Source organism: Rhinopithecus bieti, unplaced genomic scaffold, assembly GCF_001698545.2.
Source record: "Rhinopithecus bieti isolate Rb0 unplaced genomic scaffold, ASM169854v2 scaffold_3948, whole genome shotgun sequence".
Lineage (NCBI taxonomy): Eukaryota > Metazoa > Chordata > Mammalia > Primates > Cercopithecidae > Rhinopithecus > Rhinopithecus bieti.
Window position 1 is genome coordinate 1809899 of NW_016804646.1, and position 72089 is coordinate 1881987.

At 39.4% G+C, this 72089-nt stretch overlaps 1 long non-coding RNA gene across 1 annotated transcript; it reads right to left on the reverse strand.

Moving 5' to 3' along the window:
- Positions 1-26485: 26485 nt before the first annotated feature.
- LOC108527966 (uncharacterized) lies at positions 26486-57402 on the reverse strand. The gene is made up of 3 exons (XR_001884989.1): positions 57352-57402; positions 55904-56080; positions 26486-26634 (listed from the first exon to the last, which is right to left on the reverse strand). It is a non-coding gene; the product is annotated as an uncharacterized LOC108527966 (long non-coding RNA).
- Between the last annotated feature and the right edge of the window lie 14687 nt (positions 57403-72089).

Here is a 72089-nt window from a genome sequence, read left to right on the forward strand (position 1 = left end):
ATTAAGGTAGTGCAGTCTCCATCCATAAGCGGAAGCGATTTGAGACCAATAGATTGGCTACCTGAGAGTTAACTGATTTGATCTGCATCTTCTTCTGTGTGCATTTGAAATCGTATCTCTTATGTGGCTCATAAGCATTTTAAAGACCCTAATATGACATTTTCTTAACCTCAAGTGATTAACCTCATCTGGCCAGTTCTGGTGTATTTAGATACCAACGTCGAAAACATGCTGATGACTCTCTGGCATTGCAATTTGTGCTTATGGACAGGAAAGTTACTTGTCTTCAAGATTCCAAAACTTCATTAGGAGAAACAACAATGGCCATTTGTCTCCTCCAGGGAAAGTGTTTTGTGTTGCTCAAGGAAGATTTCAGAAGATATCCTGAAGGTTTTCAAGTAGCACATACAGTCACATCCTTTAAAAGTTAAGTTTAGGACATTACTTATCTTCAAAAAGGGAATAGGGCTGGATGGCCCAATATCTGTCAGTTAACATTCAAATGGCATCAGGTGGCATGTTGTGGAAACTTCATGCACTTATTCATCCATCTGCCCCTCCATCCATCCGTCCGTCCATCTGTTCTTCCATCCGTCCGTCCATCTGTCCTTCCATCCATCTGTCCATCCATCCATCCATCTGCCCCTTTATCCGTCCATCCATCCATCCGTCCATCCATCCATCCGTCCATCCATCCATCCATTCATCCATTCATCCATCCATCCATCCATTCATTTGTTATTTTACTTATTCAACAAACAAACACTGAAAGCTTTTTAAGCACAAGATTTTTTATTAGTTTCTGGGTGCAAAGAAAAGTATAACACACATCTTACAGTTTGGTGGGAAGACAAACATAAACAGACAATGATAGTGCAGTTTAATTCTAGAAAACTGTATGAAATACATGAAATACCCAAATCAGTAATGTGTGAACACGAGGAGGTCCTGTTCTGCCTAAATCCCTTCCAAAAATTTGATCTAAAGAAATAATCTTTTGTTTTCCCCAAGAAAATAGCAAAGTATGTGTGTAAAGCACACCCACTTACCATATTTATAGGTACAAGGAGTGGGGACATTTCGTGTATACTGAACATGAACACTGCATCTCAAATCTTAGATTAATAGTAATCACGATGAATAAAAATGATAACAAAGTTGGAAAGCATTTTATGGATTTAAAGAGAGATTTAACATTTAGCCTTGGAAACTTAGGATTCATATGAAATGTATTTATAATGGGTTATTTATAGCAATAGACATTTTTACACAGAGGTTTTAATTGAGGTTGCATGGTATTAGGAAATAAAACTCTCAATCTTGCTATCATAAAAGAACACAAAATTCAAAGATATTCCTTTAGATAAGAAATTATATCCCCAAAGCAAAAATCTACAACTTTGAAATATGTTCAATATTAGAAAACACTCCATAAAAGAAAGCAACATATTTCAAGCACCATATTGTAACTGATGACAGTTAAAAGTAAAATGCACAGGAAACTTTTTTTAGAATAAACATATGTTCTTTTCCAGCAAAAGCATCCAGTCTTTACCACTGCATAGAAAATCCTGCCATTTTGTGGGCTTTCAGAGAGAATGGCATAAAAATAGATGATAAAATGGCATTTCCATACTAAGCCTCAAGATTTTAGATTTTTATTGTTGTAAATATTTATGGTGAAGAGCACAATTAATTATGCTTCATGAAACTGAAATAGTTACCTACATAAAATTCAGACCCTGAGATTTCATTTAAGCATACACAGGCTTTGTTCCTTGACAGGCTATGTTCTTCTGGCTCCAAAAATTACCAAATTCTGGAAACATTTTGGAAACGATATTTACACAGTAAAGTCACCTAAATGGATTATGTCTAAAGTTGATAATTCAGTTGTCAAATGTGCATTTGTATCACACAGATGTCACCATTTTCCATTTATTTTTGCATCAGGTACTCTCCTTCAAGGAGTGGAACATAGACCATGTTACCCTGTATCTTCTAATGCAGGAAAACTTTAATTAGATATAAATGAGTTTGATCAATGAATAATTAACTTCTATTAAAGTTTAAGTAGATTGCCTGACCTGGACACTCTATTCTGAATTTAATCTGGTGTACGTCTGATAATTAGTGTTAAAGCAGTTGGTGCTAGAGGTGATCCTTCTCAGTCCTACCACTGAACAGAGTTGAGTCAGCCAAAACGTCCATTTTAGAGTCAACTTTACAGGGCTCAGCAGACCATTGTGTACAATTTTACCATGAAATTTAACCTACAATAGGCAGATCACGCTATTGATATCTGAGAGGCTACAAATCTTATGGAGACTGTAGGGATCCTTAATCGAGCCCCTTCGAATACTATGTGGGCCTGTTTCTTGCGATCTGAATTTTTAAGGCACACTTTCAAGTGTTACTAAGCAATTATCGATACAGTTTTTCATTTATTCATTTGTATTTTATTTCACACCTATGATGAACTGACAATGTGGTATTTGCTGGGCATAAAAATATGAACCAAACCTAATGCCATTCTTCAAGGAGTTTATAACATGATACTCAGAAGGAAGCATGAACACGTAAAATGCAATGTGAAAGTGCTGTATTAAAGGTTCGTAAGGTGCTGAGGAAGCATAGCACATACAACCCCTAACGATACCTGGATGAATAGTAATTAACAATCTGAGCCTTTACGAATACTTTTTTCTAGCAACACTTAATCCCATGAGTGTAAGAGTGGGAGGAGATTGGGATAGGCAGTACCATGAGGGGATGTGGAGGTGTCTTATACTTGAGATGAGGCTTATGAGTGTAGTACTCAGAAAGTTTTTCTCACGTACATATTTGATCTTTTGATCTCAATTATCTGAGTTAATTTATTTAAAAATTGAGTAATTACAACATACCTGGTGATATTGAGGGCAAAGGTAAAAATAAAATAAGACATAGATCCTTCTTTTTCTCTTACATTATAATTTACTATAATGGTATAAGTTACTGCTAATAACATGAAAACTATTTTGGAGAAATTGAAGTACTGAATTTTTAGAAGCCCTGACTTTTCCTAGAGCTTGCTTTGAATATCTACCAGATTTTATATAAAAGTAAGAACTCTAAACAAATATAAATTTGAGGGCAGTGAATAGATTTATATTTTTGGTGTTTATGCTACTCATCTTGTTATTCACTAACTTTAATACATAAAATGTATAAAAGTTACTTCCATGGATATCTATAATGTTCTTTCATAAAACTGCTACCACTTATTAATACGGAAGATATCATATGATAAACTTAAAAGTTTTATACCATTTCATTGATCATTTATAACAATCATATGAAGCACGTATGTTATTTCATTTTAAGATCAGAAAATGGAGGTGTTGGCCGGGCGTGGTGGCTCAGGCCTGTAATCCCAGCACTTTGGGAGGCCAAGGCCGGCGGATCACAAGGTCAGGAGATCGAGACCACGGTGAAACCCCGTCTCTACTAAAAATACAAAAAACTAGCTGGGCGAGGTGGCGGGCGCCTGTAGTCCCAGCTACTCGGGAGGCTGAGGCAGGAGAATGGCGTGAACCCTGGAGGCGGAGCTTGCAGTGAGCCAAGATCACGCCACTGCACTCCAGCCTGGGCAACAGAGCAAGACTCCGTCTCAAAAAAAAAAAAGAATAAAGAAAATGGAGGTGTCATGCCAGACTGCCTATTGACTCCAGTAGTAATAACACTGTGTCCTAGAGGCCAAAGAAAGGACCTGGCAGATGAGAGACAGGTTTTAATGGGGGTACTTCCATACAGGGCAGTCTAACGGTGGTGGGCCGGACAGGAACACCATTGTTGTTGGTTTAAAGCATTCAGTGTATATAACATTTTCGCATGGCATCCTCCACCTGGCAACCTTCATTTAACCCAAAACAAAGAACCTTGATCCCCTGCATAGCCTATGTTCCATGGGATGGGTCAGGGGTTTGTATTTCTTTATAGATAAGGAGTGAAGCTCCATGTTGGCCAATCCTGGATTCCTTAGCTAAGAACTTTGAACAAATACTCTTCTTAGACCATGGAATCGTTCTTGAGATATGCTTCGCTTACAGCTGTCAGATGCCTCTGCCATACAGGAGGCCTAGTTCAATCACTGGCTCAAGGTTACATATCGAATGAGTAAAATAATAGGGGTTCAAAGCAGGATCTGTCTGAAATTAAAGGTAAAAATCTTCTCTATTATGGATAAGGTGACCATACCATTAATTTTACTAATCAGGACACTTGTGAAAGGGACATTATTAATAACTATTTAATAATCACTCTGGGAAAATTGGTGTAGACCAACATTATTCAGATACCTGGCACCATGGGACATCTAGTACTGCCTCCAACAAATCTGTGCTCAGCTCACACGTCATACATTTCTGTTGGTCACACAGATTACATGCTGGGGCAATAGATAGATAGATAGATAGATAGATAGATAGATAGATAGATATGTCTTTTTTTTTTTTTAATGAAATTTCACTCTGTCACCCAGGCTGGAGTGCAGTGGCGCTATCTCAGCTCACTGTTACCTCCGCCTCCCGGGTTCAAGCAATTCTTTGCCTCAGCCTCCAGAGTAGCTGGGAATACAGGCGCCTGCCACCACGCCAGGCTAATTTTTATGTTTTTAGTAGAAATGGGGTTTCACCATCTTGGCCAGGCTGGTCTTGATCTCTTGACCTCGTGATCCACCCACCTTGGCCTCCCAAAGTGCTGGGATTACAGGCGTGAGCCACCGTGCCTGGTCTAAGACAACATAGGGTTTTTAACCTCTTATCCTCCAATGGTAGCCTGAGCAACTGGAGAGCTCAGATGAATCTTCTTCTTCTGGAACCTCTGTCTCCAGGGTTCAAGCGATTCTCCTGCCTCAGCGTCCCGAGTAGCTGGAACTACAGGCGCATGCCACCAAGCCCAGCTAATTTTTGTATTTTTAGTAGAGATGGGGTTTCACCATGTTGGCCAGGGTAGTCTTGATCTCTTGACCTTGTGATCTGCCAGCCTCAGCCTCCCAAAGTGCTGGGATTACAGGCGTGAGCCGCCACGCCAGGTTGAATCTTCTTCATTTTTATATGTGTATGGGAAAATTAGGAGAGCAATATATTTGCCTAATGAATGTGCAAACTGTTGATTTTTGCAAGGATAAGAAATGGGGGAGATGGGGATATCTCTTGGGAATTTATATCAGAGCCAGGTGGGGGTTCAAACTGCACATGTCCTTCTGGGAATCTTGATTCTTCATGTCCTTTCTCAGCATGGAAGAATCATTAGTTAATAAGTCACTGCAGCTGAAGCAGGGGGTCCCCCCCCAAGATACGTTGTGTTGAGGACCACTGGTTTAACCATTTTGGAATGAAACTGTTTTTGTGAAGAGTGCTGTTTTACAAAAACCACTGTAGTTCCTTAAAGAAAGGTATATAACACCCTTTTCTTGGTGGGTAGATTAGTTGAACTTGAACAACTTAATAAAATTTTTGAAAAACCTTAGTTTTAGCTGACTATTGATTCATTTTGGGTAAATCATACTATATAGTCAGGGGTCATTTAATGATGGGGATGCATTCTGAGAAATGTGTCTTTAGGCAATGTTGTCCTTGTGCAAACATCACAGAGTATAGTTATGAAAATCTAGATGGTACAGCCTACTACACTCATTGGCTATATGGAAAAGTCTATTTTGTTCCTAGGTTCCAAACCTGTACTGCATGTTACTATACTGAGTACTATAAGCAATTGTAACACATGGTATTTGTGCATCCAACCATAGAAAAGGTACAGTAAAAACATGGAATTATAATCTTATGAGACCACCCTCATCTGTGTGGTCTGTCTTTGACCAAAATGTTATTATAGGCACATAAATGTATTGGATAATTTCCCTTTCTTTAGATCCCCATAAAAAGAAAAAGAAAAATAATTGTAAGGTATAGGTTGCAGAAGATAAGGACATGGAAAAGGTAACACATTAAAATTCTTTGGAAAATCTCAGGTAAGTAAAAGATTAATTAAGAATATTATGTAGGCTATGTTTGAAACAATGCTCATAATAAGCAAGTAAGATTTAAATGCAAACATTAAATTTACGAATTGTCACAGGACCTCTGAAAGAGAAAGCTCGTCTAGCTTAAGTACGAACTTTCTTAAAATATATGTAATCTGTGAAAGTTGTAAGACTCAAAATACAGTCACTTGTGTCAAACTCTGGCAAATGGAGCTGAGGAAGACCATGAAGAGAGAGCTCTCCCTGTCTCTCTGTCTCATACACACACACCCCCACCCCCCACCCACACCCACACACACACAACACACACACACCACACACTCACACACACTCTTGCCCGATAACAGGAACTAGCTCAAGACGGGTGTTTCAAACAGCAGCTTACTACCTGAGTCACACAAAGACAGCTAGCAGCACAAGGACAGCTAGCCACTCATGCAAGAACACTTGCCTGGCACATAATCTCACAAATCCAGTGCAGGATTACAAGGACCTTATAATGCCAACATTGAAAGTCCTACCTAACAACTCTTGACCCTCGCCAATCAACTCTTGTAAGATGCTGCCGGTGGCAATAGGCTTTCTTCCAAATGTGTAACCGCCTCTCTCTCCAATAAAATCCTAACCTTCCTTTGTTCTAAGGACAAGCCACAGACCAACCCAGTCTGTGCATATGTACTAGACTTCAGTCCTATTTCTTCATTTATTCCCAGATAAATCTTGTTAGCTTGGAGATCCAACTCTCTTTATATTTTATTTCAAGTTGAAAATCTTATGTGTAATCATGAAGTTGCCACAAATGCACAAAGTCTTTAAAATTAAAATATATATATGCTACAGGAAAAGGGCATTTTCTGTGGCTCTATGGGTGGGGGCAGGACTTCCGGCAACACCATTTTGGGCATCCCATTTTTGCAGGGCATTTGGTTTTTTCAGGCTTTCAGCTGTTGCGTGGGGTTGTCTGTCTGTGTAGTTGTTGGAACCACACAGCTCCATGGCCAAGCAGGGAAGGACAATTGGAGAATGGTGAAATCGCTTTTGCAAAGATTATGAGGAAATTATGGCAGTAAAAGAGGTCTGACATAACCAGCTCCATCTTGCCTTTAACCTCCAAGCTACCCTTGTTTATTCCTGGGAGTAGGTCAAACTAACTTTGGGAGGAATTTAGTTTATAGTTTGGCTTCAAAACAATGGTGATAACAGCCCCACCCTGAAACAAACCTCCCCCTTACCTGGGGACGAGACTGCCTTTGTAAAACTAACAAATTAACCGCAAGATTAGAAATTATGATTCAGGAGTGATGCAGCCAGAGGCCATAAGATTCCTAGCCTCCCCAGTGCTCCTACGGATAACATCACTATTGTAAGACCTAAGATTGGTGTTTGAGATTTTTCAGACCCTGCATTCTGATGAGTCAGCTGGCACCACCCAGACTGGTAAACTGGCTCATCTAGTCTTGTGGCACCCACCCAGGAACGGACACAGAGCAGGAAGACAGCTTTGATTCTCTGTGATCTCCTCCCAAACCAACCAATGAGCATTCCCCACTCCCTTGCCCCCTGCCTGCCAAACTATCTTTTAAAAAATCCAGCCTCCTAATTGTAAGGGAGGCCGATTTGAGTAATAATAAAACTACAGTCTCCCTTTTGGCCAACTCTATGTGTATTAAGCTCTTTCTCTATTGCAATTCCCCTTGTATTCGTCTGTTTTCACGGTGCTGATGAAGTCATACCACAGACTGGGCCATTTACAAAAGAAAGAGCTTTAATGGACTCACGATTTCATGCGGCTGGGGGGCTCCTCACCATCGTGGCAGAAGGTGAAAAGCACGTCTCACATGGCAGCAGGCAAGAGAAGAGAGCTCGTGCGGGGAAACTCCCCTTTCTAAAACGATTAGATCTTGTGAGACTGATTCACTCTCATGAGAACAGCACAGGAAAGAGCTGCCCACCTGATTCAGTTACCTCCCAGCAAGTCCCTTCCATGAGACATAGGAATTGTGGGAGCTACAATTCAAGACGAGATTTGGGTGGGGACACCACCAAACCATACCACCCATCTTTTGATAAATTGACACTATTTGAGCAGCAAACAAAAATAACCCATTGGGTGGTTACAATGGGACCTGCCTCGGAGCCTTTTTAGGCCTGGGACAGCACTGGGCTGAGCCCTCGGGAATCCTAGGTTGCTGCCTCCTGACTAGCTCTCTCCACACATACCACAGGGCCAGGTCTGTGACCACTTAGAGTGTGACTACCAGCTTCATACAAAAGGAGTGGGGACAGCTTCACCTGACCCAGAGGACACTGTTAGGTGGGGGTGAGGCTGGATATCTGTGGTGTGCAGATCTCACGATGGTGTCCTGTTCTCAAGTCACAGCTAGGCTACCTGTTGGGTAACTGGCAGGATGGTGAATAGTCACTTGTCCTAAAGCATTTGCTGAATACATCTTCTAGGTACTACATAGAGAAGAAATCTGCGTGCCTGACAGAGTTGACATGACTCCAGCCATAGTGGAAGTCACAGGGGTCCTGTGCATTGTTGCAATCAGTTTTCTGAACCTAGACTCATCCTAATGCACAGCTGTCATGCATTACCAGCAGCCAAGGCTCTGCTGAAAGGCACTTACACAGAAGTTTTTTTTTTGCTAGGAACAGAGGACTAGACTATGTCTAAAGACATAGTGTTTCTTTAGAATGAGCTTCTGATACCATAAATACCAAGGCAAGTGTAGTACCAACACCTGCCATGCAAAAACCATGCTTGTGTAGGTCATGTGGAAGATGACTCTGGTTCAAGGCAAACCTTCAACCAGCAACAGGTGCAGTGGAAGGAAGGGGAGCCCATTGGAAGTGAAGAGAGCAGGACCCTGTTTGTAAAGAGCTGCAGAGACCACAAGTCAGAGTAATCCTCTTGCATGTGGGGGCTGGAAAGGACTTTCTTGCCAAGTAAGGCTTTCTCTGCTATCGAGTCGCTCACAACAGAGGAATGAGTGTGTGGTGGCCTTTCCCACTGTACAAAGGCATTACAAGTGCAGTGAACATGTGCAAGCCTCTGGCCACAAATCTGTACTTGTTCAGCACCAGAGAATCCACACAGTTTGAGAAAGGTCTTAGGACTGCAGAAAATGTGGGAAATTCTTTCACTGCATCTCCAGTCTCATAAACATGGGAGAATCTACCGTGGAGTAAGGCCATATGGGGACAACAAATGTGGGAAATTCTTTAAACATCTCATTAAGCATTGACGTGTTCACATGGATGGATGTGCACTTACAAGTGCAGTGAATGTGGGGAAGTTTTCAGTACCAACTTCTGGCTCATCTGCCAACAAAAATAGATACAAGTTCAAAATAGCTAAAGCTCTCAGGAGCACCATGAATGTGCCACAGCATTCAGCTAAAGGTCTAATCTGTTCAGCACCAGAAACTTCACAACCTATTAGGTTGGTGCAAACGTAATGGTGGTTTTTGCCATTACTTTTAGTGACAAAACCCCCCATTATGTTTGCAGCAATCTAATAATAGAGAGGCTTTTAAAAGGCAGCAAATATGGGAAAGCCTTTAGACACAGACCTGACTTTTTCAGCACCAGAAAGTTCCCACTGGTGAGAGACCTTCTATTGCAGAGAATGTTCTCTCTTCTTTTGCCAAGCAACAGGACTTAACAACAGAGAGAAGATCTGGAATTTATCTTCATTTCAGAGATATTGGGCAGATGATGAATCCTATTCACGCAGTTATCCACATGGAAAGATTTTCTATGCGTGCTAGGTATGTCTGAAGCTCTGGAGCTGTGTTGCCATTTTTGGCCTGTTCATGGACTTTACCATGTTGGTTGCTATCAGAGCTTGTGGCTGAAGTCATCGCAGGTCTACCTGCTGTCGGCTCTGCCAGGTTTGATCAGTAACCCTTGTGTTCTCATGCAGACCTCTATTCTGCCTTTCCAGTCCTTGAAGAGAATCACGAATGGCCTGAGCCCATTGACTACAAGACCTACAGGGTGCAGATGGAAATCATATTTTGTACAGAAACACTGGGAGTGTTAATAGGGAGCTTGGGCTATGGAAAACTGGAGTGAGGGTGCCTATCCTGAAGGTGCATCTACAGATGATCCCATAAACATGGTTCCACAAGATGAGGGTTTTGCAGAAGTTCTTGGGACCTCCAGACCAGCACCTCTCCTACACTCAATCTTATTGGCAGAGCAAATAATCTAAGGCTTTTGCGGATTACTGCAGCCTGTATGGATGGACTATTCACCTCAATGCATTGCTGCAGAGGCAAGAAAATGGGGGTGGAGGGAAAATAGCTTCCACCACTCAGTGCAGTGGCATTGGTGGCACAGCAGGTCTGATGACTCAGGTGGAAATGGCCCTCATTGCTTTCTAGTCTCTGCTGCTAATGTTGAGAACAAAGATGGTGGAATGAATATGGGTTTAGTTAATTCTTTTATTTTCTAAAGTAAATGGAAAATCTAGATATTTTCATATGAAATACATTATTTTAATGTTTTATTGGGATACAGCTGACATACTGTAAACTATAGATCTGATGTATACCATTTTATAAAATTAGAAATATATATATATACACAAGGAAAACAGTCACAACAATCACAATAAGGAACATATTCATTACCCCAGAGTTACCCTGTATACCTTTAAAATGGCTCCTTCTCTATCCTCTCTAGCCCCACATCCCCAAGAAACTATTGCTTTACTTTCTTTTACTATTGAATTATTTGCCTCCTCTAGAATCTGAATGTATTTAACTCTTGTCTGATTTCTTTCATACAATGTAATTGAGATTCTCTTTTGCAACGTGTGTGAATAGTTCATTCAGTTTATTGCTGAGTAGAATTCTATAAAATGAATGTACCACAGTTAATCTATTTTTGTTAATTGTCATATGGGCTTTTGGCTTTTACAATTAAAGCTGCTGTGACCATGATTTTATAGGCTCTCATTTGTCTTGACTTCAAATCTAAAAGTGCAATGCTTTCCTCACAGAATATATGAATGTTTATCTTTCCAAGTAGCTGCTCTACTGTGTTTTAAGTGTTTGTGCCATTTTATGTTTCCAACAGCAATATAAAATAGTGGCAGTTGTTAAACATTTTTACCTAAAACTTCCATTGTAGTTGCTTCTAATTTTTTGCCATTTGAATAGGTGTGTATTAGTTTGTATCAGTTCTTCATTGTGTTTTGACTAACATTTCTCTAATGATTCATGGTTTTGAGCATTTTTTCATGTGTTTATTTGCAACTCACAAAGCCTCTTTAGTCAAATGTAAATTCCTGTATTCTGCCTGTATATTTTTAAATGTTAGAACTTCATCCATTTGTCAGAGATGTTAATGATTTGTTTTGTAAATGGGGTAATAGAAGAATATTTTATCACATTTTTGGGCTTGACACAATGTGAAGGTATAGATGTGGTATACTTTAAAATTTCATCTGTACTGTTAGTGTAGTCCCCAACACTTTAAGCCTATACAGTCAAACAATGAATCAAGCCCTGGAAAAAAATAAAAGAACGATACAAATTGTACATTCTGCTCCTGGGCTTTCAAGAATGCAGAGAGGCCTGTTCAAAGATACTTACTCTAGGCCGGGCGCGGTGGCTCACGCCTGTAATCCCAGCACGTTGGACTTTGGGAGGCCGAGGCTGGCGGATCATGAAGTCAGGAGATTGAGACCATCCTGGCTAACACGGTGAAACCCCATCTCTACTAAAAATACAAAAAGGAAAGGAAAGGAGAGGAGAGGAGAGGAGAGGAGAGGAGAGGAGAGGAAGAAAGAGAAAGAAAGAAAGAGAAAGAAAGAAAGAAAATTAGCCAGGCGTGGTGGCAGGCACCTGTAGTCCCAGCTACTCAGGAGGCTGAGGCAGGAGAATGTCGTGAACCCGGGAGGGGGCGGAGCTTGCAGTGAGCCGAGATCACACCACTGCACTCCAGCCTGGGCGAGAATGAGACTCTGTCTCCAAAAAAAAAAAAAAAAAAAAAATTTAGCATTTTCCAGCAAAATGTGAAAACAAATCTCCTCAATAGGGCATTGGTTAACTGTATCATGGGGAATCCACATTGAAAAATATTAACGCAGTATGGAAAAGATGGAGGTAGATTTGCATGTGTTTCTGTGAATCATTTTCAAGCACACTGTGAGAATAATATGCCAAAGATGTTCATGTTTGTGTTGAACAGGGCTGCCTCTACAGTTAAAACTGGTGGCACTGTGGCCAGGTGGGATTGTTTTTATTTTATATTTATACCTTCCCTAAAACTTTAGGTAGGGCAATCAGATTTTAAATATGTGTATCATTTTGGACAAGAAGTAATCTTGAAATACATGAATTTTAAATAGAAAAAGTCAACATTTTTAGTGATTTATTAAACATATTATGGTGTGATATTTTTTGTTTTATAAAATAATTTATACCACTGTAGTGTTATTGTTATAAATCACTAATTAGTGTAGTTCTGTAAAGAGGCTACAGGGCTAGAAGTCAGAAACCATAAGCTCCCACCATGGTCTGCCTAGCCAGATTATCATTTAAGATTAAATCTTGGTTGAATAATACAAAGGGTGTGAAAACAGACAAGACGAAAAATTGTAAAACTGAGCCAGCTGAAGAGTAGTAAACATAAAGATATTTCTCAGAAACTATCCTGTAGTCAGAGTCACTCAGGACCTCTGTATAGTTTTTGTTGTTGTTATTGGTAGTGGATTTTTTTGTTTTGTTGTAGCTTTGCTGTTTTGTTTTATTTTTTCCTGTAGAGGAAGAAAAGATTATGTTACATCTGGAAAAGGGTCAGCACTACTTCTGAGAGTCCCACGAAGAAAATAAGTAGAGGTGCCTGTGAAGGGGTTTGATGCTACAGCCTCTGGTATGAGGCACAAATTTCACTGTTCCTGGATTCCCTCTCATTGTGTTTTCAAACAATCCTCTCTTCATCTAAACCCAGGCCTTTCCATTCATACCTGTGCCACTTATTATATAATACTTTGTGATTCTTTTATATGATTGGGGGCGTGTGTGTGCATGAGCACGCTTATTTGTGCAGTTTCGATTTTGCTGCACTCTTAAATGGTTTTAGCTCTTTAATTTATGTAATAATTGAGCAACTTTACTTCAGATTTTATTTAAAAACAATAACCAGGAAGTGACATTCAAATGGAGCAATGGCGATCAGGAAAGTCTATGTAACAAAGGGAAGATTTTTTGAATTTCAAGGCAGATCCTTTGAAATAACCCAGTCAAACAAACAAATAAACAAAAGACAAAAAGAAGAAAAACTGAACAAAGCCTACATGACATGTGGAATACTGTAAAATAGCAAATACTTAAATTTTCAGAGTTCCAAAACGAGAATAGATGGCTAAAGACAGAAAATCTATGTGAAAGATAATAGCTGAAAACTTCCCAAGTCATGCAAGAGGTACAAACATTTAGGCACAGGAAGCTCAAAGATCCTCCAACAGACTCAACAATACCCAAATAAAAGGTCTTCTCAAGACACATTTTAGTCAAATTGTCAAACTTCAGAGAAAATTCCAAAAGCAGCAAGAAAAACATATCAATTTAACTATAAGGGAATCCCTATTAGAATAACAGCTGATTTTGCAGTATAAATCTTACATGCCAGGAGAGAATGGGACGGTATGTTCAAAGTGCTGAAAGATTACCAAAAAAAAGAACAAACAAACAAACAAACAAATCCCATGCTGGTCAAGAATACTATCTCCAGCAAAGTTATCCCTGAAATAAAGAAATAAAGTCTTTCCCAGACAAGCAAAAATGGAGCGACTTCTTCACCACTAACTTGTCCTACAAGAAATGCGTAAGGGAGAATTACACCTGGAAACAAAAGGATGATATCTACCTACCATCATGAAAACACACAAAAGCATAGCACTCATTAGTAGAGCAAATACACAAATTAGGAAGAGAATGGAGTCAAGTGTTACCATCACAGAAAACCACCAACTGCAATAATGAGCTACAGGAGAGGAAGAGAGAAAGGGACAAAGGATATATAAAATAACAAAAAGTGGTTAACAAAATGACAAAAATAAGTCTTCACCTATTAATAGTGATTTTAAGTATAAATGGATTAAATTATTCACTTAAAAAGTGCAGAGGGGCTGAAAGCATTGAAAAAAAAAAAAAAAAAAAGACTAAAAGTATGTGCTGCCTATAAGAAACTGACTTGGCCTGTAAAGACATATGAGACAAGAGGATGACATCTACCATCATGGAAACACACAAAAGTATAACACTCATTGGTAGAGCAAATACACAAAAGATAAAAAGAAGAAAAACTGGACAAAGCCTACATGACACGTGGAACACCATAAAATAACCAAATATTTAAAATTTCAGAATTCCAAAGGCTAAAAGTGAAAGAATGGAAAAAGATAGTCCCTGAACATGGAAACTCAAATAAGTAGGATTAGCCATACTTACATCAGATAAAATAGACTTTGAGTAAAAAACTATAAACAAAGACAATGAAGAGATGAATGATAAGGGGGTCTATTTGGGAAGATATAACAACTCTAACTATAGATGCACCCCAACACTAGAGCACCAGATTTATAAAGCAAATAATATCAGATCTAAAAAGAGAGAGAGAGACTTCAATACAATAATAATGGATAACTTCAACACCACACTGTCAGCTTTAGACAGACCCTCTAGACAGAAAATCAACAAAGATACATTGAATTCAAACTGCATTTAATTCCAAATGGACCTAACAGTTACAGAACATTTTATCCACAGATGCAGAATACGCTTTCTTCTCACTGGCACATGGAACATTCTGAAGGATAGACCATATATTAGGCCACAAAGCAAATCTCAACAAACTTTTAACAACTGAAATCATATCAAATATCTTCTGAGACCACAAGCAAATAACACTAAAAATGAACACTAGAAATTAATAACAAGAGGAAATGTAAAAATGTATTTTTCCATTGTACTTGGAAAATATATAAACACATGGAAGTTACATAAAATGCTCCTCAGTGATGATTGGGTCAATACAGAAATTAAGAAGAAAATAAAAAACATTTATTGAAACAAATGAAAGTTGAAAGACAACATACCAGACACAACAGCAAACGCACTGCTAAGAGGAAACTTTGTAGCAATAAATGCCTGCATCAAAAAATGAATAAGATTTAAAATAAATAACCTAATAGTGCATCTCAAGTGACTACAAAATATAGAAAATGTTAAATCCAAAATTAGTGGAAGAAAAGAAATAATAAAGACATAGCAGAACTAAACAAAATAGTGACTAAAAAAACCGTACATAAAAGTCAACATTGCTTAATGATAAAAACGCTAAAAAAATAGATATAGAAGAAACATACCTCAACACAATGAAAGCCATAGATAACAAACCCCCAGCTAATATTGTAGTACATTGAGAATATCTAAATGCCTTTCGTCAAAGAACTGGAGCCATACAGGAGCGCGCACTTTCACCACTCTTATTCAACATAGTACTGGAAGTGTAGGCTAGAGCAATCAGGCAAGAGAAAGAAAGAAAAAGCATTTAAATTGGAAAAGAGAAAGTAAAATTGCTCTTCTTTGGAAATGACATGATCTTATATATAGAAAAGCCTAAAGACTCCACCAAAAACTCAGGACTGAGGAAAAAATTCATTACGGAATCAACGTGCAGCAATCAGTAGCTACATTTTCACTACACCTATTCAACATGATAATGAACTAGCTGAAAAAAGTCAAGAAAGTAATTGCATTTGCAATAGCTACAAAAATTACCCTAGGAATAAATGTAACTGAGGAGGTAAAAGACCTCTATGAGAAAAACTACAAAACACCAACAAAAAAAAAAAAAAAAAGGAAAAGAACACAAACAAATAGAAAGACATCCCCTTCTCATTTATTGGAAGAATTAGTGTTATTAAAATGACTGTACTACAGATTAAATGCAATCTCATTTGAGATACCAATGACAATCTTCACAGAAATAGAAAAAAAATTATATAATTTCTATGGAACTACAAAAGACACCAAAAATCCAAAGCAAGATTGAATAAAAGAACAAAGCTGGTGGTGTTACACTACTTGACTTTAAAATATATTACAAGCCTACAGTAGACAAAACAGCATTGTATTGGTGTAAAAATGCACACATAGATCAATAAAACAGAATACAGAACCTGGAAGTGAATCCATATATTTACAGGCAACTGATTTTCAACAAAGGGGCCAAGAACCTGCATTGGAGAGTGAATGCCCTCTTCAATAAATGGTGCTGGGAAAGCTGGATATCCATAGGCAGTAGAATGAAAGTAGATTTCTATCTCTCATCACATACAAAATATTAACTTAAAATAGATTGAAGAATTAAATGTAAGACCAAAGCTACAAAAGTACTATTAGAAAAGGTAATGTAAATGTTTCATAACATTGGTCTGGGCAAGGACATTTTGGGAAAAAAACTGATTTTCAGTTTTTTTTTGGGAAAAAAACATATTTCTCAAAAGAAGACATAAAATGTCCAACAAAAGGCTCAACATCACTAATCATCACGGAAATGCAAGCCAAAACTACATAAGATACCATCTCACTCGTTAGAATGGCTATTATACAAAAAGGAAATGCTGGCATGGATATGAAGAAACGGGAACCCTTATGCACTGTTGGTGGGAATGTAAATTCTGCAGTTGGTTGAATCCGTGGAGGAAGAAGCAAGGATGTGGAGGGATGACTGTATGCATATATAATGATTTCAGATTGTAGATTTGGGCAGTGGCTTGAATGTAGGAACATTTGAGTAGTTAACCTCTTATAATGAAGTGCTTAAACATGCATATGTCTCTCTCAGAACGAGATATTTCTTCTCTAGTGAACATGTTTACGAAACGTGTATATTTCCATTTTTCAGATTATGTACACAAGTGGAGTGTATTCTAGGCTTTTTTGGATGTTATGCAGTGTCATTAATCATCAGGGAAATGCAAATTAAAACCACCTCTCAACAATACGTTGAAGAGATAGCTGCACTCCAATGTTCACTGTGCCTTTATTCACAATAAGAAGGTATGGAAGCAGGCTAAGTACCCATGGATAGGTGAATTGACGAAGGAAATGTGGTATATACACAATGGAATACCATTCAGGCTTGAGAATGAAGGAAATTCTTCCAACTGCAACAACATAGGTGAACTTGGAGAACATTACGTTAATAAAGTCAACCAGGCACAGAAAGAGAAACACTGCATATATCTCGCTTATATGTGGAAGTGAAAAACGTCGAACTTATAGAAGCAGAGAGTAGAATAGTGATTGCCAGGGGCCAGGGTAAAGTGGGGGCAGAATGAGGAAATATTGGTGAAAGGGTACGAAGTTTCTGTTCGACAGGAGGAATAAATTCTGGAGATCTATTTTACAGCTTGGTGACTACAGTTACTATAGTTTATAGCAATGCATTGGATCCTTGAAAATGGCAAGAAACTAGATCTTCAATTCTCACCATAAAACAATACTAAGTATGTGAGGTACTGAATATATTAATTGGCTTTGTCTAGCCTTTACAATGTATACATATATCAAAACATTACATTGTATACCATAGATCTATGTGATTTTTATTTGGCAATTATACCTTAATAAATCTGGGGAAAATATTGAGGTGACTAAGTGTGGGACAGGGAAAGGGAGAGGCAAAATAATATTAGAAGAGATTTTATTTTTTTATTTTTTTTTTTAAGCAGAGTCTTACCCTGCTGCCCAGGCCAAACTGGAGTACAGTATTGCAATCTTGGCTCACTGCAACCTCCACTTCCCAGGTTGAAGTGATTCTCCTGCCTTAGCCTCCTGAGTAGCTAGGAATACAGGCATTTGCCATCTCACCTGGCTAATTTTTGTATTTTTAGTAGAGACAGGGTTTCTCCATGTTGGTCAGGCTGGTCTTGAACTCCTGACCTCAGGTGATCCATCCACCTCCTCCTCCCAAAGAGCTGGGATAGCAGACGTGAGCCACTGTGCCAGGCCCAGAAGAGAAATACTAAGATAGGCAGAGTGCAGTTGTGGCAGAGGCCTGAGAAAGAATTAGAAGCTGGGCGGGGGGTGAAGGGGGTGGGGTGGGCAGGAAACGGAAATAATGAAAATAAACAAAAGGGATGAGGTCAGATTCGAAACTATAGGAAGTAAATATTTGATGCCTCCTAAAGCCCACAGTCAATGAAAAGTCAAAGAAAATTTATTGGAAAAGAATTGCTGAAACCGTAGAACAATCTAGGAGGAATGACATAAATAGAAAAAAAGTTCAGATGGAAGAGACTCATATTACACAAAGTCTTTATTGGGGAATAAGTAGTAACCACAGCACAAAGAACAATGGGGCCAAGTGATATTAAAGATATTAAGTCCATGAAGTTTAAGGACAGACACTGTTTGACTCTGAAAACAATACAGTCTCTATGGTGTTCTCCTATTCGAACTGGACCCGAAGCCTACAAGAATGATGCGTAATGCCAGAGTAAGTTAGATTGAGTTTTGTTAAAGTTTTTCTGTGATTAATTTATATGTGGCTGCTACCGACCGGATGCATGGGTTCTCAGCAGTCATTTTTATATTGCTTTTTGGAACAACGTTATTTAGAATCACTCCTTGACCTTTCATCATCTTCAAGCTTATGTATTCAATATGTTCTATGTAATTTTGATAAATTGTTTTGTAATTGTCCTGTCATTTCACATTGCATCTCGCTGAAAATATTTTAAGTTCCTTGAGGTTAGGGACTTTGTCCTCTTTTAATTTTGCATTGATAAGCTATGTTTCCCTTTTTCTCCAACATATTTCTTTCTTCTCTCCAAAACATACACATGCACATATGCGTATACACATATACACAATACCCTGGATGTAGAAAATGATCTAATCATCTATCAAGACTTGGTTACTGACTAAAGACTTTGGAAAAATTGACAGCTCTTATTTACATTAAATAGACAACGATTTTGTTTCAAAACGTAATAGACAAATGTGACTTGATTATCAGGGAAAATTACAACACTTAAAAATTGATAAAATATTTAGACTACATTTGAAAGGAGTGCTGTATTGGGAGTTAGCACACACGAGTTCTGGTTTTGGCTGTGTCTCCCTGTGTGACATTCATGTAATCACCCTTGAAGTCAGCATTCTCACGTATAAAACGTAATGTTCTATTAAATGATATCTGAAATACCTTCAATGATTTTTAGTCTGTGAAAAAAATAGCTTGTTTTGGTTTGTTAATTAAAATTTTCCAACTTTTTTGAGGTATAATTGACAAAATCTCATGTATTTATGGTGCACAATGTGGGGTTTTGATTAATATATATGTATACATAAAATAGCTTGTTTTTTTTTGTTTGTTTGTTTTATTTGTGTTTTTCTTTTGAGACGGAGTCTCTCTCTGTCGCCAGGCTGGAGTGCAGTGGCACAATCGCAGCTCACTGCAACCTCCGCCTCCCAGATTCAAGCAATTCCCCTGCCTCAGCCTCCCCAATAGCTGGGACTACAGGTGCGTGCCACCACGCTCAGCTAATTTTTGTATTTTTAGTAGAGATGAGGTTTCACCATGTTGGCCAGAATGGTCTCCATCTCTTGACCTTGTGATCCACCCGTCTCAGCCTTCCCAAAGTGCTGGGATTACAGGCGTGAGCCATTGCACCCTAGCTTGTTTTTAAAAGGCAGTAATGGGGAATAGATAAATGGCAGGTCGAAAGAGGGCATCTGAGTGCAATGGTGGAACAGGAGCTGGAAAATGGGAACAAGGGGAAAATGGGACACGGTGATCACTTCTCAGTACTACATCTTTAGTCAGTTCTCCACTCCTATTCCTTGGTTCTTACATCCGGTGAATTCATCATCCAATTACTGAAACAGATCACTCCCCTTAAAAAGAAATATCATTTTCCCTGTTCCACATCATCTGTCACAGCGGTGCAGTGGATCATCTCACATTTGGCCAGCATGGCCTTCTCATCGTGACTCTGGGCTCACATCCTCTCTGTTGATGTATTCATTGTTGTTGGCCTCGTGGCATGGGTATGACTGAGTCAGAGCCTGCCCTCAGAAGAAGGGAGGTTGGAAAACTTTGAGAAGCAAGAATTCAAAAGAAGTGTCAGCCTATGTATCTTCATTAAAAGATGCTATAGTCCATTTTGTTGGAGGCCACAATCCTGAGACTCGAGAAAATGACACTCCAGTCCAGGCTTGCTTACTAGGACTAAGATATTTGAGAACGGTCAGTCAATCCAGGCTAAGTAACTTCTCTTGGGGTCCTGGGTGCCTCCCCTCACTCTCACAAATTGACTTGGGGACCTTCAGAATCCCATTGGAGACCCTGCGGTCCTCTAATCCAGGGGTCCCCACCCCCCAGCCCACAGACTGGTGCCCATCGGTGGCCTGTTAAAAACCGGGCCACACAGCAGGAGGTGGGCAGCAGGTGAGCAAGCGAAGCTACATCTGTATTTACAACCGGTCCCTAGAGCTTGCATGACCATCTGAGCTCCATTTCCTGTCAGATCAGCATTGGCATTAGATTTTCATAGGGGCGCAAACCCTATTGCGAACTATGCATTGGAGAGATCTAGGTTCCACGCTCCTTATGACAATCTAATGCCTGATGATCTGTCACTGCCTCCCATCACCCCCAGATAGGACCATCTAGTTGCAGGAAAACAAGCTGAGAGCTGCCACTGATTCTACATTATGGTGAGTTCTAGAATTATTTTATTATGTATTACAGTGTAATAACCATATAAATAAAGTGCACAGTAAAGGCAATGTGCTTGAGTCATCGCAAATTATTCTCCCCCAACCGCCTCCGGGTCTGTGAAAAAATTGTCTTCCATGAAACCAGTCCCTGGTGCCAAAAAGTTTGGGGGCCACTGCTGTAATCTCACTTTGCCTACACTCATATCCTCAGCCACCGTCACATCAGCCATCTCTCATTCCCCACAATTCCACCCCTGGACTTCTTTCTGCTTACTCACATCTCTTTCTATGTCCTACTGCCCAACTCCATCTCCAAATAATTCTCTATGCCCAAACATGTCTTATTACCAAGGCTAACACATGATATCTTGACTCTTTGACTTAATGCTGTTTTTAACACCTGCCTCAGCTGTGCCATGGGGACCCTGCCACACCTGGAGGGCTCCCCCAGAGGCAGTTACTTATTGCTCCTCACATTCACCTCTGTCAAATTCCAGAGACGCTGCATTTTCCTTCAGCCTGATTTCTACATATAGACTATTACTCCTTTAGAAAGCAAGAGAAACACAACTACTCCCCAAAACACACAAAAAGCCCTGGCTTTGCCAAGGTGTACGCCATATCCTTTCCATTCTTCCTTCTCATCATCTTCTGGGATCCATAGCCCCACCAGTCATTAGAGATTTTGGAGGCAAATTCACAAGTGTCTTTCCCCCTGAGTCTTCCCACCAGCCTGGTGTCTCTTGTATGGTCAAATTCTGATGCAATCAAATTCTACCTTATGGGTTTCCAGACTTTACCAGATGGTGGTTTTCATTTCATTTTCACTTATATTTTAAGATCCCTCACAAAACCTTCCCTAGTGAAGTTGCTCATCTAGATTTTCAGGATCTCCAGCTCCCTGTTCCCTCTTTTTTTCTTCAAGTTTCTCAGTCTTCCACCTGTCTTCATTTCCTTTGGAGTCTTATTTAGAAGTTAGCCCAGCACTATAAGCATTTTCTTCCAATGGCCTGAGCTCCCTTGCTGTGCAGTTTCTATTGTATCTGATACCCAGATCACCTGATATCCACTTTCAGCTGGGCATTGGACTGTAGCAGCTTTGATTTTTTTTCTAGTAAACTTTTGCACGTTCCTCAAAGTCCTCTTCCACTTGCTGCACACTGCTTAGAGAAAATGCAACCTACTAATATCAGAAATCCTTCTGTTTCATGCGATCCAATTTAAATATCTGCCTCTGCCTTCTGCAGTTTTCTTCCTTTGTCTATGTCACAATACAAGAGGTGTCCCCTCTCCTGTCTAAAGCTCATCTTCCTATTTGTCTCTGGATCCAATATCCACTTGCGCCCACCCCCAGGGACATCCCTCACCTAATCTGTCCCCTCCTCTCTCTGTGTTTTCCATTCTCTCCCTAGAAATTGAATAGCTCTTATCAGTGATTGAATAACGCAAGCACGCAATTCACATTCATTAACATATCTTCATTACCTTAAAAACCCTCAACTCTGTATCTCAATCATTAACTGCTCCACCTCTTACAATTTATATTCCAAGTCCTTTATGCAGTTGTCTTTATGTATTTTATGCCTTCTAACATCCTTTCCTCTCTCATTCTAGCAAATTCTGGCTTCCATGTCTCATTTCAACTCTCAAACCTCCTCATCTTTTGATCCAAGTGTCAATTTTTATTCTTATCTTCCTGGACAGAGTGTGGCAATGATGACTGCTCTCATCTTCTTGAAATGCTCTCCAGCCTGGATTTCATGCTATGTTATTCTTGTTTTTTCTTGCCCGTCTTCCTGAGTCTTCCTTAGAGCAATCACTTTTTCTGTCCTGCACATATCGCTTTTGTCCTGGGCCTCATTCTTTTTACTATCTATACGTTCTTTATTAATTTCTTCTATATCAATATTCTAAATTACTGTTTCCAAGCTGATTACCGTCACATATATCTTTTTCTTGTTGGATGGATTTTCCAGACCTCTGTGGATACTGGTTTACTGAATTTCCCCACTTCCGTGACCCACAGATACTTCTAACCCACCACATTCAAAACTGGACCCCACTTCACCTCCTGCAGCAACAGCCTCTAACTCAAATCCTAGCCTCAGATTTCATTATCCCCAATTTATTATCCATACCCAAGAGTCACCTTTCTATACCATTCTGTCATGTCAATCTCTTCCTTAAAAAGCAATTTCCTTGCATAAAAAAAAGTAATTAAACTCAGAGTCAAAAGCCCATGCTTGCCGGGCACTGTGGCTCACAACTGTAATCCCAGCACTTTGGAAAGCTAAGGCGGGTGGATCATGAGGTCAGGAGTTCAAGAACAGCCTGGCGGACATGGTGAAACCCCGTCTCTACTAAAAATACAAAAATTAGCTGGGCATGGTGGTGCATTCCTGTAATCCTAGCTACTCGGGAGACTGAGGCAGGAGAATTGCTTGAACTAGGACCCGGGAGGCAGAGGTTGCAGTGAGCTGAGATGGCACCACTGCACTCCACCCTGGGCTACAGAGTGATACTCTGTCTCCAAAAACAAATAAACAAACAAACAACAAAGTCCCTGCTTAAATTTAGAAACACTTATTAAATTTCCACACACATTGTGCATTCCAGCTCTGTGTCTCTTTTGCATACAGGCCTTCAATGCATCATTGTCTCCTCATAGGACATTCTTACTGCTCAAATAATTTGGTTCAATTCTACTCATTTTCTTAGATAAGGCATCACTTCCTCCAGTAGCTATTCCAGATTCTCCAAAAGAGGCTCACTTGGAATTCTTAAATTCCAGAGCACCTGCCCTTACTTACGATAATGTAAACCAAAATTAAAATTCTAAAGCCCTGGCCGGGCGTAATGGCTCACACCTGTAATCCCAGCACTTTGGGAGTCCAAGGCTGGCAGATCGTGAGGTCAGGAGTTCGAGACAAGCCTGGCCAACATAGTGAAACCCCGTCTCTACTAAAAATACAAAAAATTAGCTGGGTGTAGTGGCATACACCTGTAGTCCCAGCAACTTGGGAGGCTGAAGCAGGAGAATTGCCTGAACCTGGGAGGCAGAGGTTGCAGTGAGCTGAGATCACACCACTGCACTCCAGCTTGGGCGACAGAGCAAGACTTCATCTAAAAAAAAAAAAAAAAAAAAGGCCGGAAACGGTGGCTCACATCTGTAGTCCCAGCACCTTGGGAGGGCGAGACAGGCGGATGACGAGGTCAGGAGATGGAGACCATCCTGGCTAACACGGAGAAACCCCGTCTCTACTAAAAATACAAAAAAGTCACCCTGGCGTGGTGGCAGGCACCTGTAGTCCCAGCTACTCGGGAGGCTGAGGCAGGAGAATGGCGGGAACCCGGGAGGCGGAGCTTGCAGTGAGTGGAGATTGCACCACTGCACTCCAGCCTGGGCGACAGAGCAAGACTCCATCTCAAAACAAACAAACAAACAAACAAACAAACAAACAAACAAAAAACTGAGGCCCCTATACCATCTGAAGGGACTTCCTCAGCCAGGGCACTTTTAAAATTTAACCTGAGACTGGTTCAGGCCATGATGGGAAGGGGGCTCGGACAGGCCTCATCACACATCTCCAGTATTAACATCAACACAGATTTTAAGTCTGATTAGAAACACTTTACAACCTATTATCTCTGAAACCTGCTACCTGAAGGCTTCCTCAGCAAATAAGAACTTACCTGAACCCAGACATTTCTTTCTTTTGATTCCAGGTCTTTGGATAAACTTAACCAAATGTCAATCAGAAAAATTTTAAATCTACCTGTGAGCTGGAACTGCCCCCCACCCCGCCACCCATTTCACATTGTCCCACCTTTCTGGACCAAATCAATGTATTTCTTAAAATTATTTGATTAAAGTCTCATGTCTCCCTAAGATGTATAAAAGCAAGCTACGGCCAACCACCTTGGGTCCATGTTCTCAGGACCTCCTGAGGGCTGTGTCACTGGCCATGGTCACTCATATTTGGCTCACAATAAATCTCTTCAAATATTTTACAGAGCTTAACTCTTTTCTTAGACAGTAGCAAAATGTCACATTATAATTTCTCCTTTTTTTGGTCTGCATTTCTTAGTTCATTACAGGTTCCTTAAGAGAAAATGTAGATCTCTTTTACTATTTTATGTGCAGTGCCCAGGGCAGTGCCTGGATAAAAGAGATGTTTATTCAATATCTACTGAGTTAATTAATTAACTCTTTCCTGCCATTGAAACAGGATTTCTTCAGTGCCGTTTCATCAGCTGCAAATCTCTGCAGTTGCCATGATCTCCACTTGGGGTCTCACTTAGGCCTGCTGGACTCGCTCCACCTGCTCAGCCTAGCAGGCTGCTCTCAGCTCATACCCACCATGGCTCCATGCACAGCCCATGGCTGAGCCACGTGTGCCATGAGCAGCTTCCACACTGGGTACTAGTGTGTAGATGGATGAAACATGGTGGTTCCCCAAAACCTGGAGATGCCAGCAATTGTGGAGCCCCTAGGGCTGTTACAGATCTTGCTTGGGGAGTCCTGAGGTCTGGGTTTCCAGAAGTGTCACGCTCTTCACTCCTATAGCTTGGTGAATGGAAGCATGTTTCAAACTCTTTTATTCCCACTGCTTGAAGCTCCGTGAATGGGGGCGTGTTATAGCTGTCTCATTCCTGCAGTTCGGTGGGTTCCAGGTTCTTGCCCTGTGACCAAGAGGAATGAGGTATGCAGCCACTGGAGAGCAAATAAGGCAAAATAGAAGTTTATAGAGTATAAAAAGGAAAACTCTCAGCTGAGAGAGGGGACTGAAAGCAGGCAGCCATCTGTAAGGCTGAGTTTTGGGTTTTTATAGGTTTGGAATGAGGAGATGCAGGCTGTTGGAAGTCTTGGAAAAGGCAACATTCAATTGGTTAAAAACTATTATTCAGAAAGAACCAATTGGGAAAGAGTGGGCAAACAAGTAAAGTTCTCACTCCAGTCTTGGACTCTATCTGGAACTAGCAGTTTGGTTTTCAGGATTTAAACTATCTTTGGCTCGAAGGTTGGGTTTCACCGGGGAACCATCCCTGTATGCTTAGGAATCTGTCTGTCTCCTATCGCTATGAATCCCCCCCCTGAAGAGGTACATCTATCTGCTGTTAGGATAGGAGTGGTGACTGCTCTCACTGCTTCATGCTGACAGGGGCACTGTTTGGGAAAATGGCTGTCAGGTCTCTCTCAGAAGCCTATCTAAGAGTCCCTGGTAAAAAGAATCCATCATCTGAGGCTCCATTTGCATGACCATCTGGAGTCTGATGGCCTCTTGGTGAGAGGAAACATCTTACAAGGAGGTTAACTATGAATAAACCAAATATGAGTATTATACAAAGAGGGGCTAAAAGGAAAAAGACCTAGTGCCAAAGATAACAGAAACAGGAAATAAATAGACTCACCATTCTGAAAACAATGTTGTGGCCTGAGCTGTTTCACTCGATGAAAGATATTCGATCTCATATGTGGAAGGGAAGCTAAACTTCAGAAGAGACACAGCTGTTTAAGGGAGTAGATAATATCATGGGCCTTTGGGATTAAGTGGTTCTTGGCAAAGACGCCTTATGGTGAGGAACAGAATAAAGGCGAGAACAGCAAGTATAGGCAAGACTATAAAGAGGACATTCATGGAAGGTTAATTATTGACATTTATCTTTTGTGATCTTTAGCTTGAGGTCTCTGATTTTCTCACACTGGTGCTTTGGGTGCTCTTCTGGTTCAACAGGTAATTCCATCAACTTCCCAGGCCTGTACTCAAGTGTAATAAATCTGATAATCTATTTTAGTGACCTTCACTGCCAAAGGAGTAGAACGAAGTCCAGCATAAGCTTCCTCCCACTCCGGACCTAGAGAAGGAAAAAGAAGGAAGGGGCTTTACCAGTACTAAACCCCCTCAGTTAAATGGAGGTGACCCTAGTTCACAGTGTGGGACCTCTAACAGTTGTTTGAGTTCCAGTTGGAAATGGGCCAAGAAGTTATATGTTTAATCAGATCAGAGGTTTCTTGGTCTAGCAAGAAATATTGGTGAGAAAAGGCTGTCCATACATGTCAAAGGCACTGAAACCCAGCTTTGAATGCGTGTTTCTAACACATAGTAAGGCCAGAGGAGAAGAGTAATCCAAAGGAGATGAGTCTCTTGAGACAGTTTTCTGATATCTCTTTTGATAATATCATTTTTCTTTTCTACTTTCCCTAGGATTGTGGTCTCCAAACACAATGAAGATGGTATTGTATGCCTAGTACCCTTGAGACCCCCGGGTGACAGCCACCTTGAGCAAGGGGCCATTATTATTCTGGAAGTACTTAGGGAGTCATAAGCGAGGGGTCATCTCATTAATAAGAACTTCACCTCAGAGGCTTTATTTGCCTGACAAGGAAATGCTTCTGCCCAGTTAGTGAAGGTATCTATCCATACAAGGAGGTACTGGATGGCCATCTGTCAGTCTTCCTTCAGGTAGCCTCCCATTCTTTGGGTTTTGGTGGGCAGAAACCATCAATTGAGGAGATTATTTTTAAGTCAAGTCTCGCAGCATTAATGACCTGTTTGACCATTGTTAGCAGATTTTTCCATGAGAACAACCTTTGGACCAATTGATAGTTTTTATCCTTATGCATGTGGAGGGACATGTGTGCTTGGTGAAGAACTTAAAGAACTTAGCATTGGCTGGAGGTTGGTAGATGAAGTTTCCCATCCTCTGATTGCAGGCATTCTGAGGACTGAAAGGTGTATCCCTGAGATGTGGCCCATTTAATTTCTTCAGGAGAATATTGAGGTTATATTTATTTTATGGAGCCCCCCAGATCAGAGGGGGCTCAAGTGGATTGGAAATCTGGGGCCCGTTTTCTGCTAATTTAGCTGCTTGGTCTGCCAACTTATTCCCCTCAGCTATTTCATCTGTCTCCTTTTTTTTTTTTTTTTTTTGAGACGGAGTCTCGCTCTGTCTCCCAGGCTGGAGTGCAGTGGCTGGATCTCAGCTCACTGCAAGCTCTGCCTCCCGGGTTCCCGCCATTCTCCTGTCTCAGCCTCCCGAGTAGCTGGGACTACAGGCGCCCACCACCTTGACCAACTAGTTTTTTTGTATTTTTTAGTAGAGACGGGGTTTCACCGGGTTAGCCACGATGTCTCGATCTCCTGACCTTGTGATCCTCCCGTCTCGGCCTCCCAAAGTGCTGGGATTATAGGCTTGAGCCACCGCGCCCGGCCCATCTGTCTCCTTTTGATAGCCTTTACAATGTATTACTGCCACTTCCTGTGAAAGGAAAATTAAGGATAATTTCCTGATGGTATTTAAGGGTAGACTCTTTAGCTCCCTCTTTTCAGATTGTGGCATAGGCATGATGGACTAGGAGGACATACTTAGAGTCAGTATAATGGTTAACTGCTTTTCCTTTGCTTAATTCAAGCACCCTCGTGAGGGCAATTAGCTCAGCTAGTTGAGCACTTGTGCCCAAGGAGAGAAGCACACTGTCAGTAGTGCCATTCAGGGTGACTATTACATACCCTGTTTTATGAATCCCTTGTTCTACAAAAGAACAACAATTTATATAGAAAAAAAAAATCCACTCGGTTTCTCTTGGGTGGTTTCTTTGAGGCCCTCCCTGGCTGCATAGGTTTGTACTATTCTCTATTTGCATTCATGTTCAAGTTCCCCAGCTTCTTCCCTAGGAGGTTTAGGGAAGAACAGCTTCTTAACTGGACTTCAGATCCCTCTAGTAGCAGCACCTGATATTTGAGGAGGCAGTTGTCCATTAGCCGTAGACTCCTCTTAGAAGACAGCAGTCCTGATACATTATGTGGGGCATAAACAGTTAAGTTATTCATGGTTAACTTGGTATCCTCTGACACCAGCAAAGCTACCAGTGCAACTATCCAGAGGCAGGCAAGCCATACTGTAGGCACCAAATCAAGCCCCTTGCTCAGGTAGCCTACAGGATGCTGGACTGGACCTTAGGCCTAGGTTGTCACTCCCAGGACCATTCCCTTCCATTCTGATACCTAAAGATTGAACATCTTCCCTGTGGGAAGACTAAGGGTTGGTGCCTCAACCAAGACTTGTTTCAAGTGGTCAAAGGCCCTTTTAGCCTCTGATTCCCAAATTAGGGAGTCTTAGCTGCCTGACTCTCCTTCATTAGGCTATATAAGGGACAAGCTGTTTCACTATACTGAGGTATCCATAATCTGCAGAATGCTGTAATGCCAGGGGTTTGGGGGAGGGGAAAGGAGGAGATGGGCTTAATCCTTTCTTCACCTACTTCCCTGGTTCCTTCTGACAAAACTAGACCTAGGTACTTCCCTGAAATGTGATGGAGCTGAGCCTTAGACTTTGAGAACTTATATCCTCTGTTAGCCAAAAAATTAAGAGGAAACTTACTGTTCTCCTGAGAGACTTCCTCAGTTGAGGCACAAAGGGTAATGTCACCTAAATATTGTAAGACTTTAACATGAGGATAAAGGAAATCAGAGAGATCTTTTGCCAACTCCTGCCCGAACTCTTGCCATATGTGTAGCAGTTAATAGGTGCATCTTGGGGATTCTGGGGTTTGTAAGCCTGCCAGGTGGCCATTAGAACCTCTGCCTTTTTCTTGGTACTGTCTTGGAATTCCTGAGGTAACACTATCCAGGTTAGCTGGGTGTTCTGGTTGGAGAGATTGTTAAATATGAACAAATAGTGGAATTTGGGGTGTGACAGTATGCAGAAAAGGGCATCCTTTAGCTCCACAATTATGAACAATTTAGTTCCCTCAGATATTTGAGTTAGCAGTTATAGAATTGGGAACCACCAGGTGAATTGAAACCACAGCTTCCTTAATGAGGCAGAGGAGAGTCTGGACAAGTCTCCATTTCCCACTGGGTTCTGTACCACCAATACTGGGATATTACAAGCACTGTTGCAAGATTTGAGGAGGCCCTACATCCTAAAGTTATCAGTGATGGCTTCTAACCCTTTCCTAGCTTCTGGTTTTAGGGGATATCATCTTTGGTTAGGAACGGAGGTGGGATCCTGAAGGTCGATCCCGACTGGTATGGTGATTATGGCTTGGCCAAATTTCCCTTGAATTGCCCAAACATCTGGATCAATATTGGTCTCCACCAGGGGGAGACAAAGAGTCTGTCCTGAAGCCATAAGAATGGTGGCTCCCACCTGAGCTAAAATATCCCTGCTTAGCAGAGGAGTTGGGCTTTCAGGCATGATTTAAAAGGCATGTGAGTAAACAAGAGGTCTCCCCAACTACAACTAAGCGATTGGAAAAAATATCAGGTTAAAGGTTTTTCTGAGATGCCCCTCACAATCGTGCTAAGGGAGATGGGGAGGTCCGGATTGGAGAGAGCTGAAATGGCCACTCTGGCATCCAGGAGGAGGTCTACCTTCCTCCCTTTGACCTCCAGAATCACTCTGGGCCCCCAGAGGGTAAAGGTGGTCTGAACCATCAGAGCCAGAGAGAGGAGTCCTGGAACACATCAGTCCTGTTGGACTATGTGGGACACTGGCTCTACAACTAGTGACCTCTGCCTCTGAGGACAGTCAACCCTCCAGTGATCCTCACTGCAGATTGGGCAGGATCAATGTGGCTTCGTCATGCTGTCCTGGCAGTCCTTCCTAAAGTGTCTTAGCTTGCACATGTATAGCAGTTAACAGGTGCATCTCGGGGATTCTGGGGTTTGTAAGCCTGCCAGGTGGCCGTTAGAGCCTCTGCCTTTTTCTTGTGTCTCCTTTTCCTGTCTTGGGCCTCCTCCCGATCCCGATTTTAAAAGAATGGAGTGGCCATTTTCAGGAGGTTCTCTAAAGTACTGTCTGGTCCCATGACCTTCGGGTTCCTTAGACCTCATCTATGCCGTGGATGTGAGTGAGTCCTCCACCTATGAAGGGGAAGGCCTAGTCGGCAGGGACAGTCATGCTCACCTACGCTGTGCCCTGGCTTTCTTCTGTCAACTGTCTCTGGGTCCCTCAGATCTAGTTTTGCTTTAAGGGATCCAAACCAAAGCTTGGAAAAACCACTGGAGTAATGAAGCTGTGAAACCAGATCCTCCTGAAGCAAAGGAGATAAAGGGAGTCATGGGCCCTGCCAAAAGGAAAAAAAATCCCACATATAGAAAACTTCCTGTATTCGCAGAACTATGTTGACTCCTGACATGGTGGAAAAAACAACAACAACAACAACAACAACAACAACTTAAATGCTGAGGAGGGAAAGCGCCTGGGAGAAGTAGCCTCTTGCCCTCTGCTAATGGATTTCTTTAACAGGGGGAAATACAACTCTCTTAAATGTTACATCTTTTTGTTTCTAAGAATAGACAGAAACAATACTACTCTGAATTACACTTCGGATGACTAAGCCAAGTGCTTATTCTATCCAGTAATATTATCTCTGTGGTTTGCAGCAACACTCTTATATTGTATGTAAAGAGGGGATCGCAGCCATGGCATTCTCAAAAGAAAGAAAATGCAATATGAAAGATCGTTGGTCTTGGTGCCAACACCATAACAGGTTGTTGGGGACTGGAACTGGTCTGAGAGCCTTTGGATAACACCAAGGTGTGGCCTTGGCCAGATTCCTTTAGTTGTCCCAGGACCTTATTCTGATCCCATGTGATAGCTAGACCTCCATGAAAGGAAACTGAATTGAAACAAAGCCAACATTTCCAACACCCAAGGGTGATGGGGGATTGACAAAGTCCTCCCCAGCAAACCTCTCCTCTGAGTCTTGTAAGCCTGGCAGCCATACTACTCACTCTTAACTGGCTGACAGAGGCTGGTGTTTCATCTGCTTTTGGAAAAAAAAATCTGAAGACAAGTGGCCTCAGAATGACAGTAAAGAGTCATAGGTTTGCACTCACCCTTCTGCAGATCCCGGACAAGACCCCAGAAATGACACAGGATTCCTTCAGTGCCACTTTGCCAGCCAAAAATCCCTGTGGCCACTGTGACCTCTGTCCAGGGCTTCTCTTGGGCCCACTGGTCTCACTCTGCCTGCTTGGCCCAGCAGGCTGTGCTCAGCTTGCACCCACTTGGATCCTGTGCCCACCACAGCTTCACTCTCAGCGCGTGGCTGAGCCAGGCATGCTCCAAGTGGCTTCCACATTGGGTGCCAGCATGTAGATGAGGGGAACATGGTAGCACCCAACAACTCAGAGATGTCAGCAATTGCAGCACCCCAAGGAGTGTTATAGCTTTTGCTTGGGGAGTTCCATTATCTGGGCCCTCAGAAGTGTCACAGCTCTTCACTCCTGTAGCTCTACAAGTGGAAGCATGTTACAAGTTCTTTTATCTCCACCACTGACAACTTGGTGAACAGGGGTGTGTTACAGCTCTCTTGTTCCCACAGTCCAATGGGTTCCTGGTTCTTGTCGCATGACCAAGAGGAATGAGGTTTGTGGACACTGGAGAGCGAGTAAAGGAGAATAGACGTTTATTGAGTGAAAGAAGGAAAGCTCTCAAAAGGGGACCCAGAGTGGGTAGCCATTTGTAAGGCTGATTGCAGGGTTTTTATATGTTTGGAATGAGGAGGTGTGGGCTATAGGTAGCCTTGGAAAAGGGAATATTTGATTGGTTAAAAAGCATTACTCAAAAGAACCAATTGGTGAAGAGTGGGCAAACAGGAATAGAAGTTTTCACTCTGGTCATGGACTCTATTCAGAACTGGCAGCTCAATTTTCAGGGTTTAAACTGTCTTTGGCTTGAAGGTCAGGTTTCACCAGGGACCTGTCTCTGTCTCCTTAGAAATGTGTCTGTCTCCTGTTGCTATTTTGTTGTAATTACTTGAATCTCTGTAAAGCTTTTTATTAAAAAAAAAAACCCATTAAATATCTTCTTAGAGAAAGAGAAGACAATGATGTAGTATTTGAAATTTATTCTGTGTGGAAAAATGTTTAATGGCTGAGCAAAGCAGTGGTTAAGAAGGGCAGGAATCAGATGCTGAATACGTTTGAAATTACAACAATGCTAAATATATTTTACATAACAGAAAAGTAATAAAATCATTTTCTGAGTTTGATAATGTGATCACAGGCCAATAATAATAATAATAATAATAATAATAATAAAAACACAAACACAAAAGCATAAATTCATACACTGTTGGGTCTTTATCAACACTGGCAGGTTGAGGAAGGATAAGCTGGGCAAGAAAGGAACAAGGTAGGCAGATCTGGGACAGAATCTTGGCCATGTGATCCAGAAGTGATATTGGATTTTGTCTTAATCTAAGTTTCCATATCTGTGAAATGGGGATAGTTAAAAACTACCTACTCTAAATCTTAATAGTGAAGATGAAATAAGATGATGTGTGTGTGAAGCCTGCACCATAGAAGGAACTCAGTCTGTGCTGGTTCTTGGTGTCCCTGCCATTGCTGCTTCCCTGCCATTACTGTTTCCTTGCTAAGTGTTTCTTGAAAGGCTGCTCAGCACCACGAAATGGGAGCCAACATTGAGAAGCAGGAAATGAGAGACAGTTCTAACAAAGTGATGTATGTGTTTAGCTCCTTTGATATCTTGGTGCTTTCTGAAATGGAATAAAGAAAATAATTCCATTTGTGAAGGAATATTGTCAATAGACAATGCCGCTGGGAGAAAAGAATAGTACTTTCTGTAAACATTTTCTGTAAACTGCATTTTTAAAAATGAGTCATGTATTCATATATCTCCCCACTTGGGGAAAAAAATCTTTTTTTTTCAGTTAAAGTTTGTGAAAATTAAAGAAATAATGTCTGAAAATCTCTTTGTGCTGCCTGGGGTAAATAGCTTTGACATGCTTAAAAATAGGTATTTTATGTTTTTAAAAATTTTCACTTTAGAAGATGAGAAAAAAAATTTTAATATTACATTTTTTTTTCCCTGTAGCTTGAAATCTTCTTATTTCCCCTCAGTAAATTTTTCATTTATTTTATGAAGTTGGAGATGTTGGAGTGAAATTCAAGGAGTGAGTTTATTAGTGATACTGTCAGTGGAAAATTCATTGTGAAACAGACAAGCTCATGGCCAATAGCTTAACAAATACTGGGCTCACTGAGACAGCAAGGGTTACAGGTGAGAAGTAGTCACTGAAAGGGCAAGGTGTGTTTTTTGTTTTGTTTTCTCTGAAAAAAGGAACTTCAGTGTTTTATCTGGAGAATGAATGTGAAACCGCGAAGGTAGCTATCATCAGTTCACCCTCCACAGAAGTGGTGAATCCCTAGTTCTCACAGATTTGAGAGTAATTTGTAAACCTTTTGTGTTATTGAAGAAGATGTCAGAAAGAGTGGGTAGCAATTAAGACTTTAAATCACAATCTCCTTGAACTTGAGATAAATTATTATGGTGTTATTTTCAAAACTGTATTCATGGGTTTTCAAGAAAGATAATGGAGGTTTTCAAAACAAACCAATCAAACAAAAGACAACTGGTTTTGGATCAAATGCATTTGGCTTTACTGAAGGACCTTGAAGCTGTCTCTGGACCAAGGGGGATTTACTGTGCAGTTGCCCAAAGGTTGTATCACCTGGACTGTTTTTATAGTGCATATATTTTGTGGAACACAATTGCTGAGTGGAACATAGTTTGGAAAATGGTGATACAAGAGAGAGTTTGACATTAGGTAGGTGCCTCTGAATTTGCACCCTCAAGGACAGTGACGTAAATCTTATCAATAAAGAAAGGCATATTCTGAAGCCTTGGGGAAATCCCGTCTCTACTAAAAAATACAAAAAACTAGCCAGGTGAGGTGGCGGGCACCTGTAGTCTCAGCTACTTGGGAGGCTGAGGCAGGAGAATGATGTAAACCCGTGAGGCGGAGCTTGCAGTGAGCTAAGATCCAGCCACTGCACTCCAGCCTGGGCAACAGAGTGAGACCCTGTCTCAAAATAAATAAATAAATAAATAAATACATAAATAAAATGAGGAAGAAACTGTTTATCTTCTTTAAGTAAATTCTAAATTTATTAAAATAGGCCTTCTTCTTTCTGTTTTCTTTCTGACCCACAGACCCTGACCCAACAACGAATGAATAAAGTACACTGACACATAGATATTCTGCTTTGCCAGTCCAGCTGAACATCCAGACCGCTTACAGACTCCACGCAGAGTCCTGTAAACAGCTGTGACCACGGCCATGACCAGCCAGAGAGACTTGCATTTATTCAGTAAAGATTAATTGACAAAGGCTTGAGTCAACACCACTAGAGGGTAATTGACATTGTGGACTTCCCGAGTAGAACCCAATTAAGCACCCACAGTAGAACAAAGGTTAGTCTTAAGACCACATGAGTAAACAAGTTATTTAGATGAACTCCCCACATTCCTTTGTTTCTACTCTAACTTATTTAACTAAAGTAAGGGGACTAGGCTGCCTTCAGCAAGATTTATTACTGAAGTTATGCAAACTCTCAGGCCTTCCAAGAGGGTTTGTGGCTATTATAACTAAAAATTTTCCCACCAGCCTGACTGAACCCCCACATTCTTCACCTCTTTGTTAGGACAAGCTATGTTTGTCCCTCATCCTCTGGTTCCTATGGCACCCTCTAATTGTTCTCCTGGCACTGGTTTTGAATGCTATCTAATTTGTCCCTTGCATTGCAGCCAGCGTTCTTTTCAAACATCAAGTCTGTTTAAGTTCACTTTTTATAAAATCTTCATTGGCTGCCATCCAAAATCTGTACCATGGCTTCACTAAGCCTTGGCTAGCCTGTCCTCTCCTCACCTCCATGGTCCCGTCCCACATTATTCTCTGTGTTGTGCTCTGCATTGACCTTTCACTACCCCAGAACTCCACCTTGTCCCTCACAAGGTTCCTAAACACGCAGTCCCCCAACTGTAACCCCTTTTCCTCCCACCCAATTTCCTGTTTAACTTAGGAAATTGATTCCCATGGTACAGATTGCACCTCCAAGGTAATTTATTTGAGGAGGTCTTTGCTGATCTCCCTGCATAGGTTAAACGCTTCTACTGTGTTTGTTTTTGACACCTTTCTGATTTGTGCACTGATGACTGTGGCAATTGCGCTTGTATTTATGTGATTAATAATTATCTACTTCCCCCTAGACAATGGGCTTCATAAGATCAGAGACCTCATCTATCTCTCGTCATCATTGTATGCTTTGTACATAGCACAGTGCTTGCCACTTAGGAGTATTTAACAAACACCTTGTTTAGTAAATTAGACATTTTTAGTCTCCCTAATGAATCACCTTAAAGTCTGGTGGAAGGGAACCTATTCTGAACCATATCGAGGCTTCACAAACTTGACCAGAAGTACTCCAAAGAGGTAAACTCTCAATCTCTCAATCCATTTATATTGCACGCTACGCATAATGTAGATGTGTGTAGCCAGGCACGGTGGCTTACACCTGTAATCCCAGCACTTTGGGAAGCCGAGGTGGATGAATCACCTGAAGTCAGGAGTTTGAGACCAGCCTGGCCAACGTGGTGAAACCTCATCTCTACTAAAAATACAAAAATTAGCCAGGAGTGGTGGTACACGCCTGTAATCCCAGCTACTTGGGAGGCTGAGGCAGGAGAATCGTTTGAACCTGGGAGGCAGAGGTTGCAGTGAGCCGAAATTGCACCACTGCACTCCAGCCTGGGTGACAGTGTGAGACTCCATCTAAACAAACAAACAAACAAACAAAATATATATACGTATATACGTCTATGGTATATATAAATGGTGTGTATAGATATAATATGTTATATCTTTATGGGCATAGCTTCATGAGCATGTGCAGGTTCACACACACAGCACATGTAGGAATCTGACTTGTTCCAGCACGTTTTCACTCCATGGAAGTCATGATCTAGTGACCATAAGGTTAATGTGAACTTCTGCCTGAAGGAGAGGCCTGGAGCAAAGCACTCCACGGTGTGTCAAGACCGTTTCATTGACTCGATTGTCTAACAAGTATTTTCATTTAAACCACAGCCTGTGTGGCTCCCGCTCACCCTTTCCTTGCAACACATATCCCCTGGGAAAGATTCTCCTCAATTACAGACATTGGCACTGCTGCTGCCCTTTGATGACTTTTATGGCTCCCTCTTCCTGTCAGTTTATTGCTCTGTCTTTCCCTGTTATAAAGCAAGTCATTTCCTGCATTTTATGAGTCTCATGCATGGATTTCTGCTCATAAATTAATTTGTGCACAATCCTAGCTCAATGCTAAAGTAATGATATCTTTGAAGACAGGAAGGAGCACCTTCCTTTTGGAGGGTTGTAGAGAATGAAAGGATAATTGAGAATAATTTTCCAAACTGTTTTGCAGCATATATGGCCTGACTTTACCCAGGAGAAGCTTGACAGGGAATGAGCCCGGGTTCCTTCCTGGGGGCCTTCCTCTATCCTTCAGACTTCACATCACCAGGCAACTCCTGTTGACTGCAATAAAAGAGCTGTCACTTACCCTCCATTCTCTTTCAATATGCTGCTCATTCTTTCATTTGTTTCTGAAGTTGCTAGTGGGAAAAATATTTATTTCCTATTTTCTTTTGAGACTGAGGCAAATTTTTTTTCTTTCTTTGCTTTTCTTTCTGAGCTTGTGTAGAAATTTTACTGTAGTCACTTTGAATACTATGTCTTCCTTGCTGGAACCTCTTCTTCATGCTCCACATTTAGGGCTCATTCTGAGTACAAGATGAATCTTGAACTTAAAGATAAGACTAATAATTAGGGGTAGTCGTTTGAATCCTTTTAACAGATGAAAATACAAATATGTACTGGGCATATGAAGTAGGCACTCGATAATTTTTGTTGAGTTAATAAATCAATTTTAAGTATAAGACACAGATTTCAAGTCTAAGACTACTTAGTTTTGAAATAAAAATACATATTTAGTTCAGTTACTTGAACTAATTTTCTGGTATGATTTTATATTTTATGGGAATAGAACAATTAATTATTCAAGTTCTGCAACTCTATCACTTAGCATTTGCTAAATAACAAACCATCCTCAAACTCAGCAGTTTGAAATAATAAATATTGATTATTTCTCATGACTGTATGAATAAGCCAGGAAGTTATTCTGAGCTGAACAGATCCAGCCAGGATCAGTGATCCAGGAAGTCCTCTGTCATGTCTGGTGCCTGGGAGCTGGCTGGTCTAAGGGGTATGGTGGGGGCTCTTAGCTGATTGGCTCACTTCTCCCTGAAGTGTCCTATCTTTTTCTACAAGCTAGTGCAGGGTTCTTATATGAGGACAGCATGATCCTTGGCAGCATGAGAAGGCAGGACCCATTGCACGAGCACTTTTCCAGCCTCTGAGTTTGCCACGTTTGCTATAGTTCATTTTTCAACACTAGTCATGTGAGCAAGCCCGATGGGGTGTGGGGGTGGGAGGACTGTGGAAGTGCAGGGAGACAGGGAGGTAATTAGAGCAGACATTTTGCAAACAATCTACCACGGTGACATATGGTCAAACATGAAGAAAGTTTAAATTATGATTCATGGTTATGAAACTCACATCTATTTTATAGATAAATGACCTACTTTGTAGCAATATATTTTTCTTTCTTTTTCCTTTTCAGGGATGCAGCTTGAACCACAATGTAAAAAGATGTATTCAATCATAATGTTAGGATACAATTGCAGGCTGAGTATTCCTTATTCAAAATGCTTGGGGCCAGAGTGTTTCCGATTTCAGATTTTTCCAGATTTGGGAATATTTGCATATACATAATGAGATATCTTAGGGATGAGACCCAAGTTTGAATATGAAATTCATATATGTCTCATATACACCCTATATATGTAGCCTGAAGGTAATTTTATGCAATATGTTACATAATGTTGTGCATGAAACAGTTTGTGTACACTGAACCATCAGATAGCAATGGTACCGCTACCTCATGTCCATGCTCAAAATGGCTGCATTTTGGAGAATTTTGGATTTTGCATTTTCAGATTAGTGATGCTCTACCTCTACTATATATAAGGCATTTTTTATAGAATGATGCCAATGCCAAGGTATTAAAAGTATAATAAAGAACACAAATAATTTATATTGTCCTTATAGAAACATAGAATCCCAGGCTTTTGCTGTCAATAATCCATTTCTTCTTAAAACCTAGACCCTGGCATTGAAAGATGTCTTAATGTGGTGGAGACAACAGTGGGTAATGTCAGATTTCCTCCCTTAGGAGTTCTCATAGTCTACTAGGACAGGCAGCCTAGTGCTCAGATGATCACAATACAGTACGGTCACTACTAGGACAAAGGGTTCTAGGAGGTACTTTTGGAGAACAGAAGAATGAATCCAGATGGTGAAGTAGCAGAGAGGTCAGGAAAGACTTAAACACTATTCTCAAAAGGGATAAAGAGTGAGGTACAAATAATGGCAGGAGCCTTCTGGTTAGAGGGCATTCAAAGGAAGGAGGAGTGAGCACCGTCAGGTCAGGACACAGGCAGGTGGGCGTGGCTGCAGCAGAGCGTGCTAATTAGGAAAGGAAAGTCCCAGGACAGCAGAAGCAGGAAAGTGCCCAGAAGGAAGCGTGGCATGCAGTTTTGCTTCTTTCACTCATTTATTCCACAAATAACTACTGGAGGCCTAATGTTTGAGAGGGAGCTTGCGGAGGGATGGGGGCATGGTGGTGAGCAGGTGCAGTGAGAGTCCTGAAGGTTCAGGAGGCTCGCACCCCGCTACTGTGGAGAAGGTGGAGACCAGAACCACAGGCATGATCCGCCATGGCTACGCATCATGGCACCAGCGAGGAAGGAGGCTTTCACTGCATCCTCGGGGAGCGACAAAAGGATTTTGAAAGAGAAAAGATTGACCGGATTTTAGTTTGAGAAGAAAAAGTATCGTGAAGGTCAAAGGAGGAAATAATTTCAAGGAAAAATGGATGTTGCTCATGTGTTAGATAAGGGTTAAAATATCTGCTGTGTTTACACAGCATTGTGTGGCCAATGAATATTTGCTTAGTTGTCAATGTATTTTATAGACATTTAAACACTTAATATTGATTATCTTCCAGGGCAGTTTAGATAGGAGATGATGATAGAAAGCAGGTTGTGATGTGGTGAGAAAGCACATATAGGGTTCAGTGGAAGCACAGAATTCGATCAATTAAGTCTACTAGAAGACATGGGAGACTTCACAGAACAAGCACATTTTGAACTGAAATCAAAGGCTAAAAGTATGGAGGAGACTGGCATTTTACGATATAATGAGGAATAGGAAATAAGCATATCTGATAACTTATTAGATATTTAGTTATAAATTACAGAATTCAAAAGCCTAAATTATAAAAGGTAAGGTTTTTTTTTGCCTCAATATCAGAAATGGTCTCATCTTCAGCTTTATATACATCCCCAGGCATCTTCAAATCATGTCTTGGCTCTGCTTAACCTCTGTGATAGCTTTGTCTCCAGGCAGGTCCTTGCATGATGAGAAAAACAGTTCTCAACAGCTCCTGACTTCCACAGTTTTTACATCATGGGGTCTACGAAAGGAGACATTTTGCTCAAAGCATCCATATTGATCTCCAGATCTCTAGAAAGGGCTGTTAACTGATGCTGTTCAACTGTGTTCTCAAACCTGGGGCTCCGCAAATAACTACCGACTATTCGATTCCGCTAATAGTGGTTCTCTGGACGTAAAAACCTATGAATCAACAGTCCAGGAAGTGGAGTACAAAATGGGCATGGTGCCGTGGTGGCAAGGGGGCTTATCACTGACATTGTTTAGGATTACAAGGTATGGTAATAAGCAGAAGCAGAGCCATTTTTAAATTCTCCATAAGCAATGCATTCTTTTATTGTCCCTCTCAATTGGTACACAACCAAGTGAGAATTTTATTTCAACTTCTTTCATAGTAATTTTGACATTTTTGTTCTTTCAAGGGAGAAGGGTATATCATCTTGATTTTCTAGCATTTAAGTGAATGACAGTTATTACAGAAGATAAAGTTCTAAGAAAGGATGTAAAAATTAAGTTCTCAAATAACCTGTAGGGTTAGAATGACTTTAGAGAAGCAAAATTGTGCAGCAGAGAGAAACCCACTAAACGAGTATTAGAATCATCTGCTTTTGAAGACCATTTCTGGTCCTATATTTAGCAGGATATATTTCTCATCATATGGTAATTGGTAGACTCTTTGCTGTTTTTTAGAAGTTTTAGATCAGTGAGCAACTCTCTGTGGGAGACATTTCTTTGGGTATTAAATGCTATTTCCTAAGACTTTAGGTCATATGCTGTTGACCTTCACTAGCTATAGTGAGGTTGGGACACAAAGCATTTAGTTTGTTGCTTGTAAGTATGGATTCTTTACGGTGCTACTTACAATGCAGAGAGGGAAAAATCAGTCATTGTAATGACACAGAAGCAATGGACAGAGGCTACAAAAGTCTCAAGCCCCGAGTTATAATTCAAATTCTGTTATTCAGCAGGTATGACCCTGAGCAATTCATTTCACTACTTTCTGATGCAGGTTGTTGACCTGTCAAATAAAAATTGAATTCAATCCTTGCCAAAATCCACTGTAGCCCTAACAGGATATGAAGTAGATACTAGGATTCAAAATGAAGTCCAACATTAGCCCAATAGGAAATGGAAAAAATCCAGGGAACAAAAATGAACTAAGCAGTTATCTTTAAAATAATGACTTCACTGCTGACATGCTGTCAGAGCCAAGCCAAGTGAGATGCAGCTGAACAGTTCATATGTATGCACCGTGTGCTCAGTCTTTCTCATGGGTTTCTTGTCTCTACTGAATATGTGACTTTTTTCTGCTCTAAGCAATACATGAAGCTGTTGGGGGAGGCTTGTGATTCTCTCCCCAGCCAGTGACCTAGTAAACCCACCTGCCGTCACACTGAGTCACATCCTCCACTTGCCTTATGAATAATGAAAGCAATATTTTGACCTCAATCTGTTTCATTGTTATATTTTTCAAGTGGTCCTGCAACGCAGGTAAGGAAAGGGGGTGTTATACATTGACACCTTCAGGCTCCAAGGGATATTTTGTGTGTGTGATGGCAGAATGTCCTATGATCAGGAAAACAAGGAGGATCTAAATGTCATTTTGCACCTGCCTTGCAAGACTGCTTGCCTGCAAAGCAGGTGGCATTTGCTTGGAACCTCAGCCTCTCCACTGTGCTCCTTTCTCTGCTCCCATGACTCCCTCTAGCCTGCTACCACAGTCACCCCATCTATAACCTTTTCCTTTTCTCTCTCTTTCCTATCTATGTGAACCATTCTATTTAGATTATTTGTGAATATTAACATAAAAAATGCTCTAATTGTCAAATTATATCACACTATAGGTCCTGGTTTCAATTTTGAAAACATTTCAGGTACTTGCATTCCTGCTGCTTGAGTTAGAAATTATGTTCATTTGCAAATAGTAAACTCCCCAAGAATAGCTTTAAAAAGTTGAATTTTTGTTTAAATTTTAGATTCAGAGGCTACATGGGCAGGGTTGTTACATGGATATATTGCATAATGAGGAGGTTTGGGCTTCTTGTGTACCCATCACCCAAATAGTAAATACCATACCCAATATGTAATGTTTCAACCTTCACCTCCTCTCCCCGCTTTTGGAGTCCCCAGTGTCTATTATTTTTATCTTTACATTGATTTATTTCATCTTTCATCCATGTATACCCACTGTTCAGCTCCCATTTATAAATGAGAACATAATATTTGATTTTCTATTTCTGACTTATTTTACTTAGGATAATGGCCTCCCGCTCCATGGAACACTATGCAGCCATAAAAAGATGAGACTGAAATTTTTTTTTCTCACCTATCTGGAAGTTGCCATCCACGGTTGGTGTGGTGGCTACATAATAGTACCCAAAATCCACCCTGTTCTATCTTTTCCCCCAGGCATCTACAAAATGTAGTCGTTCCACTTCCAAATCCCCTTCCCCACCCCAATTTCTCATTGGCTAGTATGGTTGTGCATGGAAAAGGATTCTGGGAAATGTAATTTTGTTACTAAAAAAAATTAAGGTGGGTAGATGCCAATTGGACTCGCCTCTTTCCCATGATTCTTCCTTTAGGGTGGGCTACCTGCATCCACAGTGCCCTCTTTATCTTTGGGAAGTGAGCATGCGCCATGTTTTAGGACGTTGTACGCATGCCCAACAGAGGCTGTCTTCCCTTTTTCAGTGGAGTATACCGAACGATCATATTTTTGTGTATTAATGTGCATGTTTCTTCTTCTTGGGACGGCCTTTAATTAACACTTGAATGTTAACAGGTGTGGACCATCAGGAAATGGCATCTCCCTGGCTCCAGCTGCCAATTTGTCACTTTTAGAGAGGCAATTTGGTAATTGCCAAACCATTACCTGACATTTTTAGCGGGTGGGGGAAGAGCCCTCTCCTGCACTGCTCATGCCTAACCACCTGGAACAGATGGGTTTTCTTCTTGAGAATAGAAGTAGAAGACTTTCTAAATTGCTTATAGGAAAAAATAAACAGAAAGAACGAGAGGAAAAACAACCGATGTACTGAAAAAATGAGGGTTAGTGAGACACAAAAGAAACATCAGAAAAAATACATTCTTGTCTTCATTTATACTTTCAAATTATCTTGATGGAATGGCGTAAATGCATTCCACTAAAGCATTCAGTCGACATAATGTCAGTTGACATTAAATGTCATTTAATTATTTTTACTGAAGAACTAATGTGTTCAAGCAAATAGCTGAAATGGCAGGGATTTTTGTCTTCCATGTTTTGAGATATGTATTATAAACACTTTTCTATCTAGCTTTTAATTTTTTCCCTAAAGATAAATCTTCATTCTTTGATTCTTTCATTTCTCATGAGATTAAAAAAACTAACTTAGGTTTATGTACACCTGCGTATTAGTTGGCATTTTTCTTACAAATTGCTAAACTTGGATAATATTGTATTAATTAAATTTATCTTCACAATTTATTGGTATCATTGAAAAGGTTGAAAGAGCATTTATGACTTCATTTTTCAACTTGGCAAGTGCAAGGGGAAAAGAGGTCGAGTGTCCCGAATTAAAGAGCATATTGATAAAGCCAAAACAAAGTCTTAGGTCCCAGAGATCCCAATTTCTTGCCAAAATAAGCCTGTAAATTTTGTTTCCATCAGCATCATATCCGAGTTTTATTGAACTGTTACATTTCATTTTCCCTGATGTAATCACTGCACAGAAATAAAGGAGCTCAGGACTGTTTTGTCATCTTCTAATTATGAATTTGTGCACTTTAATCTTCAGTTGTCAATCAGCCAGTTTCTATCAGGACTCCCATAATCTCACCATTTGTCTCCATTTCAAATTCTTTACTACTTTTCTTCAGTTTCATGAAAAGCCTCATTGCCATCATCTCCATTCTTCTCAACCCCATCCCCACCTCATCAGAATGGCTTTAGGGAGCGTCTCATGACACATTTCTAAACACCTCTTTATTCTGGGTGGTAATGAGATGCGTAGAAATACCTTTTTATTCTTTTCTCGGTTCTGTCTTATCATCGTGGTCAACCAGATAGCAGATGTTCAAAACTGGAGAGGTGGCCATTTATCCTGAGGCCCACCAAGTGGAATGACAGAGGCCCAGTGCCTTCCTAGAAGGAGAGTTCCTGATGGTCAGGCTCAGTGTTGAAGGGGCACAGATGTCTCTGTCCATCGCTAAAAACAGCAGGTGGTGAACAGCCAGGGTGAGTGATGGGGACGTGTGCTGGACCGCTAACACATTCCTCCTAACGAGACACTCTCAGGGTCTCACAATTTCACTCTGCCATTTTAATTCTATGATTCAATTTTCAGTTCCTCAACAGTTATTCATTGTTCAAGCCTTGCACACTTAAAAGGTTGTTTCAGAACCCATACTACTAACTAGTTTTCAATTTTTGTCTACAATTCTTTTGAAGATGTTTGAGATAAATTTCCATACAGTGAAAAGCAGAGATTTTAGGTGTACAATTAGGTGAATGTTGACAAATATATATAATCCTGTAACCACACTCCTACCAAGGTATGGAATATTTTCATTGTTCTAGAAAATTTATTTGTGGCTCTTTCTCCTCAGTTGCTCCCAAGAGGCAACCCATGATCGGATTTTTGCCACCATACACTAATTTTTGCTGTCCAAGAACTTCGTATAAATAGAACCATACAATGTGTGCTTCTGAATGTTTGGCTTCCTTTGCTGTATTCAATACTTTGACATGTATTTCTATATTTGAGTAGTCTGTTCCATGCTATAGCACTATTGTTTGACTCATTCTGCTACCAATAGACCCCTGGATTATGTCCAGAATTTGGCAATAATGAATAAAGCTGCTGTATATATTCTTATCTATATCATTTTAGGTGACATGTATTTTTACTTTTATGGTTTTCCTCCACTGGTTAGAATCACTGGAATAGAAATGATGAGGACAGATATCCTTTCTTCATTCCTGATCTTAGGAAAAAACGGTTACATTTTATCCCATTAAGTATGATGCTAACTGTATTTTTGAAAACTATGTTTATTGATTAGAGGAAATTTCCTTTTATTCTTTGTCGGCTGGGACATTTCATTATAAGTAAGACCTTTCATGGGTATTGATAAATGTTTTTCTTCATTTTAATTAATATAAATGGTATAGTTGATCTCATTTTGTTAATATGGTGAATTACACTCATATTCAGTTAATCTGCCTTGCATTTCTGGGATAAGACACATTTGGTCATGATGTATTGTCCTTTTCATATATTTCTGGATTTTATTTTTCATATTTCGTTTTTGTTTTCTTGTTTGTTTTTGGCCAATGTTCAAGACAGATATTAGTCTACAATTTTCATTTCTTATAATGTCTTTGTCTGACTGTTGTTAGTTAATTCTGACATTATAAAATGAATTGGCATGGGTTTCCTTCTCTAATTTTTGAAATTTTTGAAATGCTCATATTTGTTTTTTAATGTTTGGATCAATTTTTCAGTGAAACCATTCAGGCCTGGATTTTCATTGTGGACAGGTTCTTGATAATGAGTTCAATTTTTATAAAAGATAAAAGACTGTTCAGATTTTTTTTCATCTTTAGTCAGTTTTGGTAAGTTGCATTTTTCAGGAGATTTGACTGTTTCACTATGTTGTTAAATTTACCTTTTAATGATTATACGGTTTGTAATAATATCTTATTTCTCATTATGATCTTGGTAGTCTGGGATCTTTTTTTGGCCTTTTTACCTTTAATCTATCAATCTTTGTATGTTGTTATTTTTCCAGTTGTTTGCCTAATCTTTATTTCATTGTTTCTGATTTCATTTTATAGATTTTTTTTCCTACTATTGACTTTGGCTTTAATATGTGCATCTTTTCTAGCTTCTTGAAGTGAAAACTTAGCTTTTGATTCTAAACTTTTATTCAGTTTTCTAATATAAATATTTAAAGCTATTAATTTCCCTGTAAACATTGCTTTAGAAGTATTTGGCAGATACAGCCTGTTGTACTTTGCATTATTTAGTTCCAAAGATTTTCTGCTTTTCATTGTGATTTCTTCATTGTTCCATGGATGATTTAGAAGCATGTTGCTTAAATTGCAAATGTTTGAAAACTTTCTAGATATTTTCTTTTTTTTTTTTTTTTTTTTTTTTTTTTTTTTTTTGAGGCGGAGTCTCGCTCTGTTGCCCAGGCTGGAGTGCAGTGGCCGGATCTCGGCTCACTGCAAACTCCGCCTCCCGGGTTCACGCCATTCTTCTGCCTCAGCCTCCCGAGTAGCTGGGACTACAGGCGCCCGCCACCTCGTCCGGCTAGTTTTTTGTATTTTTTAGTAGAGACGGGGTTTCACTGTGTTAGCCAGGATGGTTTCGATCTCCTGACCTCGTGATCCGCCCGTCTCGGCCTCCCAAAGTGCTGGGATTACAGGCTTGAGCCACCGCACCCAGCCTTCTAGATATTTTTTCTAACATATTTCTAATCAATTTTATGGTGACTGAAGAATATACTCTGTACAATTTTTAAAAAAGGTTCAGAATCCAGTCCAAGATCACTCACTGTTTAGTTCTCTCTGTAATGTTAGTCTTCTTTAATCTTGAATAATTTATTAGTCTTTGACATTTTTGATGAATACAGGCTAGATATTGAGTTCACTAACTTTTAATTTGGGATAGTCAGATGTTTTCTAATGAGAATATTCAAGGTATGTATTTGTAACTGAAATAATACAGAATAGATGCTGTTTTTAGTACATTCTATCAGGAGGTATATGGTACTGAATTGTCCCTTTTCCACCAATGATAATTTTTTATCATTTTTAAAAAGTTATGTCTTCAATGTCTCTTGCTATAAGATATTGCTTTAACTTTGTGATTAATAAGTATCTTGAAGGGAGATACTCTGAGACTAAATTAATACACTCTTTTTCCTCAAATGTTTCTTACACTATTTTAGTAGCCATTGATGATTTTGTCCAAATAAATTATCCTAAGTTGATTGTCAAATAGTGCTTTTCTAATTCAACTATTATTTCTGAATTTATTCTTCGGGTTTCTACTATAAAGAAAAGGTTTTGCTTTTCTGCTATCATTTATTTCAATATGGACTTATACAATCTTAATGTCAAATATGCCTTTTAGCCAGTGGAAGCCCCTTAAATCTGATTTCTGTGGTTTTTCACCTGTCCCCATTATTTTTCCATCACTTTCATTTTTGATTAACAAAATGCTCTACTCTCATTTTTTATTTCCCATTTCCAGCCCTGGAATTAGTATTTCCTCCAGTTAGTCTTTATTTCTTCTAGTGAAGATGGTGTTTAAAAACCAAGGTTTGGGCACTAGATATGCTCCTTGCTACTAGATGTTATTGCTTTTAGTTCCTCTCAGCAGATAGGAACCAGAGCCAGGAAACACACACACACACACACACACACACACACACACAATGATATCAATTGTAAATGTATATATCAATATGTTCATTTGTATCTATGCCGATTGATATGGTTTGGCTGTGTCCCCACCCAAATCTCAACTTGAGTTTCTCTCCCAGAATTCCCACATGCCGTGGGAGAGACCCACAGGAGGTAATTGAATCATGTTGGTCAGTCTTTCCCATGCTATTATCATGATAGTGAATAAGTCTCATGAGATCTGCTGGGTGTATCAGGAGTTTCCACTTTTGTTTCTCCCTCATTTTTTCTCTTGCTGCCACCATGTAAGAAATGCCTTTTGCCTCCTGCCATGATTCTGAAGCCTCCCCAGCCAAGTGAAACTGTAAGTTCAATTAAATCTCTTTTTGTTCACAGTTTCAGATATGTCTTTATCAGCAGCATGAAAACGAACAAATACACTCATCTATTAACCCATAGGTGTACATTGATACCTCCAATTCCAATTTAATACAAAAGATTTATTCTCACCTCCTTCCTCTCTGTATTACCCTGTTCTCATACTGCTATAAAGAGCTGCCTGACACTGGGTAATTTACAAAGGAAAGAGGTTTAATTGACTCATGGTTCCAAATGACTTGAGAAGCCTCAGGAAACTTACAATCATAGTAAAAGGTGAAGGGGAAGGGGAAGCAAGGACCTTCTTCACATGGCCACAGGAGAGAGAAGTGCAAGCGGGGAAATGCCAGATGCTTACAAAACCATCAGATCTCGTGAGAACCCACTCTCAGGAGCGCAGTATGGAGGAACCACCCTATGATCACCTCCCTCCGTTGACACGTGGGGATTACAATTTGAGATGAGATTTGGGTGGGGAAACAGAGCAAAACCATATCATCCCACACTGACCCCTCCCAAATTTCATGTCTTCAAATTTCAAAACACAGTCATACATTTCCAAGAGTCCCCCAAAGTCTTAACTTACTCAAGCATTAACCTAAAAGTCCAAGTCCAAAGTCTCATCTGAGCCAAGGCAAGTCCCTTACCCCTAGAAGTCTGTAAAATCAAAAGCAAGTTAGTGACGTCCAAGATCCGATGGGGGTACAGGCACTAGATAAATGCTCCTATTCCAAACAGGAGAAATTGATTAAAACAAAAGGGGTACCTACTATATATTTCAAAATAGCTAGAAGAGAATAATTTGAATGTTTCTTTTTTAAGATTTTTCTTCGCATAAAGAAAAGACAAAGATCCCAATTACACTTATTTGATCTTTACAAATATATGAATGTATTAAATTATCACATGTCCCCACAAATGTGTACATCTGTTATGTCTCATAAAATAATAAAAATGATAAACGATTTAAATAAAAATCATAAATGTGAAAAAACAAAAACAAGCAAGCAAACAAACAAAAAACAACAAAGGGGCTACAGGCTCCATGCAAGTCTGAAATCTAGCAGGGCAGTCAGCAAATCTTAAAGCTCTGAAATAATCTCCTTTGACCGCATGTCTCACATCCAGGGTACACTGATGCAAGAGGTGGGCTCTCCGGCCTTGGGCACTCTCTATACCTGATGTTGAAAACAATGACTTCCTAGCCAAAATATATTTACTTATTTGCTAAATCCTATAATCCAAAGAAAGGAGTACGAGTATTACCAATTCATACCACTGCAAAAGTGCACAAATCTCTAAGTAAGTAGAGTTCAACATTTGTTTACATTTTTTCTCTGTTCATCCTGAAGATATATAATAATAACAAAGTACCTAGAATTTACTTGGATCAACTCATTTCCCCCTTTTCTGTGTCATGATACCCCTCCTTTAAAATATAATTAGGTTTATTTCTGTTTGTGTTTTAGAATTATGCTTGACTTCATTATATATTTTTGTATATATGATACATGGACATCATTGCAACGTGAAACTATGCAAAATCATATGCTTTTCTAGATGTTATCTTCTACACTTTTCTGACCCTACTTCCTATTTGTTTCTTGTTTATACATCCTGTGTTTTATGCAGGTGTGAGTAGTTATGGATTTATTTTCTTATTCCTCCTTATCATATAAAAGGTCACAAACCATAGATACTTACACTTTACTTTCACCTAGCTATATACCTTGAAAATGACTTCATGTAAGTTCATAGGGATGCTCCTCACTCATTTTAAGAGCTTTGGCATATATCCTTGTGTAGATGTATATACTCTTTTTTCAACTCCTGTGTATGGGGATTTGGTTGTTGCTAATAATTGGCAATTATAAACAGTTTTGCAACGAATAACCTTGTGTATGTGTATATTTGTATTGAGGTGTATCTTCAAGGTAAACTACTAGAAGTAGGATAGCTAAGAATATAAGCTAAGTAGGCTTGCTGAATATTGCATGGAACCAATTTTCATTTTGATCATCAGTGTGTGAAGGTGCCCATTTTCCCAAAGTCTCAACAAAAAATGTGTTGTCATACTTTTTAATTTTTGACAATCTGATAGGTGAAAGTGATTAACTGTATAGTTATTCTTATAAAATTTATAGCAGTTATAGTTGATATTTAATGGATTGCCTACATTTTAATTGTATAGTTTATATGACCTTTGACTAATGTATACATCAGTGCAATCACCAGCATGCTCAAGTTAAAGAGCTTTTCTATCCCAAAATGTCCACTTGTGCCTCTTTGCAGTCTTCCTTTCTACCCCTGATAACTACCAGCGTCTGGCATGCATTCTGCCATTGTAGGCTAGTATTGCCTTTTCTACAATTTCATGTAAGGAGAATCAGAGCATAAGTTTGGCTTTCCCTCAGCATAGTGCATCATGTTTTGACATTCATTCATGACGCTGAGTATTATTGGTTTTTTATCGCTGCAATGTATTACATATATGGATACACTACAAATTGTTTATCCATTCACCAGATAATGGACATTTAGGTTATTTTCAGTTTTGGGATACATGGATAAGTCTGCTATGAACACTGATTTAAAAGTCTGTGTGTGAATATATGCCTTATTTTCTTGGTTAAATTTTAGAAGTAGAATGTTTGGTTAATAGGTTATATAAGTGTTCAACTTTATAAGAAACTGTCAAACTGCTTTCAAAAATATGTCTACCATGTTATACCCCCACAAGCAATGTGTAAGAGTTTCAGTTGCTTCGCATCCCCATCAACACTATGTGTTGTCACTCTTCTTAATTTTAACCACTCTAGGGTGTATGTTGCATTATCTCATTAGGGTTTAATTTGTAATTTCTCTATGAGTAAAGATCTCGAACATTTTTCACATTCATATTGATCATCTTATATATATTTTCATATTAAATGGTTTCAAATATTTTGACTATCTTTATTGGATTGATGCCTTCCTATTAATGTGTTATAAGAATTCTCTGTATATTCTAGATATCATTATTTTGTCAGATAAATGTACTGAAAACATTTTCTATTTGTCTATGGCTTGAATTTTTATTTTCTGAGCACCATCTATGAAGATCAGAAGTTTTACATTTGAATTAAGTCTAATGTATTTTTTGTTGTATCGATTCTGTTTCTGGTTTCATAGCATAGATGACTTCATGTATTGAGATTTTATTTCTGATCTTTTCTTCTATACATTTTATAGTTTTGGTCTTCGACCTTAAGTCTATGGTTTAGTTTATGTTCACTTTTGTCAAAAATCAATTGTCCACAGATGTGTGGGTCTATTTCAGAATTTTTTAATGTTTTCCAATGGTCAATGTGGACATAATGCAAAATTGCCCTGATTCCCAGGAAAGGTGAAGTAACATATGTAATTATTTATGGATGTCCCCACTTTATAGTGGTGACTTCTCATGAAATGGGTCCACCTGAAAGACCAGAAATCAACCTGGTCACTCAGTAGTCAGTCACTGGACTGTCAGGTTTATGTATTACCCGAAGTACCCCAGACAATTCACTCCCAATTCGCATAGTAATTTGTATCTTACTTTGTTAAATTTATTTTTTCAGTACATTTTGAAAAGGGCCAGAAAGTGTTGGAATTAAAAAGGGTAGTGTGTCTTTAGTTAACACACAAGGGAGAAGAGCAAATTCTGACTCTGCTACTCTCCGAGTTTGTGAACTAAGCGAGTTATCTATCTATCCTGAGCCTCAGTTTCCTTATTTGGAAAGTAGGGACAGTAACAGTAAATATGCACTATTTGGTATCTACTATCATATGATATCTATCCCACACTGAAATATTAGATATAAAATACTGAGTACACATCAGTGGTATATAATGAGAACTAACATAATTTTTAATAAAGTTGTATGAACAATATTTTTATTCTTTTACAACTCAAACGTTATGTCTTTTGAAAAATCTCCCAGTACTCTAAAACAGCACCTCTGTGACATGTGCAAGGAGAAATACTCACATACATCATCTTTGGGTGTTCACTGAAACACCTTTAAAATAATCCCTCTTTATGCTTTCAGACATATCAAATTAACTTGGTGCCTGTAACATCTTAATTAGTTTTGCATTGAAAATCCAACTTCAGACTTCACAGTGGAAATGTAACTCATGGAGAGAAATTGATATTTACATGCTCAGAGTTAAGCAAAACCAAGTTTCATATCGCCAGGCGCATCAATTTAGTGCTAAGACCAAGAGATCTGTGCTAATCACTGTTGCCCTTTTAATTGATAATGGCAACTAAAGGTGATGATTCTCAGCTTTTCAAACAAACTGCTGCCTTTGTTTCTGAGTAATTTCTTGATGCACAGTAAATGGCTAGCAAAATTCCATGCATTTGATTTGAAAGACAATGTGATTATGTACACACAAGTTATTTAAAAAGAAATCATTACTATCAAAACGTTTTCATGAATCAGAAAAGAAAGTTTTTTTGTGGGAAAGGATAAACATTTATATTGACTAGAAGACTTTTTAGCTTACTTCAACAATAAACTAATTTTATTTGTTTTTACGCTACTGGCTGGATTAGCCTGCAGTTTCAACTAATGGTCTACTAACTTTATGGAGACTAGTAAACCCTGTGCTTAATTAACACTGTCTTTGACCTTGCCAATAGTAAGTTTATATTACAGAAACGTGCTAAATAATTTCAGGGCCTTTAATTCCTGGAGAAATGACCTAAGAACATACTATAATTGATGAATTTAGAAAAATTAAGAATGTTGTCCAAAAAATAAGTTTTTCAAAAGGCCTGACTTCTAGGAAAGTGTGGTATTGATTGTACAACAGATAGCAGTATTTCTTCAGTTCTAGGTCACTTTATCCACTCAACATATTGGCATTCTGGTTTCTAGATCAATCTCTCAGGAATTGGCCATAATGAATCGTTTTGATCACCTGGGAATAGGCAGATAAAAAACAGTCTGGCCTTCCTATCCTGCAACCAACAGTGGGGAATCCTGGGCTGTGAAATCTGTGTTAAAATTATAATCAATTCACTGCCCTGCAGGGTTTGCTTTGGCTGAGGTTCTGGCAGGGCTGCCCTCTCCAAGGACTTGTGAGGTTTTCAGCAGAAAGGCCTGTGAGGTTTCCCTCATGGAGCCACTCCTGTCCCTGATGACTGCAGGTTGTTTCTTGAAGAGCTGTATTTACTTTGACTGTAAGAATAGATACCACACAGTTTACTTGCAATAAGAGATTTGGACTTAACGTACTCAACCAAATACTCCTGAAGAAAAGATTTATTGTTTGTCCTCATTTTGCTCACCAAGATCTGGGATTTACTCTCCTTAAATTCCTTAAGCTATTCACTGTTTACTAAATTTTCACCTTGTGGAGAATGTTATAGCTTTGAGAGTAATGTGTTCATCTCAAGTCCAAAGGGCATTATAGGCCCAGATACTTGGGAGGCTGAGCCAGGAGAATCGCTTGAGGCAGAGGTTGCAGTGAGCCAAGATCGGGCCACTGCACTCCAGCCTGGGCAACAGAGCGAGAGTCTCTCCAAAAAAAAAAAAAAAAAAAAAAAAAAAAACCAACAACAAAAAACAAACAAACAAACACATACCACAAAGGGCATTATAGAAACAAAAGTAGTTTTTTAAAATTCCAAAATAGCAATTCTCTATGCCAGTGCGCATTGGCAGGATGAAGCTGCTTTGGGGATGATGATCCATGAGCCTCCTGAGGGCAGGCATGTGGAATTTTATTTTAAAACTTCCTTATTCATTAGTGTGACCATTATTCAGGCCTGCAGAGTCCTCCAGCATCTGATTCCTGCTCCTCTCCTAGACTTCTTATCAATCACTCCCAAGTTCTCAGGTTTTCTTTCAGCTTCATAGAGCACTTTATAGAAACTGCAATCTAGGACTAATAATTCTGTATTATGATTTCATGGGGTGCCAATGCATCATCATCATAAAACAGATCATCGTCCTCATCATTGCTATCTACTGAATCCTTGTGCTCCCACTAATGATACATGTTGAAAACACCATTGTGATGGTGTTACGCAGTGGGGATTTCTGAGAAGTTACCAGGTCTTGAGGATAGAACCCTCATGAATAGAATTTGTGCCCTTATAACTAAAGACCCCAGAGAGCCTTCTCACCCTCTTTCCACCATATGAAGACACAGTGGTATGTCAGCTGTCTCCAACCCAGAAGAGGGGCACCCCAGACCCCAACCGTGCTGGCACCTTGATCTTGGACATCCAACCCCAGAACTGTGTGGAATAAACTTCTGTTGTTTATAAGTCACTCTACCTGTAGTATTTTGTGAGCAGTTTAGCTGACTAAGACATGACTAAATGGGATGCCAGGCTTTATCACTTAAGCAATTAAAAATTGTTAATTTAAAATAAAATCCAGGGACTATCAATAGGAAAGAGGCTAAGAGCATGTGTCAGAGAAATAGGAGCAGCTACAATAAATACGCCCCAAGGTGTCCATGGTGCAGCACAACAAGAATTTCATCTCACTCATCTGGAAATCCACAGTGGACTGTCCCAGTCAGACCAAGTCCATGGTGGACTGTCCTAGTCAGACCGCAGTGATTTAGAGTCTGAGACTCCTTAAATCTTGTACTTTTACTACCACCAAGAGCCTTGCCACCAACCAAAAAAGAGAGGGTAAAGGATACATGTCAACTTTTTCTTGCCTTGCTTGTCAGTGACAAATATGCTTCTGCTCACGGGCATGGTGGCAAGAACTATGCTCATGGCCTTCCCTGGATGCAGAGGAGAGGGGCTGGGAACTCTCACCCCTGGCTACTGCCAGTGCTTTCCTGTGACAACTCTGCACTCTGGGAAGAAGCATTTGAATGTTGGTAGTGTCCATTTTGTCATCCTGTAGCAGAGATATCTGTTTGCACTCTTCTTCCCATGCTGTGTATTCTAATCCATCCCCCAGAAAGACAACCAAATGTCCTACCCAGTCAGTACATGGAACTGAAGGTCTAAGACCTCTGGCTGAGGGTCAGTACTTGCCACAAGACCCAACTGTGGCTTCTCAGCATCTAGAAATCAATATCCCGGTAGACCAGTTGTCTGTGCCTTCCGTCCAATAGCAGTGCTGTGGGATGGGGACAGGTTAATTGCAACACAGTCTCAAGGACAGAAAAGAATAAAGAGAGAACACCACACACTGGGGACTATTGGAAGGTGGAGGTTGGGAGGAGAGAGAGAATTGGGAGAAACAACTAATGGGTACTAGGCTTAATACCTGGGTGACCAAATAATCTTTACAACAACCCCCACCCCGACACAAATTTACCTATATAACAAACCTGCACATCTACCCCTGAACTTAAAATTTTTTAAAAAAACTTAAAAACAATTGTAAAACAATATGATTTTAAAATAAAATACAAAGAAAAAAAGAGGAAGACAAGTGCACTCACTGGTCCATCGCATTTAAGAACTAATGCTACATATCCTTGTCAAAACTCACTAAATTCTGTAATCAAAGGGTGAATTTTACCCTATGTAGATTATACCTTAATTTTTAATGCGTATACCTTCATTTTTAGAATTTTGTATCTTAATTCTTAAAATTGAGGACGGAAGAACTAAAACAGGGATAGAGAACTGTTTATTGGTGCAGAAATCTACAGGTATGTCTTACTTCCAGTGGGTCAATTAACAGTTTTATTGTTTTTCTATATAGCAGTTAGGCCATCTCCTCTACTGTGTGGACTTTGGTTTCTTTCTCTGAGATGGGAAATCACTGGGCCATTTGGAGTAATGGAGGAGTATGGTCACACCTGTTTTAACCCATTGGGTGCTGGATTGAGACCAAAGGGCAGCAGTAAGAGAGCAGCTGACAGGATCCTGCACCAGCCCCGTGGGTTACCCCAACCCATCTGGACCAAGCATGTTTTATAATGATAAGGAGTTGGGATGTTTGTTCACTTACCCATCTTCCAATTCTAAATTTCAGCAAGTGACTGCATCCTTGGTTGTCTTCACTTTATCTTTATTGATACCATTTGGTCTTTGTATTTGCAGACTAATTTATGAAGATGCTTAGGGAAGAAAACACTAAAAGAATGGCTTGAACAGATGGGCACTGAATCAATGAAATGCACTTATTCTGAAAGAGATCATAGATATATTTTGCTTAGTTTATGGCGTCTACTCATTTCTTAACTCACATGAGAAATTTGAACACTAAAATTATTTTGATTTTCACACAGTCAGATATCAGATTGCAAGGAAGTGAGTGATAGACTTTTTCCTAACTGTTATATATAAAAATATAAAAAATTAAATTGACTTATTGGAAGTAAGACAATATATCTATAGATCCCCATGTCAATGAACATTTCTCTATCCCTGTTTTATGTTTCTTTCTCCCTCCCCATTAAAAAAAAACTAAGGTCTAAAATTTTAAAAATTAAGGTGTAATTTACATAGCATGAAAGTCACCTTTTTAGTATAGAATTTAGTGAATTTTGGCAAAGATATACAGGCATACTACCACTACAATAAATCTTTTGAACAGTTCCATTATTCTAAAATATTTCCCTGTGCCCCCTGGGGTCAACCCTTCACCCAGCCCACAGCACCTGCCAACAACTGACTGATCTGTTTTCTGTCTCTATAGTTGACTTTTTCAAGAATAATTCAGCATTTAGCTGACGTGTGGATTTTCTTTTCAGTTTGTAAGTTTTGCTTCATTTATTTTCAACCTCTGTTTTAAGATTCACCTATTTGTGCATGTGTTATTTTTGTAAATGGGCCTTATATTTTAGAAGAGTTTTAGGTTTGCAGCAAAACTGAATGGAAGATACAAGCTCTCTTATACCCCCCACCCTCACACAAGCAACATCCCTCTCTATCAACCACTCTGTCTACAGTCGTACTGCTCTTAAAACCGACGCCCCTATACTGACACATTGTTGTCACCCAAAGTCCAAAGTTCACTCCTGGTGCTGTACATATTCTATGGCAGCAGTCCTCAAACTTTTTGGTGGGACTGGTTTTGTGGAAGGCAATTTTTCCATGGACCAAAGAGGGTGGGGGGATGGTTTGGGGATGACTCAAGTGCATTACATTTATTGTTCCCTGTATTTACATCATTTCTACATTATGATATATATTTAAATACAACTCATCATATTGTAGAATCAGTGGGAGACCTGACCTTGTTTTCCTGCAACTAGACAGTTCCATCTGGAGGTGATGGGAGACAGTGACAGATCATCAGGCATTAGATTCTCATAAGGAGCACATGACCCAGATCCCTTGCATGCACAGTTCGCAATAGGGTTAGTGCTCCAATGAGAATCTAATGCCATAGCTCATCTGACAGGAGGCGGAGCTCAGGTGGTAATCCTAGGGGTGGGGAGCGGCTATACATACAGAGGAAGTTATCTTGCTCGCCACTCACTTCCTGCTGTGCTACCTGGTTCCTAACAGGTATTGGTTCATGGCCCAGGGGTTGAGGACCCCTGTTCTAAGAGTTTTGAGAAACAATGGCATTATCGACCCTTAGAATTTTATATAGAAGAGTTCCACTGCTCCCAAGTCCTCTATGCCCTACCTGTGCATTCTCTGCTCCCCTGCTCACCCTAACACCTGGCAACCAGAGATCCTTTCACTATTTCCACAGTTTTTCCTTTCCAGAGTGTCATATACAGCTATGTGCTGCATAATGATGTTTTGGTCAATCACAGACTACACATACTACAGTGGTCCCATAAGATTATAATGGAGCTGGAAGGTTCTTATCACCCAGTGATGTCTTGATGATCCTGACCCTGAGTAGGCCTAGACTATAATGTGCGTTTGTGTCTTAGTTTTTAACAAAAAAGCTTAAAAAATAAAACATATCAATAAAAAACTTAAAAATAGAAAAAAGATTGTAGAATAAGTATATAAAGAAAGAACTTTGCTGGGCGCGGTGGCTCAAGCCTGTAATCCCAGCACTTTGGGAGGCCGAGACGGGCGGATCACAAGGTCAGGAGATCGAGACCATCCTGGCTAACACGGTGAAACCCCGTCTCTACTAAAAAATACAAAAAACTAGCCAGGCGAGGTGGCGGGCGCCTGTAGTCCCAGCTACTCAGGAGGCTGAGTATGGCGTAAACCCGGGAGGCGGAGCTTGCAGTGAGCTGAGATTCGGCCACTGCACTCCAGCCCGGGCGACAAGGCGAGACTCCCGTCTCAAAAAAAAAAAAAAAACTTTTGTACAGCTCTACAATGTGTTTTGTTTTCAGCTTTGTTATTACAAAAGAGTATAAAAGTTTAAAAAATTAAAGCATATGTAAAGGAAAATGTTACAGTAAGCTAAGGTTAAATTATTGAAGAAAAATTTTTAAATAAATTTATTGTAGCCTACATGTGCAGTGTTTTAAATCTGTAGTAGCGTACACTAATGTTCTAGGCCTTCACATTCACTCACCACTCATTCACTGACTCGCCCAGAGCAACATTCAGTCCTGCAAGCTCCTTCATGATACGTGCCCAATACAGATGAACCACGTTTTAGATTTTATACCATATTTTTACTGCAACTTTTCTATGATTAGATACAAAGATGCTTATCATCATGTTACAATTGCCTCCAGTATTCAGTACCTTCACATGCTGCACAGGTTTGCAGCCTAAGAGCAATAGGCTACACCATAGAGCTAAGTTGTTTAGCAGGCTGCACCACCTAGGTTTGTTTGAGTACACTCTGTGGTGTTCACACAGTGACAAAATCAGGTGTTGATGCATTTCTCAGAATGTATCCCCATTGTTAAATGACACATGACTGTAATTGAAACCACACAGTATATAACCTTTCCAGCTTGGCTTCTTTCACTTCATAAGATAAATTGAAAGTTCTTTGCACAGCTCGTCTTTACACGGCTCGATAACTCATTTCTTTTTAGCACTGAATAAGATTCCATGATGTGGATGTGTTACAGTTTATTTATCCACTCACCTACTGAAGGACACCTTAGTTGCTTCCAAGTTTTGACAATTGTGAATAAAGCTGCTTTAAACATTTGTGTGCTGGTTTTTGTGTGGACATATGCTTTCAGTTCATTTAGGTAAATACTAAGGAGCATGATTGTTGGATCATATACAAGAGTATGGTTAATTTTGTGAGAAACTGGCAGACTGTCTTCCAAAGTCGCTGCACCATTTTGAATTCCCACCGGCAATGGATGAGGGTTCCCGTTGCTCCACGTTCTCTCCAGTATTTGGTATTGTCAGCATTTTGTATTTGGGCCATTCTAATATGTGGGTAATGTTTTAATTTACAATTTCCTAATGACATATATGAAGCATTTTTTCATATGCTTATTTGACACATATATCTTCTTGGCTTGAGGTGTCTGTTCAGGTCTTTTTCTCATTAGAAAATTAGGATATTTTATTGCTGAATTTTAAAAGCTCTTTGTATATTTTGGACAACCACTTTATCAGACAGACATTTTGCAAATATTTTCTTTTTGTTTGTGACTTATCTTCGTTATCTTTTAACATTCTTGACAGTGTCTTTTGCAGACTTTTAAATTTTAATTAAGTCCAGGTTATAAAGTATTTATTTTGTGATTCATGCCTTTGGTATTATATCTAAAAGTAATCACCATAACCAAGGTCATCTAGATACTTTCCTATTATTGTCTACGAATTTAAAGTTTTGTGGGAGGAGTAAAGTTTTTTTTATTCTTTGCATGTGGATTTCCAGTTGTTCCAGCCCTTTGTCTTGAAAAGACTACCTTATTTTCTCCACTGCATTATCTTTGCCCTTTGGTCAAAGATTATTTGACCATATTTATGTGAGTTTGTTTTGGGGCTCTCAATTCTGTCCTATTGAACTATTTATCTATAGTCTCACCATAACCACACTGTCTCGATTAGTGCAGTTTTATAGTAAGTCTCGAAGTCAGGTAGTACCAATCTTTTGACTTCGTTCTTCCTCAACATTGTGTTGGTTATTCAGGATCTATTTTCTCTTGAAATAAAACTCATAATCAGTTTCTTAATATCCACAAAGTAATTTGCTGACATTTTCATTGAGGTTGCATTGAATGTATACATCAAATCGGTAAGAATTGACATATTGAAAATACTGACTCTTCCTATTTCTGAATATGAAATAGTTCTCCATTTATTTACTTTTTCTTTGATTTCTGTCATCAGAATTTTGTAGTTTTGCTCATATGTGTCTTGCACATATTTGGTTCAATTTATACCTAATTATTTCACGCTTTTTTGGTGCCAATGTAAGTGGTATCATGTTTTAAATTTCAAATTTCAATTGTTCATTGCTAGTATATAGGGCAAGGAATGTTTTTGTATATTAACCTTGTATCCTGCAACCTTGCTATAGTCACTTACTGGTTCCAGAAACATGTTGTTGTTGATTCTTTTGGATTTTCCACATCAACAATCATGTCATTTAAGACTAAAGGCAGTTTTATCTCTTCCTTTCTAAGTGCATATATTTTCTTTTCTCTTCTTGTATTGTCTTTTTGTATTAACCAAGACTTCCAGTGGCAATGAAAAGGAGTAGTGAGAGGGGACATCCTTAACACCATTCCTTATCTCAATGAGAAACTTCTAGTTTCTCACCAGTAAGTATGATGTTAACTATAAGATTTTTTGTAGCTATTATTGATCAATTTGAAGAAGTTTTCTTCTATTCTTACTTTGCTGAGAGTTTTATCATAAATGGGTGTTGAATTTTGTCAAGTACTTTTTCTGCATCTATTGATAAGTTAATATAATTTTTCTTCTTTAGTCTGTGGATGTAATGAATTGCATTAGTTTATTTTCTAACATTGACCTAGCCCTGTACACCTGAGATAAATCCCACTTGGTTGTAGTATATGATTCTTTATGAATATTGTTGGATTTGATTTGCTAATATTTTGTTAAAGATTTTTCCCTCTATATTCATGAGAGATGTTAGTTCCAGTAATGTCTTTATCTGGTTTTGGTATTAGGGTAATACTGGCCTCACAGAATGACCTAGGAAGTATTCCCTCTACCTCTATCTTCTGGAAGAGATTGTAGAGAATTGATAAAATTTCTTCGTTAGATGTTTGCTAGAATTCACAAGTGAACCCATTTGGGTCTGATACTTTCTATATTTAAGGGTAAATGATTATTATTAATTTAATTAAAAAATAAACATGGCATATTCGCATTTGCATTATCTACTTGTTCTTGTGTGAGTTTTCACAACTATATATATACATACACACACACACATATATATATATATAATTTTTTTTTTTTTTAGACGGAGTCTCACTCTGTCACCCAGGCTGGAGTGCAGTGACACGATCTCTGCTCACTGCAAGTTCCACCTCCTGGGTTCATGCCATTCTCCCGCCTCAGCCTCCCGAGTAGCTGAGACTACAGGCACCTGCCACCACGTCCGGCTAATTTTTTTTTATTTTTTTAGTAGAGACGGGGTTTCACCATGTTAGACAGAATGGTCTGGGTCTCTTGACCTTTTGATCTGCCCGCCTCCGCCTCCCAAAGTGCTGGGATTACAGACGTGAGCCACAGTGCCTCGCCATTATATTTTTTAAGGATTGGTTCATTTCATCTGTGTTACCAAATTTGTGGATACACAAAGTTCTTATGGCATTTTTTATTATCCTTTTACTGTCATTGGATCTGTAGTGATAGTTTTTATTTTTGATATTATAAATTTGTGTCTTTGTCATTTTTTCTTAGTAGCCCTGCTAGTGGTTTATTGATTTTATTAATATTTTCATATAACCAGCTTTTGATTTTGCTGATTTTCTCTAGTAATTTCATTATTCCAATATCACTTATTTCTACTCTAATTTTTATTATTCCTTTTCTTCTGCTTACTTTGGATTTAATTTGCCCTTCTTTTTCTGGTTTCCTAAAGTGGAAGCAGAGCTCATTAATTTTATATCTTACCTCATTTCCAATATATACATTAAATTTCTTAAATTTCCCTCCAAGCACTACTTGAGCTATATACCACAAATTTTGCTAAGTTGTATCTCATTTTGATTTAACTAAAAAGAAATTAACTTCTCTTGAGACTTCTCCTTTGACCTATTTGTTATTTAGAAATGTGTTGTTTAATCTCCATCCATTTTGGGATTTTCCAACTACCTTTCTGTCATTGATTTATAGTATAATTTTGCTGAGTTCTGAAAGCAGACATTATATGATTTCTATTTTAAATGTGTTAAGATGCATTTCGTGATCCTAAATTTGGTCCATCTCAATAAGTATTCCATGTGAGTTTAAGAAGAATGTGTAATCTGCTGTTGTTAGATGAAGTAGTCTATAGATGTCAATTACATCCAGTGGATTGATAGTGTTGTTCAATTCAATGATGTCCTAATACTGATTTTATGCTGACTGGATCTGTCTATTTCTGATAGAGCAGATGTTGAAATCTCCAATTATTATTGTGGGTTAATCTATTTCTCTTTCCAGTTCTATCAGGTTTTACCTCATGTATTTTGATGCTGTGAAGTTAGGTGCATACACATTAAGAACTGGAATTTCTACTTCTAGAATTGACCACTTTATCGTGAGGTAATGCCTCTCTCTGTTCCCCATAACTTTCCTTGCTCTGAAGTATGCTTTGTCTGAAATTAACACAGCTAATTCTGCTTGCTTTTAATTGGTGCTAGCTTAGTCTATGTTTCATCATCCATTTACTTTTAATCCACATATGTCTTTATATTTAAAGTGAGTTTATTAAAGACAAAAGATACTTGGGTCTTAAATCCATTCTAAAAATTGTTATACTTGAATCTGCAAATTTGGAGCACTGACCCTCAAGTGATTATTTATGTATTTGTATTAATATCCACTATATTTGTTATTCTTTCTATTTGTTGACCTTGTTTTTTGTTCTTTCACTCCTCTGATTTTTATAATTTTAATTGAGAATTTATATTATTATTTATGATCAATATTTTCTCCTTTCTTAGTAAATTAATTTTAATTTTGTAGTGGTTGCTCTAGAGTTTGTAATATACATTTATGACTAATCCAAGTCCACTTTCAACTGATGTTACACCAGTTAATGGGTAGTGCACCATCTTTTAGTAGCAAAATGATATTAATGTCTTCCTCTTGCCTTTCGTATTATTGCTGCCCATTCACTTACGTATAAGCAAACACACACACACACACGAGTACACATAATTGAACGCTTCCTTGCTATTTTTTAACAATCTGTTATCTGTTAAATAAATTAAGAACATTTTTATGTACCTTCACTTATATCTTCTTCAATGCTTCTTTTTCTTTAAATCTGAGTGTATGACTGTAGAGAATAACCTATATGTGGTGGTCCATTTTCAATTCTAAGTGCTTTAGTATAAGTTTAAGCAGGCTTCATGGAAATAAAGAAATAAAGAAGCAGAATGTACTGAGCTATGAGCCACCACCCTGCCTTTCTGCTTTCTCTTTCACTCAGTGGCCGGGCACCTATCAGTCAGGCTCTCCCGTTTAAGTCCCCTCATTCTCTGTAGGAAATATAAATCACTCCTCTTGTCTCTAACCGGTGGGCAGGGGGGTTTCAATAAACGCACGGGGGAGCTTTCAACCTGCACCGACGTCCTAAATGTCACCGGTAAGCCAGACTGTGGCAACCACTTGCTCTTCACATATCCTGAGGCAGATGTCTAGGAGTACTGTGGGACACAGGACCTCTGTTAACTTGTTATCGTCCAGTTGAACCGGAACTTGTGCTTTAGTGCAACTGGGTATTTCCTTCACCCTGACATTCCGTAGTAGGATGCCTAAAAACACACATGGTCATTGAGACCAAACAAATCTAACAAGTTCTTTTGACCCCAATGTATATACTGATTCCATAGGCGTCCCTAGGAGAATGCCTAATACATTTAAGGCTCAAAACCAAATACCCGCTGGATTTAAGTCAGCAATCTTCTGGTGGTCAACTATTAACAAAAATGTAAACTGGATCAATTACATCTGTTACAATCAGAAAAGATTCAACAATTACACTCAAGATGCCCTTTAGGGTATAGCCAGCCAAGTAAATGCCACTAGACAAATGCCTTGGGAAAACAAAATTGCACTGAATATTGTATTAGCAGTAAAAGGTAGTGTATGTTGTACATTCATTCCCAACAATACTGCCCCAGATGAAACCGTTACAAACGCACTGCAAGAACTAACAACTCTGGCCAATAAAATGGCAAAAAAAAAAAAAAAAAAAAAAAAAAAAAAAAAAAAAAATGCAGGAATAAATATCACTTTCACTGATTGGCTAAAACGTTGGTTTAAAAAGTGGAAAGGAATGGTAGCTTCTTCATTTCCTTTTCCTTTTTTTTTTTTTTTTTTTTTTTTGGAGACGGAGTCTTGCTCTGTCGCCCGGGCTGGAGTGGCATGGCCGGATTCAGCCACTGCAAGCTCCGCCTCCCCCGGGTTCCACCATTCTCCTGCCTCAGCCATCCCGATGTAGCTGGGACTACAGGCACGCCGCCACTCGCCCAGGCTAGTTTTTTGTAGTTTTTAAGTAGAGACGGGGTTTCACCGTGTTAACCAGGATGGTCTCGATCTCCTGACCCGGATCCGCCCGTCCTCAAGCCTCCAAAGTGCTGGGATTACAGGCTTGAGCCACAGCGCCCGGCCGGTAGCTTCATTTCTTACATCTCTTGTAACTATGTCAGGGGTCTTAACAGCCATAGGATGTTGTATCACTCCTTGAGTGAGGGGATTAACACTAAAGTTAATTAAAACAGCTATCAGTAAACAAATTCCCCTAACGACCCAACAGAATAACCTACTATTATTAGAAACCAAATTAAACTCCTCCTCCTATGAAAAAGAAAGTAAGCTTCTGGAACAGTTTAAAAAACAAAGTAATTTAAGTGAAAATAAGACCAAGAAGGGAAATAACAAAAGAGGAGGGAATTGTAGAGAATAACCTGTATGTGGTTGTCCATTTTCAATTCTAAGTGCTTTAGAGTAAGTTTTTAAGCAGGCGTCATGGAAATAAAGAAATAAAGAAGCAGAATGTACTGGGCCATGAGCCACCTCCTCCCTTCTTCCTGCTTTCCCTGTCACCCAGCAGCCAGGGGCCTATCGGTTGGCTGCACCCCCCTTAAGTACCCCTTCTTATCAGCTAAGTGCAGCCATTAGGGCCATAAGTCAAATGTTTAAAGAGTCCTGAGACAGTCACAATGCATTGTGGGCTGCAATAAAGTGCAGCAAAAACACCCTAGAGAACATACTTGAAGCCTTAACCCAACTACCAATAGACAACGTCCAGGAAGATTGTAACCCCATAGTATTCAGCCAGTGAGGAACTGGGGGAGGAACTTGTGCACTAAGGCATAAATTCCTTGTTGAAGCCGTTAGTAAGGCTGCCATTCAAGTCTCGCTTCTGCTGTTCTCTGTGTCTCTGGGTTTGGATGGGTGAGTTTGTTTCTCACATGACCTATATCATTTTCCTTCTCCGTGAATAATTTATTTTAACCTTTCTTGTAAGGCAGGTGTGCTGGCAAAATCTTCCCTAAATTTTTGCTTCTCTGGGAAGTCTTTATTTCTTCTTCGCTTTTGAAGGATAATGTGTAGGGTACAGAATTCTACCTTGGTGTTATTTTTCTCCGACACTTTAAATATTTCACTTCGCTGTCTTCTTGCTGCATGGTGTCTGTGGAAAAGTTGGTTGTATGTAATTCTCGTCTTTGCTCCTCTAGAGGCTAAAGTATTTTCCCCCTGTGTTTTTTCAGTATTTTTTCTTTACCTTTTATTGTCTGAAGTTTGACTGAAGTGTCTCTTTTTTTTTTTTTTTTTCTTTTGAGAGAGAGTCTCGCTCTGTCGCCCAGGCTGGAGTGCAATGATGCGATCTCGGCTCACTGCAACCTACGCCTCCTGGGTTCAAGGAATTCTCCTGTCTCAGCCTCCCAAGTGGCCTAGTATTACAAGCGTGTGCCATCACACCCGGCTAATGTTTGTATTTTTAGTAGAGACGGGGTTTTGCCATGTTACCAACTCCTGACCTCAAGTGATCCCCCCGCCTCAGCCTCCCAACGTTCCGACTACCGTGTCTTGATGTGGCTTTTTTTTTTTGGGGGGGGGGGCATTTATCCTGCCTGGCACTCTCTGAGCTTACCATCTGAGTCTGCTGTTTGATAGTAACTTGAATTAAATTCTCAGTTATTTCTTCAAATATTTCTTCTGTTCCTTTCTCTATTTCTGCCCCTTCTAGTGGTCCCATTACACATAGTTAAACCTTTCACAGTCGGCCCATACTTGCCGGATATTCAGCTCTGTTGTTTCAGTCCTTTCTTTCTCTTTGCTTCTCAATTTTGGAAGTTTCTATTGCCATATACCCAAGTGCAAAATTCTTTCTTCATCCATGGCCGGTCTACTAATGACCCTATCAAAAGCATTCTTCGTTTCTGTTTCCATGTTTCTCTCCGGTGTTTCCTTTTGATTCTTTCTTAGAATTTCCATGCCCTTAATAACATGATGCATTTGTTCTTGCATGCTGTCTGAGTTGTCCATTAGAGCCCTTAACAGATTATTCATAGTTGTTTTAAGTTCCCAGTTTGAAAATTCCAAAATCCCTTTGATATTTGAGTCTGGTCCAGATGTTTGCTCTGTCTCTTCAAACTGTGTTTTTCTCATTTTGGTATGCTTTGCCATATTTTCTGATAGGTGTGCATGATATAATGGATTTTTAAAAAACTGCAGGCCTGTAGCTGTGTGGTGGTGGGTCAGCACTGTAAAGCTCTGTGAGTAGGTCTCAGCCTTTTAGCAAGATTGGGCCTCTGCACTCTTAACTTCACAGGTATGTTTTGGTCACCCTGCCTCCCTTAAGTGGGACAGGATGGCTGAAATTAGGTACTTCCATTCTCCCAGATATGGAAAATCCAGTAGGATGGGCTCTGGTTATATGGTTTCTCCTGCTAGGAAGAACTGGGTGCTCCAGTATATTTCAAGTGATTTCTGTCCCCCTACCCCTGCCAGCAGAATAAGATTTTTCTCTGATCCTCACTGTGAAAACTTGGCAGAGCTCCTAGAGCTAAGACTCACAAAAGTGTGGGATCCCTGAATGACTGGGCCCCCCGGTGTTATTCACTCTCAGACTTGTTCACACTGAGCCTGCAGCCATGTGCCAGTTACCATTCAGGTTTCCCCACCCTGCCACTGGTTTTGTGGGGGTTCTGTTCTGGTCCGTTGTCATTTTCTGCATCTGCCTGTAGGTCTCTCCAGTGTGGGGCAGTGGTTTGCCCTGTGGCCTTGCTTCTCTGACAGTAAGAAGCATTCTTGATTTTTCAGTTTGTTCAGTTCTTTACTTTTCATTAGAAAGGAGTGATGATTTCCAGACTACTTACATAACAGATCAGACTTTTCTGATTTTAGTATATTAATGAGAAAATATTTAATATTAATAAGGCTCTTCATTACTTGTAGTGAGCCAAGATTATATAATGAAATGAATCCTATGTCAACTTTTTCATGTAAAATAAACATATGACAGGGAAAGGGGTACTGGGAAAGAGGTATTTATTATAATGGGTAGAATAAAAAGCATATGTATATTAAACCACCAATATATTAAACTATAGTTCAAACTGATACATTTGTGTTAATTTCTAAATATTTAATAATATCTTCTAAGAAATATTATTCTCGTATTTAAACATTTTTAAATGTCATCTATCTTTAGTTCACATTAACAAAAGAAAACTAATAGAATTGTAAAGTATCTAAAAACTCTTTATTTTATCCCTAAATATTTTGCATTCAGACTAGAAGACCAAGCTGTGAGTTACATTTTTTAAAATATTTTTTCCTCTGAGCTGAGAGTGATTAGTAAGTAGTAATTTTCAAAGTTCTGTTGTTAAATATTCTTAACTATCGGTACTGATAAATATGATTAAAGACCCATTGATGTTTTACCTTGAATATAATGGAAATGTTTTAATTTGTTAAAATGCTTAGGAAACCTATTTATTTTCTAAATAAAAATTCAGATAATTCAAGAAAATCTTGTTATACTATAAATTGAACCAAGAGCAATTTGGTTGTAGGTTGATTTTTTTCCTTTTTTACTTCCTTATAAAAATGTTAAGTGGGCTGTGTGCTGCACAACACCAGGGCATATTATTCAGACACACTACAAGGTGGGTGGCACTGCCTGGATTTATGCACTGTAGCAGTCTTGTGTGAGAATTAAAATGTGTGCATGCATTTGAAAGGTGTTCCATTAATCCTATTTTTCCATTAACCACAGTCAGTATTATCAGAGTAAAAGGAAGAGAAAACGTTAGCGCATCATCGTGGATTGTACTGTCTTTATTTCCATTGGGATTCTACAAAAAGATAGAATGTCATGCTAAATAAGTTTGGAGTTTGCCTTCAACCTTTTATTTATTTCTGTCATCTTTGCAGGCAGTCCTCAGGAAGATGAACAGTGGTGATTTAATTATCTTTTAAGCTGCTCTAGACTGTCATTACATGCATCCTGATTTCTGTGAGTGAATGATTGAGTAGTTCCAATATTGAAACTATTATATTTAGAGAGTTTATTGATTTGAGTCCTGGAACAAAAATGGTCAATACACTGGTTTGGTATTTTAACTCATTTAAATTCAAAAATTCCCAGAGATAGTAAAGATGGAGGTTCTGCTTTCAAATTAGAGCTCATAATAGCTACACAGTTTCCAAAAGCTTGAACTTTCTCTTCTTGGACCTTGGAAGATAATGTTAGAAGATCAATCTGTGCATAGGATTACTAAACACACATAGAGAGGCTTATTGACATCAACAGTATAAAATGAATATTTCTAGCTTGACATAATTTGGGTCTTGAGAAATTGTGGCTTGTGGTAATTGACTTCTTCTTTATTTGAATCATCTTGGTAATATTGTACTCAGCCTAATAAAATTGGTATATTCTCCAGTTAGGCTTAAAATTGACCATCAAACCATCACTAGTAGAAAGAATTGATGATTTTCAAAGAAATCAGTCATCATTTATTGAATGTCTACAAGAAGCAGGGAACTCTTGTCAGAAGCATCTAGCTTTGCTGAAAATCAGGTTATCTTTATAAATGATTCTGAAAGATTTAAAGTGGAATTAAATTTGAATTGCTAATTTCCATCCAAAATGGAAATGACATTCAGCTTGGCAGTGCTGGACACCTGGCCCTTGTGTTTAGGAAATGTACCAAGTCAAACCAACTGGAGATGGGGCAGAACAGAATGCTGTGCTGGAGGAGGCCCAAGTAGAATGAGTGTTATCAGTTTTTAATTGATGGAGCTCTGGTGGTCTGAATTCCTCTAAGCCCTGGAAGAGATTTAACCATTTTAACACTGCCCATATGCCAGCGGACTGCAGCATCCAGCTGGCAGGATCAGGCATTTAGGTTGGTTAGTGTAGAGGCCTCCAGGCCCACAACGACTTCAGGGACCACCCTAGGAGCCAGTTAGGAATGAAAGTGCAGGAAACAGAGGTCTTCGTGCATATAGATGTCCCAGTGGATGCTTGGACAGTGCAAGGAGGGACTCTATGCTGGTGTTACTCATTCTCAATAACTTGGAAAATTCCTAAACATGTAAGAAGAGGTTTGGGTTTTTAATCATAAATTTGCATCTCTCCAGGGTAACCACGACCACTTTATTCGAAGTAAGTATCCCTTGAGAAGATGTGGCAAAAATGGATTTGCCTCATAAATAGTGCTTTAGTCTAGGAAAGTCATAGCCACCTCCAGATGGCACTCGGTCCTCGTACCTTTTTTGGCTCTGGCTTCATTCATGTTTGGTGCCATGACTGGTTCCTGATCCCAAATGTTGTCTTTGGGTATCTGCTGGGTGGGAGCTGCACATCGTGACAACATATCTGTAGGAGGAAATGTTGCTTCTTTGATTCCTCTGAATAAGAAAATCCAGGAGAAAATGTCAGTGGAATTTTCAGAGGAGAGAAAGAAAAAACCTGAACAGAGGCTGGTTAGCCCCCCTCCCTATAGCATTGAAGTTTCCTATTTTCTTGTTTCTTGAGCTCATTTCCAAAGACCTACATTACTTGCTTTGCCCAATTTCCTCCCCAACTCACTCTTTTAGATAGAGCTCATTGTTTTTGAGATAATCTGGAACATGTGACCCTTTTAAATATGACATGATATTCCTTATCATGTCATAATAAAAGTAGTGAAGAACCAAGAAAAGGGAACTGTTTTGCTACATCAGGGCTACTATTTTTCTTATGAGAAAGTTAGAGAAGCAAACACTTAGAGATGGGGTCGGGGAGCAGCAATTTGAGTCAGAGGCGGCAATGCTGCCCCAAATGTGAGACAACCAGCACCATCTCAAAAGCAATCTACTGGTTTAATTCCATTACCAACTGTCAGTTACTTCTTCCTTTATGGGCTCCCAGAATGCTATGATATATCCTTTCTCAACCTAAATTATTGTAGGAAAATGTCTTTTATTTAAATGAAAACCGATGTACTACAGGTGGATCACAGAGGACTTCTAGGGTAGCGAAACTCTTCTGTAGGATACAACAAGGTGGACACATGTCATTATGCATCTGTGTAAACCCACAGGATGTACAACACCAACAGTCAGCCCCGGTGTGCACAATCGACTTTGGATGTGTCAAGTGATACGCACTCATTGACTGCAACACGTGCACCACTGTGGCAGGAGATGTGGGTAGTGGGGGGAGCTTGTGCATGTGTGGGGGAAGGGAGTAGATGCGAAATATTTGTACCTTCCTCTTAATTTTTCTGCGAACCTGCAACCTGTTCTAAAAAGAATAAGGTCTTAAAGACACAGAAACAAAAACCAGATATACTCAAAACTACATAAACAGTAGCATGAAATCCACTAATTTTGGATTTCTGATCGATTGGTTTCAGGTTGAGCAGAAGTTTAGTTACCAGGATCTTTCTTCATACTGTAAAATAAATGTGCTTCATAGAATACATGACATATGATTATAAAAGTTTCGTGATAGCTAGTACTGTCTTGGAGGCCTACTCAAGTTGATTTTTAGGGTAGACGTGACCCACCCAAGGCACTAGAGAATATGGAGCATGTTGGAAAAATATCCTTGCATGTAATTTGTGCAAGGATAAGCAAAATTATTTAATTAGCAAGAATACAGAAATCTAAAGGGACATATGTGGACATGTATGTGTAAATATCTAGCACAAATTCTATTTTTTGATGTGAAAAATAAACTTGCCAGGTAATTTCTGTTTCAAGCATTCAAACCTCTCTGTTAATTCTAACTTCATTATGCTCTTGGGTCCTAGTTTTTATTCTTCTGCAGTTCACTGCTAGTTAAAAAGTTCAATCTTACGTAAAGATCTATGCTGGAATATGTTTGGTGCAATTCTCCTAGTGACTTGAAGAACCTATGTGCAACTTTGGTAGAATTCGATAATCACCCCTACTAATGGTTCTCACAAATCTACATAACATTTTGGGTGTATAATATGAAGAAACTTATCATCTAAAAACATCCATAAATCCCACTCACTTGAGCGAGAACAGGCTGAAATTTACTGGAATCATATTATGAACAAATCATGACTTTTATTAGTCAATGTTCAGGCAGATAAACAAAAGCCACATTAGGTATATTGAACAGAAGGATATTTAATGCAAGACATCAATTACAGAAGGGTTACAAAATATGGAGGGACAAAGGAGAAAGAAAAATAATGTACACTATGAATGAAATGATTACTCATGACCTTGTACTGTGCTGGTTTTCCCATGGCTGCTGTAGAAATCAAGCTCTCTGCAGAAACCTATGTGCCAGCACTCCTATCAGCATTACATTTCTCCCCAGGGAACTGGAACTTCTAAACCCTCTAGATCCTGTATTCTAGGTGGATTAGAGACACACTTGTGTTAGCCAGAATTCTAAGATGGCTGCTACCAGCCTTTGCCCCACCAACTGAGAGCAGAGTGGGGCCTGTGAATATGGTACATGTCACATTCACAATTAGGCCACATTGTATGCCAAAGGTGAAGGGACTTTAACATAATTAAGGTCCCTAATCAAAGATTTTGAGTAAATCAAAAGCCTGTGGGTGGGCCTGGCCTTAGCAGGTGAGCCGTTATTAGAGGGTCTGTAAGGCAGAGATGCTATC